Source organism: Papaver somniferum, chromosome 4 (assembly GCF_003573695.1).
Source record: "Papaver somniferum cultivar HN1 chromosome 4, ASM357369v1, whole genome shotgun sequence".
Classification (NCBI taxonomy): Eukaryota; Viridiplantae; Streptophyta; class Magnoliopsida; order Ranunculales; family Papaveraceae; genus Papaver; species Papaver somniferum.
In genome coordinates, this window is record NC_039361.1 from 14,873,102 (window position 1) to 14,938,951 (window position 65,850).

The 65,850-nt window shown below is 36.5% G+C and overlaps 1 protein-coding gene and 1 long non-coding RNA gene across 12 annotated transcripts; one reads left to right on the forward strand and one right to left on the reverse strand.

The window, feature by feature from the left end:
• The first annotated feature begins 5,715 nt into the window (after positions 1 to 5,715).
• On the forward strand, positions 5,716 to 6,738 carry LOC113274800 (probable glutathione S-transferase parA). Its single transcript, XM_026524190.1, has 2 exons — positions 5,716 to 6,120; positions 6,207 to 6,738. The coding sequence occupies exons 1-2, from the start codon at positions 5,806 to 5,808 to the stop codon at positions 6,549 to 6,551; spliced, it is 660 nt and encodes a 219-aa protein (XP_026379975.1). The 5' UTR covers positions 5,716 to 5,805; the 3' UTR covers positions 6,552 to 6,738.
• Positions 6,739 to 35,230: 28,492 nt separating this feature from the next.
• Positions 35,231 to 46,537, reverse strand: LOC113274801. Of its 11 annotated transcripts, XR_003323245.1 has the most exons (14): positions 46,436 to 46,537; positions 45,459 to 46,082; positions 45,230 to 45,311; positions 45,013 to 45,129; positions 44,490 to 44,554; positions 44,274 to 44,405; positions 43,137 to 44,186; positions 38,474 to 39,186; positions 38,189 to 38,236; positions 37,975 to 38,010; positions 36,224 to 37,863; positions 36,050 to 36,131; positions 35,757 to 35,946; positions 35,231 to 35,575 (listed from the first exon to the last, which is right to left on the reverse strand). It is a non-coding gene; the product is annotated as an uncharacterized LOC113274801 (long non-coding RNA). The 11 variants fall into 11 exon arrangements; XR_003323244.1 differs by having other exon boundaries at positions 36,224 to 38,010; XR_003323243.1 differs by having other exon boundaries at positions 38,189 to 39,186.
• Positions 46,538 to 65,850: the final 19,313 nt, after the last annotated feature.

Consider the following 65,850-nt stretch of genomic DNA (forward strand, 5'->3'; position numbering starts at 1 on the left):
GGGAAAGAAGAAGAGATCCCAAGAACTAACACCAAATCATCAGCGGACTCTAACGCCTCGTAACAAGATTCAATTGGGTGCTCAACAAAGTAACAAAGGTATCGTCATTAGTGGACTAAGAGAACAAGTGACTGAACCTGCACTTGCGGTTGCTCAACAAAGCAATCCTGAAATTGAAGAACAAAGTGATCTTCCACCTACAAATGATGACGAAGGCAAAGGAAAGAAGAAGTATAAATCTCCACCTTCAGCAAAAGAAGTGATCGAGGCTATGGTGTTAATGCCGCCCAAGGCGGACGGAAGTGCTTCAGGGTTTTCCTAGAGATGGGGGAGAAGTCTTATTTAGTTATGAAACTTCATGGGCTGCAAGAGTTTGTGCAGCAGGGGTAAATATTTTTCTTTGACTTTGTCGATTCTCAATTTTTTTTACCATTATTTAATCTTTCTTTAACAATTTTATGTTTTGTATAGGATCATACAAAAGCGGTTCCTAAACTGAAGCATCAAACAACTCAATATTGGCCATTGGATGATGAATGTGATGCTATTAAAGCCTTGGTAGAAGGTTCGGGTTTATGGTATGCATTTGAGTATTCGCAAAAGGACTTCGATGTTGTCACTTTTTCTGGATTCAAAGAAAGGTTTTGGGCCCAAACCACCACCTTTCATCTCCCGTTCAGCGAGATGACCATCACCCCTGACGATGTTAATCAAATTACTGGGCTTCCCGTGGAAGGTAAAGTTGTTTTTCAAGGTTTTAACGACTCAATGCCTTTTGACAAGATTTGTGACTTGGTTAAAGATTGTCTTGGGTGGGACAAAGAAATGGCGGAAGAGCAGTTTGAACTTGTCGCTGGAAATCGGACAAGAATGGTGGAACAGTTTATTATGAAAGCATTGACATCAATCTTTACTATTACTACCACGACGACAGTATTGGTGAACTAAAGCGTCTACCCGTTGGACATGTATCTATTTCGGGATTTCACCAAAATGTATCTTGAGATGGTACAGACTTTTGAGATTCCTTGGGAGGTAGGGGTGTGTAACGGACGGACGGTTGCGGATTAGGGGTCACCCGTAACCGAACCGTCAAAGTTGCGGATTTGTAAAATTGAACCGTGACCGGCCCAATCACCCGCGGATTTAACCTTTGCGGATCCGCGGATTGTACGGGCCGGTTGCGGATTAACCGCGGATTTGACTTAGTTTTGATTGTACTTGTTGGGCCTAAATTCAGTTAGTGTCTTAACTTAGTTTTGATTGTATTCAGTTAGTTAACTTAGTTTTGATTCTATTTGTTGGGCCTAAACTCAGTTAGTGTTTTAAGGACTTTACTTCTTTCTCTTTGGGCCTAAATTCATTTAGTTAACTAAGTGATCAAAGAACTTCACTTCTTTCTCTTTGGGCCTAGGTTCATACTCAGGTAAGAAAACTTTGCTTCTTTCTACGGTTGCGGTAATCCGCGGTTTTCAAATGACAACCGCAACCGCAACCGCATCCGCATGCGGATTTGAGAATCCCACCCGTGTCCGGCCCATACGTCTTGCGGTTTGGGTGAAATCCGCAATTTTGCGGACGAATACGGGTTAAATCCGCGGTTCCGGTTTTTATGCTCACCCCTATTGGGAGGAAGCCAAGATGGCAGCAGCTGCTAATGGAGCTCAATAAAATTGATGGAGCCCGTTAATCAAGTCCGATAAAGCCCGTTCAAAAAAAATTCCAAAAGTTTCCAGAAGTCTTATTGCCCGAGTTGCTTGCACATGAAATTTGTATCAGAATTAGGCTTACCTACATTCTATAAATACACTAATCCTACATCCAAAGGAGATATGAAATCCTAGGTTAACTAACCAAACACAATTATTGTAAACCTCATATCAATAATATCTCTCTCTATGAGAGCCCTCCGTGGATGTAGGAAACACTTGCCGAACCACATTAAATCTTTTGTCTCCTCTATTTATTTTTTTCTAACCCTAATAACATAATCATCACCAAATCATCGTGTTTAGTGCCTAAAAGTAATTTAGGATATCCGAGTGTTTGAGGTTTACTTCGACATCCTCGCATATTAAACCTTGTAGCATCTTAATCCTAGTCTTCTTAATTTTGTTAACTTGGTGAAATATATATTTGTTTTCGAGTTTGCCATAAAAAATTTAACAAACCACTAATCATATGCTAACCAGGAAATGTGACAGTCGGAAATGGCTGACCGTCACATATATGTTCCATTCCACTTAAAAAGAGCTCGATTTGTATGCACTTCAAACACCACCGTCATCTATCACTTCACATGATGAAACCCGCTATCTAAAAAAATCGACTAAGAGCAACTGCAGTCGTGCGATCAAAACCAAAGACCAAAGATAAAAAAAAACAACCAAATTTGAGTTTAGTCCGTGGTGTTATACTAGGATGGAAGAGTAAATTTGGTCAGGATCACATATAATGTTCGCCCCATCACAAGGATCACATATAATGTCCGCCCCATTTGGTCAGGATCACATATAATGTCCGCCCATCACAAGGATCACATATAATGTCCGCCCCATCACAAGGGTCACTTTATACGTTCGCCCCATCACAAGATCACTTTATACGTTCACCCCATCACATGATCACTTTATACATTCGCTCGATTATATTTGGGTTTGGTCTTGGTCCCAGACCAAATATAGTCTGGATTTTGGTTTTGGTCCAGCTTTTACTCGATAGTCTGTCCCGTTGTGTCTCGTTTCTTGACCAAATATGTAGGTTTGATCGTCCATTGTGGATGTTCTAATAGAGAAAATGCTAATGGGATACCATTTTGCTTGGGAGTGCACCAACCCAAAGACAATTGGATTTTTGTCTTGTTTGTATATTGATATACGCCCCCAAACAAAACGGTGCCCCCATTAGCAGTCTCCTAAAAGAGGGGAGCTTTTGAAAACGAAGATAATAAGAAGCCTAATGCTAATGGGGTACCATTCTGTGGCTTCGTATTGCTGGTATGGTTTGTGTGAGAAGCTTTCAGTGGATGTCGACTTCATCGTTCCGGATCTGTGATCAAATCCAAGCATCAACTTCTGTGTTAGTTCTATCATCAGATCCACTAAATCTGAGGAGACTTGCTTTAGTTTCTCGTTTTGGTGGTAATCTGATTCTATCTTTAATTTGCTTTCTTATGTTAGGATGCTTAACAAATTGGGATTTTCTTAGATCTCGTTTTAGATCGGCAGTAAGTTCGGGTCACTATCTGTTCAGCAACCCCAATTTTGGTGATGATCTTTTCCGGCAGATACGAAAATTCCGACGATTTATCCGGCGAGTTATATGTTTTCCAACCGGTACAGATTCTAGAATTCTAGGATTGAATAAGTCATTTTTGGAAGGTCATGATGTTCAGAAAAAATTAAAAATTGGTTCTAGGATTGTGGACCATGCTTTAACTATTCAAGCTCTCCCGTATGTAAGCGGGTGTTGCTGTTACTACTAGTCTCGCTCGTGTTTAATCGGGCGTTACTACTACTTGTTATTTTGTGATTCTGGTATACGCGATTCTGTAAGCGGGTGTTGCTGTATACGCGATTCTGTTAACCGAGATTTTATTACTGGAGAGGTGCTATTCGATCCTGTTTGAAAGTGGGTTACAGTCAGTTCTGTTGTATTTTACTTTGTGTGATCATGTAACTTCAGGTTAATTACCTGCTTTATCTATTAAAAAAAAAGATATCCCCGATATTAAATCAACAATTCTACGTCCATTTTGAATTGGCCACCGTGGATTATCCCACATGACACAGTCACAGTAGGTCACCCTATATTTTAGCAGGGGCGATTATTTAGGGTTGGATGGGACACAAAAGCTCACGGTGCCCTCTTTGTGGATGGTGGGTTTCTATGTCCTCTATGAGCATTTTTTTTTTGCACCGGAAGTCAAGTGATACCATGTTCCTTGTTAAAAGAAAGAAGCTTATTATTGGGACGTCAAGTCAAGTGGTACCATGTTCCTTGTTAAAAGAAAGAAGCCTATTATTGGGACGTCACATTTTAATAGAGGGATGTCATTTAATAGGACAAAACAAGTCATCTATAAGTAATTTTAAAAATCTTTATCTAAAATAATTTTATAAGGACCAAACAACCCTCACTTAATAGTTTGAAACATTTAATTAAATTAGCTAATTTTATTAGATTAGATTGGCGATTTTCATTTATAGTTAGAGATAGAAAATTAGTTTTAGTGTTTTTGATTATTTGAAAGAAGACAGGTAGAAGAAAAATAGTTTTATTTTCTTTTTTTTGAAAAACCTTAAATTTTGATTCACTTTTAGGTGAATCTTATAAGAAGAAATCAAGTTCGTTAAAATACGTTAAAAAGGCTGGATATTTTAGCTTTTCAGACAAAGTTACGGTTAGATGAGGATGAATTCCTAACCGTAAGGAAACCTAAATTAAAAAAAAAAAAAACCAGTTACGGTTGGAAATAGAAAAAACCAACCGTAAATTTGCTTACGTCCAGATTCGGTTGTTATATTTACCAACCGTAAAAATTTATCTATGCATTTGAGAATTTTTCTTTCCCCCAAATCCAGCGTCCATATATATCCGGGAGTATAGTTATACCGATTTCTAAAATTAAGACAAAATAATACGTTTTTAATTTAGGGTAAATGTGTTTAGCAGTTGATATGGTTGAGCAACTTTTTTGGTCCCGCGGATCTTCGTCAAATATCTCAAACAAATCTGTTTGTTAATGATTATTTGATGGCATTAATTACTTTCCTGTTTTCCTAAACAATACCAAAACTTTTTTGATTCATTCCTTTAAGAAATGTTAACGAATCTGAAAACCCAAATGCAAATGATTTTTTACGTTTGGTTTAATTAGTTAAAAATAAAAAAAATCCAACCGTAAGAAAAAAAATTCTAACTTATGATTTTTACGGTTAGGTTTTATATGAGTCGAACCCAACTGTAAAACAGTTACAGTTCAGTTTTTTTAGATAAAACCGTAACTAGTTCTGAAACCTAATTTTTTCTATTTTTCAATGAATCTAGCCATTTCAAACGTAATTTGTTTGTTGATTACCATTACTTCTATTATATGCTTCTTCCATGTTTAATAGAGAATTCAATCGACGATTATAATTTTTCCGAATCGTCGATTGATCGAAGACGGTGAAATGATTTTGATTAAAAGAAAAGGAAAAAAATTACTGTTGATGAAGGAGAGGAAATTAAGAAGAAGAAGAGATTTTTCAATTAGAATTAGGTTTTGATTTTAGTTTTTAGGTTTTTATTTTAGTGGAAGAGTATTTTAGACATTTGGTATTGAATCAAGATTATCCCGTAACCAATTTTTTGTTTAAGTGAAGCCCCTCTATTAAAATGTGACCCCCAAATAATAAGGTTCTTAAAAAAAAAAAAAAAAACAATAGGCAAGCACGGAAATTTTGATTTTTTTCTTCTGTGATTTTGATTGTTAGGTGAAGATTTTATATACCCAAAGTTGTTGCCTTTGGACCATTTACCCGATTAACCTATCAAGTCCCACCAAATGACCCAAACACGTCTGAAGATGACGGGAGCAATGACATACGCGGTCTTTTTAATTTATTTTATTTATTTGTGGATAAAACAACAATGACGTATGTGATGATTAGTATCACTAGATTTTCAGTACCTCAAACTCAAAGTCCACTATAAAATGTTGTTCACTCCCACATAACAGAACCACAAATCCTCTTCCCTAATTTGCTTTCTGTTTTCTATCATTTTTGAGCTTATTATTTTCAATCAAAATCTACACAAACAATGGCAGATGAAGTAGTTCTCTTGGATTTCTGGCCAAGTATGTTTGGAATGAGGGTGAAAGTAGCTTTGGCTTTAAAGGGTATCAAATATGAATACAAGGAAGAAAATCTGAGCGATAAAAGTCCTCTACTTTTGAAGATGAATCCAATCCATAAGAAAATCCCTGTTTTGATTCACAATGGAACACCCATTTCTGAATCACTCATCATTGTTGAATATATTGATGAAGTTTGGAATGAGAAATCTCCTCTTTTACCAACTGATCCTTACCAGAAATCCCAAGCTAAGTTTTGGGCTGATTATGTTGACAAAAAGGTAAGACTATTGTGAGTTGAATTTGTTCAATCGTTTTACTGTTTATGCATGAACTGTCATATTAGTTTCAATCTTTTTGACTGCAGGTTTATGCTGGTGGAAGGATGATATGGACAAGCAAAGGAGAAGAGCAAGAAAAGGCTAAGAAGGAATATATTGAGATTTTGAAGGTATTGGAAGGAGAGCTTGGAGAGAAACCATACTTTGGTGGTGACAAAATTGGGTTTGTAGATGTGGCTTTGATTCCTTTCTATACCTGGTTTTATGCTTATGAGAAATGTGGAAATTTTAGCATAGAAGAAGAATGTCCAAAGATTGTTTCTTGGGCTAAGAAGTGCTTGGAAATGGAGAGTGTTTCTCAGTCACTTTCTGATTCAGAAAAGATTTATGGATTTGTTCTCGCATATCAAAAGAGGCTTGGAATTGCATAAGTTCATCCTGAAAGCTCTAACGGTCTCGATAGGTCTGGTCTGTCTTATCACGGGGATGTAAGATGACGGACCAAGACTAAGAATAAGAATATTGCTTTTGGAATTTATAGTAGAGCGATGCAAATGTTTTAATTTTTCTTGTACTTCTGTTTTTCCTTTCAATAAAATTTTACCTCTTTAAATATTATTTCGTTGGGAGAGAAGACTACGTCTAAGTGATCCATATCAATGGGGATTCCAGAGCTGAATTGTTACTCCATTAATCCCCGTATCCCAGTGTTGGGTTTGCGAAAAAGATCTATTGCTTTAGTTTAAGTCTTATGGGGTGCTAGTCTAGCATCTAAATTAACAATCCACGTCAGCTAGCATAACCACCTAAGTCTTATGGGAGTGCTAATCTAGCATGCTAGTCGCTGAAACAAAACATCTCCAAGCGCCGAACCATTCAGCGTTTTCACTTTTCGCTGAACCATCCCGCGCTTGACCAGTCAACTTGGTCAAAGCGCTAAATCATTCCGTGCCTAGCGCTGCACCATTCAGCATTACATAAATCGATCTAACCCAACAGAATGTCGATCTTCTTCTTCTTCCCATTTCATTTCTTCCTCACCCCAAAACCCTCCGAAAATGCATGTTGTAGGTCAATATTTCTAGGGATTTTCGTCTCAATTCGCTCCGTGGGTTTGAACATCAACACGATTCGAATCATTTGAGATTGGTTTGGAGCGAATTCGTCCACGAAATCGATTTGGGTAAGATTTTGAAACTTTTTTTTTTCCGATGATCATGATTTTTTGATGAAATTGATATGTTTAGATGATTGTTATTTGTTATTTAGATGATTTAGATGATATTTTTAGTATTGTGTGATTTTTTTTTGTGATGAAATTTGATTTTGGGGATTAAATTGAATTTTTGTGATGAAGATGAATGATAATTTGTATGAGAGATTACATGATTATGATGAAAATGATACTTGTAGTATTTTTGATGAGATAAATTTGTATGATTATGATGAAAATGATAAAATGTGGTTGATTTTTTTTTTGTTTTTTTTTTATTGATTGTAGTATGAATATGGAAGAACATTTAGATGCTTTGGAAATAGTATCGGCAAAGGGAGATAGGCATGTATCTAATAATTTGAGTGATAGTCGGACTATAAACTTTAGAGGTAGTTTTAATGATGTTGAAACGTTATACCAAATTGTAGTGAAAGATAATCCGATAACACGAAGATACTGTGATAATTGTGGGTTTTCATCTGTCTTTGAATTTAGTTTTTCCAATGCGAATAGAGGTTTAGTTGAAGTCATAGCTGAGAGATGGCGGAAAAAAATCAAGAGCTTCCATTTTAGAGAATTTGAGCTTGGCATCCTTCCTTTAGATTGGTATATGTTAACGGGAATTCCCATTGGTAACCCTACGAAACAACAAGTAGTTATGCCGGCATTGGATCAGTGCTTCAGTTATATGTCACAACAATATGAATTCTACAATGGAGCTCATCAAGTAGTACCGAGGGAGTCAAGGCGCATTTATGCCTCAAGTTCATGTTCCTCATCTGGCAGATCTTCTTCTTCAATACCATATGTCTATTCCTCACAACCAATCAATCAAGATGATCTCACATTGAGTGGTTTATTTAACCAATAGCCTTCAACTCAAGGATGTTACCATCCTAGGTGTGACTATTGAGCAACTACATCACACAATCAACAACAACCTCACCAAAGCAATGAATTTACCGATGCGTTGGAACCTAACATTGTTTATGATACTCAATGCACCTAATCAACCCGTAGCTACTTTGAGTGAATGAAATTACTTGTAGTGTTTTATGAAAAACATATGGATTGTTATTTTTTTTTTATGGAATGTTTATGAAGTGTTTTAAGTACTAATTTTCTCTTTTTTATGGAGTGTTTATGAAAACATATGGATTGTTATTTCTTTTTTATGGAGTGTTTGAAGTACTATTTTTCTCTCTATTTTATGGACTGTCTTAATTTTGTTATATTAGGTATATTATGCAAGGAGCTTTGAGAGGAATTTTGTTCGGTCCTCCAGATGATGATGATGATACTGAGCAAAATGTTATAGTAGTGGCTACGCTTTTGGATTCACAGAGGAGGCAAGGACTACATCAACCCATCCCAAATGAAATCAAGGAATGTAAGAAGGTGCACAGACACCGTGTAGATGCCGATGCAAGGATGATGCATCAATACTTCAACTTCAGGTGCACATATGGGCCAAAGAAATTCAAAGGTCGGTTAGCTTTGCCTCGTCCCCTTTTTCTGAGAATTTTAGAGCAAGTTTGTGATTATGACCATGATTTTCGTCAAAAAACCGATGCTTGCGGTATTCCTGGCCATTCTATTATATATGAAAATGGTTGCCGTGATGAAACATTTTTCCAATGGAATTGCACCAGATTCTCTAGATTATTACACACAAATGGCAGCATGGACTATCTACTTTTATTCTAAGAAGTTTATGGATGCAATTTTTTGGATCTATAATGGTCTATACATGCTACCGCTCAAGATACTGAGAGGATTTTGGCAGAGAATGAAGCTCGTGGGTTTCCTAGGATGCTTGGTAGTGTGGATTGTTTTCATTGGGCATGGAGAGCATGTCCTATGGATCAGGCAGGATCCCACTTGGGCTATAAGTCAATTCCCACGGTTGTTCTACAGGCGGTAGCTTCATATGATAGATGGATATGGCATTCCTATTTTGGGTTGGGTGGACAGAATAATGATTGTAATGTCTTGCATGCTTCGGGTTTGTTCGATTAAGAACTTTATGGTGTAGAACCTCCTTTTCATTATCAAATCAATGGAAAAAACTACAATACGGGGTACTACCTAGGAGAAGGATCATATCCTATGTATGGTTGTCTTGTGAAAGCATACAAACCCGCCTCAAACAATGCGGAAAGTCTTTTCAATCAATATCAAGAAGCAAAAAGGAAAAACATTGAACGTGTATTTGGTGGTCTAAAGGGTAAGTGAAACCATGTCGTTATTATAAAAAATCGGACATGAAGGAAATTATGAGGGGGTGTTTGATAATGCACCATATGTGTGTTGAGATGGAATATCGCAATGAGGATTGGGGGATGATCACGGGACAAGAACCTCAACCGCCAATTCAAGGAAATATAAGGCTACCTCCTCAAGTATTGTACAATCTGGCGCGTTGGGCGGAACTTCCCGAAGAACTCACTACACACATTTGGCTACGACATGGAGATGGTTTGAGATATGGAGATATTCCGAACCTAGTGATGGATGATGCCTTACCGGAAGTTCATGAGGGTACAACCGACGTGGATACCGATGAAGACCAATATGACCCTCAAGGAGATGGAGGATTTTATGAGAATGGAGAGTAAATTTCATATTCACCAATTTATTTAACCATAAATACTCTTTTTTTTTTTTTTTCATTCAAGCACGTTTTCATTAAGTAGACATTTTAATTAGTTCTTGTAAACTCCATAGTACTCTTTTTTTCATTTAAGTACGTTTACAATTACATTACATATTTAGCTAGAACTTCATAATACTTCTTCATGTATATACTTCATTCAAATAAACTTCGAGCTCCATCAAATATCCCCAAAGCTGTGATATGAATGAGTGGCATTCTATGATCCTTTTGGTATAAATTCAAAGTATTTTCACGATTACTATTTGACCTCCTTAATACAATGTGAAAACGCTTGCAATTACGCTTGATGCTTGCTAACCGAATTTGTAGTTGTTTTTTTCATCTTCTATTATCATTTCCATTGATTCTCACAAATTCTTCAACAACTTGTTCCCAAAAGGTGTTGGTTGTTAGAGACTCGTCGAAAGGATTTGGGTTGTTAATTTTGCAAAAACTTCTCACCAAATCATTGTCTTCGGCGATTGAGAATGCAACCATGCTTGAATTTTGAATTAAGAATTTAGGAGTAGAAGAAGAGAGTGAAACTTCACAAGTTTGGGGCGGGATTTTGAGTTCATGTGTTGAGTTTATATAGAGAAGAAATGATATGATTTTGGGCTGGGATATGTAGCCGTTACGCAAGCGCTGAACCAAACAGTGTCCAGCGCTGAACCATCCAGCGCTATGCCCTATCAGCCGTTATATCAAAAACTAGATGTTACTCTCAACAACTAATTTTTGATCTAACGACTGATAGGACATGGCGCTGGATGGTACAGCGCTGGAATCTGTACAGTTTTGCTCTGGACGTTGTACCATTCAGCGCTTCTCTTTTCATCCATCAGATCAAGATGACCATTGCATTTTCAAAGACTCAGATTTAGTAGCCGTTTGAAACCTCAAAATCTATATTTTCAGGCTTCCCTATAAATAGAAAACTACTTCTCCTTCATCCCTCACACCAAAATCAATTGATTCTCTTCTTCATTGATTTTCTTCTTCTTCTTCTACAATTTTGTTCATACAAAATATGGCACACTTTCAAACAAAAGAGGATGATGCACTAATTCTCTCTTGGATTATAGCAAGTAACGATTCGATTAGAGGAAAAGATCAAAAAGGTACACAACTTTGGAAGAGAATTATGCAAGAGTACGTTAAAAGATGGTCGTAAGGTAAGGATAGGGAAAAACGGCATTGCAATCAAGATGTAACACGTTGAAAGGCGAAGTGAGGAAATATATTTCATTCATAAGACCTTACTTACGCAATAAATCTTCGGGATTGAATGAACAAGATTATGTAAGTACCGTAAAAAAAATTGATGTTTTTTTTTCTTCCAAATATATTTCATTCATAAGACACTAATACATTTTTTTCATTTTTTTCCACGGTACCGCCTTGGAAGACAAAATTATGAAGCAACAGGGGGTAAACGTTGGATACATGAATCGCTTTTCCAGCTCCTGAAGACCTATCAACCAGATTACAATCCAGAGGTGAATAATGATGATGGACCTAGTCAAGCAACTCAACCTACTCAAGCAACTCAACCTAGTACTTCCGCTCCAGTAACTATGGATGAAGATTTGGAGGATGTGGAAAGGTTTGGTAGCTCACCATCAACCAAAGGTTCTGATACCTCAGACATATCACGTAGAAGACGCTATTTTGAACAAACGGATGATATTAGAAGTTCAGGGAGAGATGCTTCAAAAAGAAGGGCTCATGAGGCTAAAGCATCGGAGAGAGTGGATGATAAAATGGACAACCTCATACAACTTCTTGAAAATGCACAAGCACAAAGGGTTTCAAAGTATGAAGCGTAGGAAGAGTTCCTTAAGAAAAATATGGAAAACACTACAATCTTGGCACAAACCCAACAAAGAGCATCGAACTTAAAGATCCTACGCAAAATTTGAATGAAGTACAAGAATGGGAGATACCCCTTTACAAGAAATGGAGGAATGAGATTTTGGTTCGTAATGGCTTAGACCAATCCCCTAAATTGATTTATGAGTGATAATTTAAGTTATTAGAAGTTCATTTTTAACTTTGCATTAGAAGTTAATTTAAAAGTAGCATTTCAATTTCAATGTACTTTTTTAATTTTTAATTTTTAGAAGTAGAATTTTAATTTTAATGTACTTTTTTAATTTTTATAAGTAGAATTTTAATTTCAATGTAATTTTTAATTTCAAAAAAAAAATGTAACATTGTTTTGCAATGTAATGAAAAAATTTCTTAGTTTGCCAAATTTTAAAATTTTGAAACAAACAACCGTTGGAACAAATTTTCAAACTTTTCAAAATTCAAAATTTGAAAACATACATGTCTGGTGGTGTAACATGAGTGTGAGAAAACAAAGAATGAAAACAGTATAAAATTTAACTACTGAACTACTGATGGAGTAAAAAAAGTAAAAAAAAAAAAAAAAGTCAAGCGCTGAACGATATAGCGCCAACTTGGGGCGCGTTTCCATTCAGCGCTAGAGCTTGGCGCTGAACCATTCAACGTAGATGCTTCGAATATTCTTCCTGGCGCTGTTTCATTCTGCGAAAAGGTAGTTTTCTCAGCGCTGAATCATTCAGCGAAAATATCTAACTGCTAATTCACATGCTAGCAACTGGTAGGAGAGAGAACTAGTGTTACCTTTTTTCCACACTTTTTTTTGAATTGCAACATTTGGGTACCAATCTAGCCTCTCCAATCTAGCCCATAAAACTTAGCCTTACCACTATTAAGATCAATCACTGCATGGATTAGATATTCCGAGTGAGTAAGACAAAGTGCCCAAACAGCAAAAAGTTCAAAAGCTGACATACCAATGATTACACCAAACAGCCAGATGAAAAAGACTCGACACAGTATCATTCGAGACCACAGTCCACTTTCACAACTGACTAGTCTGACTTGCTGATATTAGAAAAGATAGCTACTGGCTGTCATGTGTATATGTTTGTGCACAAGAAAATCCATATGCTACCGACTAGTGAATACTACGTACTGTTCGTAGTTTTGTCGGCGTTAAACGAATTATATGCATATTTACGTAACTACTGAAGCAGACGGTCTGGATAATATTTTGTCACATCATCATTAAACTAAATTATCGTTTTCGATCACATTTTATATTTTTAAAACAGAACTAGTCATAAAAATCAAGGTTATCAAACTTGTGGTACAAAAACACCGTTTAAATTTTGGGATCCATTAAAACTCCATCTTAAACAAAATTGATACAAAAACTCCAAATATTTAAAGATTGATACAAAAACCCCAAATTTCAAAATTAGTTTCATCACAATATGATTTCATCAAATTCTATGATGTTTCCTCAAATTTGTTTCATCAAATTCTTTGAGGTTTTTGTGTTACTTTTGTTTTTTTGGGTTTTAGTGTTACTTTTGTTTTGATGAGTTTTTTATGGATGGATAATGACATATTTGGAGTTATAACTCGCGGACCGTTTTTAAAATCTTATATGCACCATGACTACATGACTGTTTTTTTTTACCAAGTTTGTTTTCCTTCCTAATATGGACAATGCGGGACTCGTAAGACACGGATACTTCTATTGCATACAGTGGGTTTTAAAACCTGACCCGTATTGTCGTGCATATGGCCAAGTGTTCAAATCTTGTTCTTCTATATCTTAACTGTCCACTTTACCCTCACTAACAACAACTTCTTATTCTCGATCTACCTCGGACTTTCCTCTATATAAAGAAGATTTTCGTCTCATACTTGTTCAGTTTGAGAAGGAGGCTAGGGTATGGAAATAGATCATTATGATGTTCTAGGGTTACCATCAGGTGAAAAGGGAGCAAAATTAACGAATGCAGACATTAAAAAATCTTATAAAACCAAAGCCCTAGAATTACATCCAGACAAAAGTCCTGATGATCCTAATGCAAATATCAATTTTCAAAAACTTCAATCATCGTACGATATTCTTAAAGATGAAATAATACGTAAGCGCTACGATGATCTATTGCGTTCCCGTGTTCAACGCCGACGTTAATGCAAGATGAAACTTAGCTTATATAAAGACAACTCTCTTTATTGATGTTTAGAAAATCTCTCAAAACTAAACACAAGCTCTAATCTTGCTCATATGATCAACCACAACTTTGGTGAGCATATATATATAGAACTATGAATTCCTTTTCCTAGTCCTATTACCTTATTACATGTCTTTCCTTTTCTTAGAACTAGATGACTTCTAATTCCCTTAGAATTACATCAATTTCCTAATCTTGTCCTAACCAGCTTGTTAGTGACTTCTATGTTGAAGTTTAACCAACATTCTCCCCGTTAAGCTTCAACCTTACCCGTGACATATCTTGTACTCCAATCAATTGTCTCATTTCTTCAAACTTGATCCGAGCTAATGCCTTTGTCAATATATCTGCTTTCTGCTCAGTTCCTGGTATGTGTTCAACGTTAATGACCTCCTTCTCGATGCATTCTCGTATGAAATGATACCTTTTGTGAATGTGTTTCTTCTTCCCATGAAAAACTGGATTTTTAGCGAGTGCAATTGTAGACTTATTATCAATCTTGATAAGAACTTTTTCAGGTTCTCTTCATTTGATTTCACCCAACAGTTCTTAAAGCCATATTGATTGTTTAGCTGCTTCTGTTGCGGCCATGAACTTAGCTTCGCATGATGACAGAGCTACTGTGTCTTGCTTCTGTGAACACCATGTAATAGATGCTTCTACTAGATAAAATATATGACCAGTTGTACCTTTTCCATCATCTTGGTCAATATTATGACTGTTGTCACTATACCCAACAATTCCTTTTGATCCTCCTCGACCATACTTCAATCCACAGCTGATTGTTCCTCTTAGATATCTCAATATCTGCTTTATTACATCACCATGAGACTTGCGTGGACTCTGCATATAACGGCTTGCTACTCCCACAGAGAAAGCCAAGTCTGGTCTTGTGTGTAACAAGTATCTAAGGCATCCAACATTTCTTCTATAACTCGTTGGATCAATCTCAGCTTCTTCTTGTGCCTTTGAAACTTTAAGTCCAAACTCCATTGGTATCTTAGTTGGATTACAAGTTTCAAGTCCTGCTTCTTTCAGAATTCTCCTTGCATAAGCTTCTTGTTTAATCTGAATCCCATCTACTCCTTGATGGACTTCTATGCCAAGGTAATAAGTGAGTTTTCCGAGGTCTGACATCTCAAACTGTGATCATATTTCTCTCTTGAACTCATTGATCACCTTAAGGGAGTTGCCAGTCAAAAATAGATCATCTACATAGACTGCAATCACAAGAAGCGTTCCCTTTTCTCCTCTTCTGTATACTGATATTTCTTTAGAGCACTTAAAAAATCTAATTTCTCTTAAGATTTGATCTAACTTTGTATTCCAGGCTCGAGGAGCTTGTCTTAGACCATATAGAGCTTTTGATAACTTGTAAACCTTATGCTCTTGTCCTTATACTTCAAAACCTTCTGGTTGTTCAACATACACATCTTCTCGCAATTCACCATGTAAGAATGCTGTCTTAACGTCTAAGTGGTGAATTTCCCATGAGTTTGATGCTGCTTCTGCTATTAAGAGACGAATTGTCTCTAGTCTAGCAACTGGTGCGAAAGCTTCATGAAAGTTTATGCCTGATTCTTGAACGTATCCCTTAGCTACAAGTCTTGCCTTATATTTGTTGACAGTACCATCAACATTCCGTTTTATTTTGAAGATCCACTTAAGACCAATCACTTTTACCCCACCTGGCTTATCAACTAGAAACCAAGTCTTGTTTCTGTTGATTGAAATAATTTCTTCTCTACATGCTTGTGTCCATTTAGTCGAGACCTTTGCTTCCTGAAAATTCCTTGGTTCATCATTAACAGAAAGTAGCATAATCTCACATTCTTCTGCAGCTTGAAGAACATAATCCTCCAGATACTGTGGCTTTTGTATCTGTCTTGTTGATTTTTGCAGTGGAATGGGTTGAGTTATTTCATCGATCTCTTCTTCTTCTACTTCTTCGTTATTCTCAGTGTTTTCATTATTCTCTTCTTCTTCTTCTTCTTGATTAACATCATTGTTTCTATTGGTATTGATGATTATGTGTCCTTCGCCTTCATCAATTACTTGACCCCATCTCATGTGAAACATTCCTGGATCCCTACTTGGTCCATCATTAGTTTCTTTCCAGTTCCAGTTTGCTTTTTCATCGAATACCACATCTCGACTCACTATCACTCTTTTCGTTGTTGGATTGAATAATCTGTAAGCTTTGGATCCAGGCTCAATTCCTATATGCACAAGAATCTGAGATCGATCATCCAGTTTCTTAAGAGTTGCAAAATCAACTTTTGCGTATGCTTTGCAACCAAACACTCTTAAATGATCTATGTTTGGTTTTCTCTTTCGCAAACTTTCATATGGAGTCATGTCTTTCAGAGCTTTCGTAGGTATCTGTTTATTAGGTATGTGGAGTGTCGTACAGCTTCTCCCCATAGATAATTAGGTACCTGCATAGACTTTAAAGAACTTCTTGTCATCTCCATTAGAGTCATGTTTCTCCTCTCCACCACTCCGTTTTGTTGTGGTAGCCCTCAAACCATCTTGTTCTGAGACATAGTTTTTAAGGTTCTGAAACTTATGTGTCCTAACCTTGCGTGCCACTTCCATGTCTGATCTTACAGTCTCATATTCAGACACAATGGCCTTCCAATCATGAGACTTATCTTGTAGAGTTTATTCTGTGAGCTTGAGACTCTAACTAAAAGTCTTCCACTTGGGTCATGAACTGTTAGATAATCTTGTCGCATTCTAACATCACATCCAACTTCTGTAGCTTGTCCTAAACTTAGAATGTTGCTTTGTAAGTTTGGGATGAAGTAGATGTTTGTGACAAGCTTCTGTTCTCCGGTCTTTCTCTGAAATAGAATTGATCCTTTCCCTTCAATTTCTACAGAAGATCCATCCCCAAACTTCACTTGTCCTTTTATTTTCTCATTGAGTTCAGAAAAGTAGTGTCTCTTACCAGTCATGTGATTGTTGGCTCCATTATCTAAATACCAGATTCCTTCTTCTCCATCCTTTGATTCGTAGTTCTTTGGTATTAGTTTCCCTTCGTTTAAGAATACAACTTCGTGGATGAAAATAGCTGTATCTGCTTCCCTTGTTTCATTCTTGTTTGTTTCTTCCATCTTTTGTATTCTTTCAGGGCATACAGAGGAAAAGTGTCCTGGTTGATCACATCTGTAACAAATAATGTTTGATCTATCCTTCTTTTCTTTCCCTTGGTTTTTATCATTCTGACTTGTTGTTCTATCTTGTGAGTTAAACCTTCATCCTCTTCATCGTCCTCTGTTTCCTCTACCACCTCTTCCACGACATCTTCCTCTTGTCGCAGAGTTTTGTTGGTAAGAGTTTGCGTACAAGAGTTTTCCTTGAGTTTCTCCATTGTTTTCTTCATCAAGGATTCTTTCTTCATATGCTTTCAATCTTCCAATTATATCTTCATAGCTAGTCTTCTTTAAATCTAAGACTTGTTCGAGAGAAGCTATGATATGAATATACTTGGATCTTGGTAAACTATTGAGAAACTTCTTTACCAGTTTATCTTCATCAATGGATTGTCCAAGTGACGCAGCTTTTGAGGCTATCTCTGATAGCTTTCCTGCAAAGCTATCAATAGTATCAGTGTCTTTATTGCATCCCAAAATTCAGACATTAAGGTTTGCAGACGGGCTTCTTTAACTCGATCAGCTCCGAGATTACGTGCCTTTATTGCATCCCAAATTTTCTTTGAAGTTTCCTGTTCACCAACTTGTAGAACAAGACATTCTGGTATTGCTTGAAAGAGTAATCCAATGGAAACATTGTTTTTGTCTGGGTCCAATGTACCAGGATCAATTGTTTCCCAAACTTTGTAGATATTCATCAGTACCTTCATTCTCATGGCCCATACTATGTAGTTTGTGGCGTTGAGGATTGGAACTTGTATTGATGGTGGCGGGAACTGTTTTGCACCCACAATGGTGGTTTCGTTTTCCATGGCTCAGAAACAAGCTCTGATACCAATTAATGGCAACTGCAAGATGAAACTTAGCTTATATAAAGACAACTCTCTTTATTGATGTTTAGAAAATCTCTAAAAACTAAACACAAGCTCTAATCTTGCTCATATGATCAACCACAACTTTGGTGAGCATATATATATAGAACTATGAATTCCTTTTCCTAGTCCTATTACCTTATTACATGTCTTTCCTTTTCTTAGAACTAGATGACTTCTAATTCCTTTAGAATTACATCAATTTCCTAATCTTGTCCTAACCAGCTTGTTAGTGACTTCTATGTTGAAGTTTAACCAACAGACGTCAGTCATCACAAGTTGATTCGAGCAAACGCCAGCGTCAGTCATCACAACAAGGTCCAACAAAACGTAAAAGCAGTGCTGATCTTCATGAGGGGGTTGAAGAAAAACTCCAAAAATTAGAAAAAGATATTGATAAAATAATTCGCCACATGCTCAAGATGGGAGAAGATCTGGCTAGATTTAATGCGAATGCGAATTTTGGATCAAGCTGTCAGAAGTCGAATCGGGGAAGGGGCAAAAGGGCACCTGCAAAGAAGAAATAGACAATTTCTGGCAGGGCTGTGGTCTAAATGGTTTAGTGGGGGCTATAGGCTCTTTGTTTGTCCTTGTTTTTCAGGCTTAGTTTTAGTATGTGTTTTTCTATTTGCTGCACTGCTTTGTGTTGGAATTTGAATAGGGACTTCGGAAGGCGAACGCTAGGCACCAAAAACGCACTAAGTGCAGGTCTGGCGCCTAGCAAATAAGGCGCCAAGACATGCACATTTCTGCAACTTTCTAATCTTTCCTTGATGCCTAGGCGCTAGGTTTGGCGCCTCACCTCGCGCCTAATACAACATAGTTTCCGAGATATACGAGTATGATTTTGTTGCTCTTAACTCTCTAGAAACTCTATTATTGTTATTAACTTCTTGCTTGGTTACAAATGAATGTATCACTGTTTATCTATTGGCTACACAAAACTGTCTAGGACCTTCCTAGAATTCTCTAGACGCTATTTAGTTTATCATACAACAGTAGTATAATGACCGATCTTTCTTTAGTTCACATTATAGAACTTTGTAGTCATGACCTATAGTCTAGCGAATTCTAGAGAGTTCTAAACTATTCCAACTCGAGAGTTTTCGAAACTATTCTAACAGGCTAACTCTATTAATTCACTGTGTAGAATTTTACTTTTGGAATTTACAGTAGAGTGATGCAAATGTTTTAGTTGTTCTTGTACTTGTTTTTTTTCCTTTCGATAAAATTTTACCTCTTTACTTCAAAATGAGAGAGGACTAAGGGATCCATATCAATGGGGATTCCAGAGCTGAATTGTTACTCCATTAATCCCCACATCCCAGTGTTGGGTATGCGAAAGAGATCTATTGCTTTAACACTATTGAGATCAATCACTGCAGGGATTAGATATTCCGAGTGAGTAAGACAAAGTGACCAAACAGCAAAAAAAAAGCTGACGTACCAATGATTACATTAAACAGTCCACTTTCACAACTGACTAGTCTGACTTGCTGATATTAGAAAAGATAGCTGTCGGAGGCTGTCGTGTTATATGTTTGTGCGGAAGAAAATCCATATGCTACAGACTAGTGAATACGTACGCATTTTTCGTAGTTTTCAGCCTTAAACGAGTTATATGCATATTTACGAAACACTGAACTAGACGGTTTGTATAATATTTTCTCACGTCATCATTAAACTAAATTACCATTTTCTATCGCATTTTATATTTTTAAAATCTTATATGCGCCAATACCATGACTATATGAATAGTTCTTTTACCAAGTTTGTTTTCCTTCCTAATATCTAATATGGACACGGGAAACTTACGCGCAGGCCCAAAAAAATAATATTCTCATTATCAGGTCCACAATTAATTTTAGGTATCGTGACACCCATAGTTGTTTCCGTGACACCCATAATTATATGAAATTATAGAAAATGTCTGCATGACGGATTATGCATCCGCATGACGTGTTATACATCAGGGGTATAATTGGAAACGCAACTTGGATATAACATATCTAAAAATTCCCGCCTTGAAATTCTACAAATTTTATATCATTGGAAATCTTTTTAAGAGAGCTATGCAACGAGTACAAACAAGAATATCAAATTTTTGTTTTTCACGAAAAAATCGAGGGTGATCATCATTTTATGGGAAAATTTCGAAAACTGACTACATATTCGTTATGCAGCCTCCAAAAAAGATGCATAACACAATATGCATACACCACAAAAGATGCATAACACGTTATGCAACCATATTTTTGTTCATGCATCTATTATTTTGGTTTATGCAGCCACTAAAACGTTGTATATGCCTGAATCCAACAGAAAAAAACAGACGCATAACGAATTATTCAACCATTTTCTCAACTTCCTAACAAGTTATGCATCTATAACAGGTTATGTAGCCATTGTTTTGGTTGATTTTAGTGTGTACAGATAAAATTGATGCATAATGCATTATGCAGCCATATTTTCGGATGCATAATAGATTATGCATCCATTTTCATGACGACTGCATAACATATTATGCATATGTTATTGTAGGTGCATGACAAGTTATGCAGTCTTTTTTCTTTTGTTGGTTTCAATAGTAACAAAAAAGTTGATGCATAACGTGTTATGCAACCGTTTTCTGGACTACATAACAAGTTATGCATTAACTTTTGTAGACGCATTATATGTTATGCATACATTTTCCAAATTCACCAAGTTATATCCTCCAAATTCACCACCACCACCAACTCAATCAACAGCTGAAACACCCAAAATAAGACCTAGAAATGGAATCATAGCCAGTAATCCCATCAGCTCGTGGACGTCTAGGCATGTTACTCCTCTTCTTTAACAAATCACATGCAATAATATTATATTCATAAATATTCTGAAACAGTAAGAATACTTGCCTACATGAAAACTAATCATAGGGGGTGCCATTTTGATAATCCAAGGTCCAAATTAGTTTGGATCACATGCATAAATACTTGCCCCTAACTAATCAGTCGTTCCCACTCTGAATAAAGTGTTTTGGCATTAGCCTAACAAAGTCTCGTACCACTAAAAAAGGGATCCCATTTCCTTAGTGGTCCACATGTGGCTAACATGAGATGCATGATCAACACGTCACAAATCAAGCACATTTTCAGCTGAGAGTATACAATCTTAAAACAACAACATTTCCCCTCTTCAGCTGCAGCAGTAGTTTTCCTCCATTGATATGTCGATGAAATCAATAACCTGCCATCTCTACAAATCTTTTCTTTTTTTGTTGTATTTCAGAACTCTCCACGGATGAAAACTAATAGTACTGAGAGTTCTCACGTGTGTATGAGTGTGTGAGAAATACCTCTTATTGGCCGAATGTAGCTTTTTACAGCCTGTCCTGTTCTGACATCTCTTGTCTTAGTCAGGACATGTATAAATGCAGGCCTGTCTTGCTTTTAGTGTGTAAGAAAGAATTCAGTTCTTGTTTTGAATCAATTAGTAAGAGTACTACTATGGTATCAAATGAAGCTTCCGCACTCGCCATTAGTGGCGTTCAACCTATCAACCAATTTTCAGATCTAACTTCTTCAATTCAATCAACATTTTAATCAACTATCTTACTTCAATTCAATCTTTCAATTTTGTTTCATCACTTTTATACACAATTTTGTTGTTTGTTCTTTCAATGGCAGCATATGAATCAAGCATTTCTCAAGTTCCTCTTAATCAAATCTCACAAATTCTTAGTTACAAACTCAAGGATGACAATTTCCTCACCTGGAAATCACTTCTTCTACCACTTCTGCGTCGATACAGGGTCAATGGCTTTCTTGATGGATCTTTACCATGTCCACCTTATCTGCTTAACAATGGCGTGAATCCTGGTTATACAGCTTGGCATGATGATGATACTACTCTTGTACTCTGGATTCAGATGTCTATTTCTGAATCTGTAATTCTTATGTTGTTGGAGATGATTCTTCAAAAGATTTATGGGACAATATTGATTCTAGGTATGCAAGAAGCTCTTCTACACATTCAATTCAACTTCGTCTCAAACATCAATCCACAAAACTTGGGCCAGGTACTGTTTCTACCTTCCTAAGTGAAATCAAGAAAATAACAGATGAATTGTTTGATGCTGGTTCACAAATTCATGATGATGAATTGGTAGTTACTATACTCAATGGGTTAAGCCAAGATTATAGTTCTTTTTGTACATCTATTCGTATTCGCAATCCACCAATCTCATCAAAAGAACTTCATAATCTACTTCTTACTGAAGAAATAGTTGTTACAAATAAGCAACATAACTTACTTACTGAGGCCAATTGGCTTTTGCTGCTACAAGACCTTTTGTTCAAAATTATAGAGGTAGTAGTAGAGGTTATCATTCCTCTTCAAGACCTGCAGCTCCTTACTATGGATACATCAGACCACCCTCATCTTTTTATCCAAGAGGTTATTCTCAATTTCAGATGCATTCTGCTTCTTCATCAACATCATCACCTCATTTCAATCCAAGACCTCACTATAGTTCAGCTCCTTCTTCTTCTGCTCCACCACCAATAACTGACAAGATTTGTCAGATCTGCAACAAAACTGGTCATCTTGCTTTGGAATGCATACACAGATTGAATTTTGCCTATCAGAACAACTATACTCCTCACAATCTCAGTGTCATGCTTGCTACTGCCAATATCATGGGTGAAAATCCTTGGTATGCTGACTCTGGAGCAAATAGTCATATCACTAATGATGAATCTGAATTACCTGAGGCAACATCTTTTGAAGGGGAAGATGAGATTCAAGCTGCTAATGGAGAAGGTATGCCAATTACTCATATTGGTCATGTGTCTAAAACAACTTCCTCTCATTCTTTTAATCTAAACAATGTGCTTCTTGTTCCAAAATCATCTCAAAACTTATTATCAGTGCATAAATTCACTAGTGATAACAACTGCTCTATCACCTTTGATTCTATTGGTTTTGGTGTTAAAGATTACTCAACTGGGAGGATCATTTTACAAGGACCACATAAAGGAGGATTATATCCAGTACATTTTGCCAAGTCTACCAAGAATACAGCTCTCTTTAGCAACACCAATTCAGCTTCAGTTTGGCATCAAAGGTTGGCTCATCCTTCTTTTCAAGTACTTCAAAAAGTGTGTAGAGATATGCAGCTGTCTAGTTTAGTCAAAACACCACTGTTTTGTAATGACTGTCATCTAGGGAAAAGTCATAAATTGCCTTTTACTTTATCTTCACATAGGGCTCAATCTCCACTAGAACTAGTGCATATGGACTTATGGGGTCCTAGTCCTGTAATCTCTTCAAGTGGTTTCAGATATTATGTCAATCTCATAGATGACTATTCAAGATTTTGTTGGATATTTCTTTTGTCTGAAAAGTCTGAATTCAAAGATATTTTTCTATACTTCAAATCTATGACTGAAAAGTTACTGCATACTTCAATTGTTAAAATCAGAACTGATGGAGGAGGAGAATTCTTAACTAATGCACTACAAGAATTTCTTAGTCTACATGGAACTATTCATGAGGTTTCTTTCCCTCATACTCAAGAACAAAATGGACTGGCTGAGTCCAAACATAGACATCTTGTAGACACAGGGAGAACTTTTTTAATTCAATCAGGTCTCTCAGAAAATTTTTGGGTTGATTCTTTTCATACAACCAATTATGTTATCAATATACTGCCTGTTAGAAGTTTGGATTACTTATCTCCTTTTGAAAAGTTGTTTGGTCAGAAACCAGATTATTCCTTCTTCAGATCCTTTGGTTCATCATGCTTTCCATGGATAAGGCCTTACACTACACATAAACTCCAACCAAGAAGTGTACATTGTGTTTTTATTGGTTACAGTTCTATGCACAAAGGATACAGATGTTTAAATATTAAAACATGAAAAGTATATATCTCCAGACATGTAGTATTCAATGAGACTTTCTTCCCATTGAGATCTTCAGATACATTACTTCCTGGCATTGCAAAATCTTCAGCACCAACTGTTGTTGCTACTACAGCTCCATCTGTCAAGATTTCTGTACCAACACCTGCAATATCAACCTCACCAGCTGCATCCATTGATACTTTATCTACTGATCCTTCAAATATTGTTAAGTCATCTGATGCATCCACTTCAACTATTTCTGAACATACTTCAGCTTCTGGGATTCCTTCACTGGCTAATTCACACTCCATGGTAACAAGGGGTAAAAGAGGTATTTTTAAACCCAAAGTTTTTAATACTAAGTATGTTCTATCAGCCAATCTTACTTCTGATATTCCACCACCCATACCTACTTGTTATTCTAAGGCAATTAGAATACCTCAATGGAAATATTCTATGGAGGAAGAACATACAGCCCTTAAGGATGCAGGCACATATACACTTGTTGCACCAGATCCATCCTATAATGTTGTAGGCTGTAAGTGTGTGTTTAGAATCAAATATAATACTGATGGTTCTTTAGATAAATGTAAATCTAGACTGGTGGCCAAAGGGTTTCATCAACAAGAAGGAATTGACTACACAGAAACCTTTAGTCCTGTAGACAAACCAACAACCATTAGACTAATCATTTCATTGGCAGTTCACTTCAACTGGGAAATGAAACAATTAGATGTTAGTAATGCCTTTTTACATGGGGATTTAGCTGAAGATGTCTATATGCAACAACCTCTAGGCTTTGTTGATCAAACCAAGCCTCATTATGTATGTAAACTTCATAAATCCATATATGGTCTGAAGCAAGCTCCCAGAGCTTGGTATGATAAATTGCTACAAATTCTTCTCACTCATGACTTCAAACCCTCCTTAGCAGATGCTTCTCTATTTGTTCAAAAGTTTGGCTCAAGGATTACAGTTCTTCTGGTCTATGTGGATGACATTATTATCACTGGGAATTCAATTGAGTATATTTCTCAGTTTATCAATCACCTTAAGACATACTTTCCCATCAAAGACTTGGGCTCTCTTCATTATTTTCTTGGTCTTCAGGTGAAAAGAAATTCAGATAATCTTTTTCTTAGTCAAACTAATTATGCCTTGGACTTATTGGAGAAATTCAATATGACTGGTGCTAAACCCTGTAGTACACCAGTCTCCCTCTCTACTTCCCTCACTGCATCAGCTGGTACTCCATTAGCAGATCCAAATGAATACAGATCATTAGTGGGTGCTCTACAATATCTTACTTGGACAAGGCCTGAAATTGGTTTTGATGTGAATCAGGTATGTCTTTATATACAAGCTCCTACTGATCAACACTTTATTGCAGCCAAGAGAATTCTTAGATACATCAAAGGCACCTTAGATTATGGTATACTGTTTTCCAAAGGTCTTCTTACACTACATGGCTTCAGTGATGCTGACTGGGCAGGATCAATTGATACAAGAAGATCTACAGGAGGCTTTTGTATATTTTTTGGTCCTAATCCAATTTCATGGTCTAGCAAAAGACAAGGTAGTGTTTCAAGAAGTTCCACTGAATCAGAATACAGGTCTCTAGCCAATACCACAGCTGAAATTGTTTGGGTTTGTCAACTCCTCAAAGATCTTCATCTCTTGCTTCCTGCTCCACCATTGATATCTTGTGACAATCAAAGTGCGGTTTCTCTGTCATCTAATTCAGTATTTCACAGAAAAATGAAACACCTGGCCATTGATTATCATTTTGTCGGAGAACTTGTTCAGAACAAAAACATTCAGGTCACATACATTTCCACTTGGGATCAAATTGCTGATATTCTCACCAAGGGACTGGCAGGACCAAGGTTTTCTACACTCAGAGACAAGCTGAAGGTAATCTCTAGTAACAACCTCCAGCTTGAGGGGGGATAATAGTACTGAGAGTTCTCACGTGTGTATGAGTGTGTGAGAAATGCCTCTTATTGGCTGAGTGTAGCTGTTTACAGCCTGTCCTGTTCTAACATCTCTTGTCTTAGTCAGGACATGTATAAATGCAGGCCTGTCTTGCTTTTAGTGTGTAAGAAAGAATTCAGTTCTTGTTTTGAATCAATTAGTAAGAGTACTACTAAAAACATCTATTTTCTTCCATTAAAGTTGTCAATTTACACTACGTGCTATGCATCTTTTCGTCCTCTGTAATCGAAAAGATTTGGCTTTCTTCTTCTTCTTGATTGATTGTTTAATCAATGTTGTTCCAAATCCATTACCTCGTAATTTTTAGACTATGTAGATAAAATTGGTGAATGGATTATTTGGAGAAGTTGATGTTAATTGAAAAAATTGATGAAAATTTTGTTGGAATGTGCCATGTTCTTCATTCTTTTTCTCTGCTTTTTTTTTTGTTTGATTAGTCTCTTAATATCGAAACGATCCAATGGATGATTCGATGAACTGGCAAAGCGTTTATTTGATTGCATTTGCATAGAAGTTTAATCTCAGCTTGATTAAATTGTGAGAACATAAAATCAGATTTAGATATCACCGGACATTTTCTGTGACGAAATCATAATTTCTGAAAATAAGGGCCTTCAATAATTTTTTTCTCAGAAAAAGGGTGCGCGCGTGAAGTTTTCCGCGGCTGGATTTCTCTGTGGAAAAATTTGGAAAATGGGTGTGACAATAGTTTTCACTATGGACAATGCGGGACTCGTAAGACACGCATACTTCCAATGCATATAGTGGGTTTTAAAACCTGACCCGTATTGTCGTGCATGTGGCCAAGTGTTGAAATCTTGTTCTTTGTGGTTATATCTATATCTTAATTGTGTCCATTTTACCCTAACTAACAACTTCTTATTCCCGATCTACCTCGGACCTTTCCTCTATATAAAGAAGATTATCGTCTCATACCTGTTCAGTTTGAGAGGGAGGCTAGAGTATGGAAATAGATCATTACAGTGTGCTAGGGTTACCATCAAGCGAAAAAGGGGCGAAATTAACGGATGCAAACATTAAAAAAAGCTTATAAAACCAAAGCCCTAGAATTACATCCAGACAAAAGTCCTGATGATCTTAACGCAGATAAAACAAAGCGTAAACGTTACGATGATCTACTGCGTTCCCGTGTTCAACGCCAACGTCAGTCATCACAAGTTGATTCGAGAAAATGCCAACGTCAGTCATCACAACAAGGTTCAACAAAACGTAGGAGGAGTGCTGATCTTCCAGAAATTAGCAAAAGATTTGGATAAAATAATTCGGAGCAGCATGCACAAGATTGGAGAAGATCTGGCTAGATTAAGTGCGAATGCGGATTTTGGATCAAGCCGTCAGAAGTCGAATCTGGGAAGAGGCAAAAGGACACCTGCAAAGAAAAAATAGACTTTACTGGCAGGGCTGTGGTCTAAATGGTTTAGTGGGGGCTATAGGCTCTTTGTTTGTCCTTGTTTTTCAGGCTTAGTTTTAGTCTGTGTTTTTCTATTTGCTGCACTGCTTTGTGTTGGAATTTGAATAGGGACTTCGGAAGGCGAGCGCTAGGCACCAAAAACGCACTAAATGCAGGCCTAGCGGCTAGCAAATAAGGCGCCAAGACATTCACATTTATGCAACTTTCTAATCTTTCCTTGATGCCTAGGCGCTAGGTTTGGCGCTCACCTCGCGTCTAATACAACAAAGTTTCCGAGATATACGAGTATAATTTTGTTGCTCTTAACTCTCTAGAAACTCTATTATTGTTATTAACTTCTTGCTTGGTTAGAAATGAATGTATCACTGGTTATCTATTGGCTACACAAAACTGTCTAGGACCTTCCTAGAATTCTCTAGACGCTATTTAGTTTATCATACAACTGTATAATGACCGATCTTTTCTTAGTTCACATTATAGAACATTGTAGACAAGACCTACTCTAGCTTTCTAAACTATTCCAGTTCTAGAGTTTTCGAAACTATTCTAACAGGCTAACTCTATTAATTCACTGTGTAGAATTTTCTGAACTTTTCAATTTGGACAACTGGTCGAGACATTAATGTTAGGTGTACAGTCTCGTCGGATATCCATCAAGGGATTTAGAATTAGTGTTGCACCTTAGCACATCGAGAGGTATAAGGTCACCGTAACACCGACTACGTACTTTTTGAATTTTCTAAGTGGCTTGAAATTTATCTTGTGATAGATACATACAGAAATTCTGGATGAACCGTGGTTCTGGACCCTAGGTAGTAAGTTCGCGAATGATTCGCGAATCATTCGCGAATTTTTCCGTATCACGAATTTTACCGTTTTATTCGCGTACGTTTGCAACTCCGAACCCAAGACGCGTATTATGTGGCATTCCCGGATTATTCGCGAATCGTTCACAAACTTTACGTATTCCGAATGATACGTCCGCTTAATTCGCCAGAAATTTTTTAGCTTTTATGTTTTCAAAGGCCCTATATTTTTGGACTTTACTGCCTCCCAAGCATACACGGCCCAATATTAGACGTTGTTGTAATTTTTATGAAACAAAAATGACAGAAGAGATTTGAAGGTGAAGGTGAGAGAGATCTAAACCACTATACCACGTCCTCTTTGATGACTAATGTTGTATATATTATTAACATCATCATATTAAGTTTATTTTTTCTTTAAATAACTCACATGTATGCATAAAAATTAGTCCATGACCTTATAAATACTAATTATTTATTATATATGGATACCGAATTTTCAGATCCGAACTCACATTTATAAATCGAATTATACACGTACGTATGCCGTTCCGAATTACTGGCGAATCACGTTCCGTTGACCGAATTTTGGACCGAATTTGGATTTTACAAAACCGTATAATACTCGTATGTTTGCCGTTCCGTACGTTTGGCGAATCCCGAATTGCTAACTAGGTTCTGGACCACTCTATATATACCACCTCACATCAAGTGGTATCCTGCTAAATCTTTTTTTCCTTTAGGAGAAAAGGACGAGTTCCTTCATGCGAGTGTATTAATATGCATGCTGATTCTAATTTCTAAAGTTGTCGCTTGACTCAAAATGCAAAGTGTGACCCGTAATTTGAAGATTAGTGCGTTAATATTTTCTTACTAATACAGTATGGTTTGTCATTTTTGATGATAAAAGTAAGGCTAAATGATCATTTAGCCTTCATTGAACTAGTGGATGGTCGTTTCACTTTTACTTTTTGTGTATGTTTCTTGCACCGGAAGTTGAAAACCCATCTGGTGTTCAATGTCTCCTTGAGAAAAAAGAAAACATGGGCTGCTTTGCATACGAGCAAGGAAATCTCGATTGTTCTTTCTTTTCCTGTTAGGTGAAGATTTTACAAACCAAAAGTTTATGCTTTTTGGATCATTTTCCCCGAAGAAAAAAGCGTCCTTTGGTTTTTCGAGATTTGATCGAGCAAAAATTCTTGCCAAACCCTGAAAATAAACTATACAGAAACTGGTACACACAACCAGCCTTTAAATGGGACCCTGCTTTTCCCACACGACGGGGCCTACCAATTTTCTGTGTCTGGACGGTTTCTGTTGAGTTTATTTTGACGATACGTGTAGCATTGTTGTTAATCGATTCGTCTAGATCTGATCATTTCGAGTTTAATTCATTATATTTGAGTTTAGTTCACTTTTTCTGTCTCAAAAATAATAAAATACTTTATAAAATTATTTTTATTCTAATTAAAAATGTGCCAAACGAATCAGATGTAAAATGGTAACTGACTCAAATAACTCTGATCTCAAGTAAGGAAACAAAAAAACACACAATCCAAACAGATAAAATAGTCTCTTAGGCCAAGCATAATGGTCAAGGAACTCCCTTGAGTATAGCTTATTCAAAGGAAATGGGTGGGAGGCGCACCTCACTATCAGAACATGACATTCATTAGCTTAATCATACAGATACATAGATTCCGTGCAAATAGTAATTTTCCCAAAAAAAAGTTTCGTTGCAGTACTTGTATAGATTAAAAGATAACAAGAGGAAGAAGATATAATAGGTAAAAAAAGAGTTCTAGTAAATAAAAATAGGATAAAAGAGTGAAAACCAGGAACGAATACTCAATATCCGTCGAAAATCACTAGAAAACCAAGTTTTTGTAAAGTGAAAAATCCAACGAAAACTCAGTATCTGTGTGATTTTCCTTAGCTACAAGGTGGTTCATATCTGATCAACTTTAAAGTCTAGCTAATTAAGCGACACTGAAGCGCATAATAATTATATTTCGCTACAATTAAGCTATAGCGAAGCAAAATCACTTACCTTTGTGCTTGCCATAACCAAATATCAAACAATTTTGAAGATGAAGATAGTAATGACACACGTGGTCTTTTTTATTTTATTTATTTTGGATTAAGCAACAATGACGTTTGTGAGGATTGTTCAAAAATGTACCTCTAGGTTTTCATACCTCATAATTTGGTATAAATTTTGTTCACTCCTGTAAGGACCCGTAAATTCGTCAAAGTCATTTGACCGGTCAAGAGATGATTTTAACCGCTAATAACTAGATCAACTGAATATGAACAATAACCAATATGAATTTATTGAAAACCAACCTCGTCATGAAACTAGTACCATTGGATACATCTCGAAAAATTACGCGAAATGGACTACTTGAATATGTTGATCGGATATTGGATGATGAAAAAATCATTTATTCTGTATAGAGGGCAAAATAATCATTTTGCATATGCATTATATTAAGGCATATGATTTTTCTTCTCGGGGAAAATCTATCATTTTATATAATAATGTTATTATTATTCGACTGCCCATATCCAAAGCGTTGGGTGACGTAGTAAAAATCATTTGATTTTATCCAAATGAGATAGGAGAGAATACATTCTGTTATTCTTCTTATTTTCCTTCTCTTCTTCTGTTCTTATTCTGCGAGTAATTTGAGTCGAAAATAAGGTTTTATTCAGTTGATGAAACTGTACAAATGATGAACCTGATGAGGTTGTGAATCATAAAGGCAAACAAGTAGATATTGTTAACGTTTTTTCTGTTTGAACTGATGAATCAGAGAGGAAAAGGAAATTAGGGTTTTTATATTTGAATCTGATAAACGGGAATTGATAATTATATTGAGTTGATGATAGAGGAAGAAAAATATGGGACAAGCATGCTGGTGTCGTAGCATCACAGTGCTTCCAAAAGTAAACGTCATGGGTAAATATCGCTTCCCAGAGAAAGCTTCACAAGTTTAAGATGAGGCTTCATCTTGTTCAATGACGCATATCTGAGCATGCGTCATGCAGAAAGTGAAGGTATTACAAATGCTTTGCACTTCGCCTAAGTAAGGACCGACTATGTGAGTAGGCTAATACTCACATGTGTCATAGTTATAAACAAAAGCCCATCAAAAATTAAACTAAATAGTCTAGAAAGTTTTCCTCTCGTAAGAACTTCCATTTTTTCCTACATCAATAGTCTAAATCTACCCCACGTAAATTTGAGGTTGGGAATCACCAACACAGACACGACAAGACGCGGACATATAGATCGTTAAAATTAAATCATCATGACACTGACACATTTATGTACATATTAATTATTAAATAATTTTTATCTGACGCATATACATGGAAAAAAACTCAAATTTAGACCGCTAGATTAGTCAATCTGTAGAAAAATTAACTATTATATTAATTTCTTTAACATAACATATTACCCGACTAGTAAAATGAAGTATAGAGGACGACACCAATATTAGTGTGTCCGTCAGTGGCGGAGCTAGGGCCACATACACACACAAAAAACAAAAAATCTCAATAATCATAAAAACACCCTTGATTTTCTCCTATATTTAGCTTTTACCCCATCAAGTATTAGTATTTAGTTCCCCAAATTTCCATGAACTTTTTTAGCCCCTCTTTTAGCTTTTAGCCCACCAAATATCCAAAGTTGGAGAACTGAATACTAATACTTGGTGGGCTAAAAGCTAAATATAGGAGAAAATCAAGTAAAGATATTTTTTTAGCCCCTCCATACCGTTTTCTTGCTCCGCCACTGTCGAGGTGAACCAAAATTTATCCCATCAAGTCATCAACTAGAATTTGTAAGTGGCCCAAACTGTCATTTGGTTGAAAATGTGCCACGTGCAGTGATATAACTTTGTGGCCCATAATTTATCTCGCAGTTTGATTCAAAGAATCAAAACTTGGATCCCAAGATCTACATCGTAGTCTAAAATCTGACTAATCACCGAGAAATCTTTACTAGATAATTCGAAATCAGTCTCCTGGCCTCAAAGCTGCCATATGGTGTTCAAAGTTTCCTTAAAAAAAAAAAAGTAACCAGATGTCAAAAAAGAAAAAAATGGAAATGAAAAAGCTGGGAAATGTCGATTGTTTTCTTTTCTTTTTTATGGTTCATGGTTGGGTGAAGATTTTACGAATCAAACAGTTCCGCGGCAAAGTCTCCAAACACTTCTGAAGATGACTGACTGCAGGTTTATGATAGCGGAAGCAAGATATGGACAAGCAAAGGAGAAGATCAAGAGAATGCTAAGAAGGAATTTCATGGTTGGAGATGGGAGACTAGTGGAGTCTTTTCAGTGAAGTCGTGCTACCAAGGTCTGGCGAAGAACTCGGTTATCATTTTCCCTTCTGCACAAATATGGAACCATTAGTACCAACCAAGGTCTGTTTCTTTGTTTGGTTAATTCATCATAAGGCTATTTTAACTCAAGATAATCTACATAAGAAGGGGTGGCAGTTAGCAAATAGGTGTATATTTTGCAAGTCGAATGAAGAAACCATCGATCATCTCTTCAGTCAGTGCCCTGAAATGTATGTTGTTTGGATGTACTTCATGAAGGAATTTCACAGGGATTGAGTTATTTGTGAAAACGCTACAAACTTGTTTATCGAGCAACAGGCTCGCGGGCTCACTGAGAACGACAAAACTCTTTGGGAATTACTACCCTTTGCTTTCATTTGGGGAGTGTGGAAACAGAGGAATAAGTGCATTTTCCAAGATTCGGAATACTCGCAAGAAAACTTGATTAGGAGGATTAAAGCTCTATTACTATATTGGACCTCTACTACCATATCTTTAGAGGCATTACTTTTCAGAATCTATACTACAACTGGGATCTTGTAGTTAATAGGCAGTGTTGATTGCACTTTCTTAATGGAGGTCTTCCTCGATTTTGGGGCAGTTCTGGTGGTTTAGGTTCTTGGCTAGCAAGACCTTGAACATATTGAACTTACTTGTGTTCTTTCTAGTCGACTAGAGCAAAAATGCTTTGGTCTTTTTTTTCTTTTCTAACTTTTTATCTCTTTTCTGTTCTCCTCAAAAAAAAAATAATTTACTGAGGTTTTGAAGGCATTGGAAGGAGAGCTTGGAGAGAATCCATATTTTGGTGGTGAAAAATTTGGATTTGTGGATGTGGCTTTGATTCCTTTCTATAGCTGGTTTTATGCATATGAGACCTGTGGAAATTTTAGCATTGAAGAAGAATGTCCAAAGATTGTGTCTTGGGCTAAGAAATGCATGGAAATAGAGTGTGTTTCCCAGTCGCTTCCTGATTCAGGAAAAATTTATGAATTTGTTCTCACATATTATTAAAAGAAGCTTGGAATTGCATAAGTTCATTCCAAAAGCTCACATGTTGGGTCACAGGGATGTTGGGTCAAATGTTTTAATTTTTTTCTTGTACTCGGTTGTTTTCCTTTTCAATAAAATTTTAAGCATTTTACATCAAAAGAAAAACTGATAATGGCTTAACAAATAAATAGCGAATATTTGCCTAAAGTTCAGGTCTGCAAAGAGTTGAATCATTTTTTTTAGTAAAGAAACCAGGCTTAACCCTGGATAAACATTTCATAGTTTGTTACACATCCCTCCTGAAGGAGTTTTACCAAAATAGAGTTAACTAGATTGTGTGCCCGTGCTACGCCCGGGCAGCTTCTCAAATTTGGTTCATCAATTCAATCTACAACTACAAACTACAAATACAGTGCATCATTGCCTCTTTTTTTTATTTTTTTATTTGGTAAAGCTCGGCGCTTCACCTCTCCCCTCCCAATTTGATTCGGTAAAGCTCGGCTTCGCCTCGCCCAATCCCAATTTGATTTGGTAAAGCTCGTCTTCGCCTCGCCTAGTCCCCATTCTGATTTGATTTGGTAAAGCTCGGCTTCGCCTCGCCCTAGTCCCGATTTGATTTGGTAAAGCTCGGCTTCGCCTCGCCCCAGTCCCGATTTGATTTGGTAAAGCTCGGCTTCGCCTCGCCCAGTCCCGATATGATTTGTAAAGCTCGGCTTCGCCTCGTCAAGTGATAACAAATTAACTTTACCTGAAATGTCTTTCCAAAAGACTTCATTTTCATCAAGAATAGCTTGCACTGATGGCTAGACTTCTACACATCCAATATAGTTTCATGCAATATAAGTGCAACTTATAGAAATAAGAATAGATCAAGATTAATAACCTCGTTTTCTCTTGAATTTATTTATCAACTCCACAGAGTTCTAATTCAGATCTTTAAAAATTATGAAACAATGATAAGCTTACATCTTATTTAGAAAATATTATTGACTGAACTTCGTAGCATATGTGGTGTAGTGTAAGTCACCGAGATAGTCACAATAAGTTGTACACCACTATCCCAACCAACCTGCACCATTCATCCTAAGGAAATAAAAAGAAAGCAATCATTTCTTATATATATTTGGATTTAAGGGAGCCTCCTTCGCAATAGCAGATAATGCAGTCAAATTAAAAAAGAAAGGAAAATGCATTGGCTTTATATGATAATACTGTATATGTATATGGAGAATTCTCATTTCGATTATGTAGTAGCATGTTTGGCAGTGTAAACTTTATACTTATCAGTGTTAGCTTAGATCGATCCCTAAGAACTGAAAATTTTGAATGAGCAAGAAATTAGATCCATCACGATTATTAACACGAAAACCATCAGCACTGCCATGGCTAGAATGCATTGGCATACCTGGTATGCACCGAGCTTTGGTCATTGTATTGCACTTTTAACAAATAAGACTTGCCATGGTATTTGATTTCAACTCTAAATTCGAAAGAAAAAAATGGCCAAGGTACTAATTTCAGCACCCCAATCCATTCATCCAGAGATAAGCACATTAGACCCAAACAACCTCGTCGTTACAAATCAAGGTCATGGACGACACTGGTGACGTCAAAATGATGGCTATGGTGATGCCCCAAGTAATAAGCCAAATTATTTTTCACAAAGCAGAACAAATAACAACAAATGAATCAGTAATTTTATCAAAGAAAAATGAAAGCAACTGAAATCCAGCAAATCCATTGAGCCAGAATCATTGAACAAATCCTTTTTTTAATATTAAATTATAAACAACCTTGGATGATCAAAACATAGCAACAACCAGTATTACAATGTCACGGTAATACCTATACTTTATGGATGGAGTATATTTTTGGAAGAAGAATCACAGAAAGAAGCGAATGTATTCGAAAATGCACTATAAAATCTGAATAGACAGAGCTGAGAAAAGAGTCGGAGAATAAAAAACACCAACTATTGACTTCAGAATTCCAAAACTCTCAAGCCGTGAGATATGCACCCTCTGCATATACAGTCAGGAATTGCACATGAGCACATAAACCGATCTTAGTATATCTGCATTTGTATATAGATGGATCCGTAACAAATGTCGAGGTTCCCATAGAATCCATGACTAATCTATTATCATATGCAGTATTTTCAGTAGCAATATATGTATTTGAATTTCAGTAGGACTTATTCACCTTGGTTTCATCACGCAATCAATGTGATACTTAAGATACCAAGGAAGACTTGCTGTCCCGAAGAGTCCCTGGCTGCAAGAGGGTTATCCCATATAGTACCAATATTCGTCTATGAAAGCTTGTAGTTTTTTCAAAGCATATGCAGGCATTGCTGATCTGTAGGCAATAGTGGTTACCGTATAGGTTCAACCTGTAACGACAGAAATAATCTTGACGTATGGATGTGAGTTAATAAATAGCAAAAAAGTTCTTTTTATGCAAAAAAAAAAATGGAAAACAGTAATGCGATATACTTAAATGGTTAATTTTGCAAGCTGGAGCTCTATTCTATCTGTAGAGTGCTTGAAAGGCAGTGTCGTAATTCCTATGATAAAACTGCAACAAAAAGGGAATATATAATCAAATTTCATTTTTGTGAAATCTTACAGAAAGAGGAAGATGATGATACATCGGAATGGAAACCTTACCTTTGGCTGTATAGAGTTGACGTCTTCGTACCATTGAGATCCCAAACCATCAACACTGCCATGGCTAGAATGCATTGGCATATGTAGAATCAGGAAAAATTGAACCATTAAGACATCAGATTATAAGTGTCACACTAAAACTTGAAAATATTATACACACATATTTTAAGCACCGGATCTATCTCCTCGGAAATTTGTTTAAATAACTACTTTAGAGGCCATAACTAAAGAACCATATCCAAAGCATTATGTGCCTCTAGCAGCTCGAAGACTAAAGACTTCCAATATTTCAAACAGGCTTGTTCAGTCTACTTAATTATTATACAACAAACAAAATTTATCAGGATTTTTATCATCTTCTGCATCACAAAACCCGTGTAACAAAGAAACTGCAAAACTAAATTCATTTCCATCAAGTCTATATTCCTATTAAGAACACAAACTTCTACTAACACTTACTGTGTGTAAAATAAAGGAAGCATAAATAATTGATTAATTTCGTTTGTAATTGCCAACAGTTTGATATCCACATTTCCAACATGGATGAAAAATCCGTCTGAAGTGAGCTCCAAAATAAGAAATTAAAATACTTTATCACATTAATAGAAATTTAACTTTACAAATCATAACCTTTATCGTCTCATAGGGTCATACATAATTACTTCTGATCTTAAACCATATATATTGGGATGAAAGCAAGTGAAACCAATATTAAAAAAAAGCTTCACATGTAAAATGAGATGAAAAACAAACTTAGCATCACCAAATAAACAGAAAACCCTTATCTTTTCAAATGTATAGAACTAAAAAAAGAAATTGATGAAAATGATAAAGGAAGACTGATTTTACTCATGAAAAACAGACTCACCATAACCAACAAAACAAAAAACCATTAAATGGTTGAGAAAGAAGAAGAGTGAAAAAGGATTAGGGTGCAAAATGAAATTTGACCTTTAGTGACCTACAAAAAGGGAGTAATGTACATTAATAAGTTAGAAAGCCAGAAACATCAATCATCATAAAAATGTCTCACTCTGCATGCAACAACCGGCTTCTCTGTCTTTATTTTGTTTCTGAAAAAACAACAAATTACGAAAAGAAGCAAAGCATAATTTTGAGGTATCTGTCTCATAAGTATTCTTTTGCTATACATTTCGTAGTACAAATATTCTCACAGGTAGCTTTAAAAAGTAAAACCTTATACCTTTGGAGTAAGAACCCGAATCTTATTAATGTATTATCACCTAAGAAGAAAGCCATCAGCAACTGTTACCTAAGGAGAAGAATGTAAGTGGAGCAAAAATATTTGAGTCTTACAACTCTGGATGTGCTTGGTGTAACTGAAAACAACCATAAAAAGCTGAATCGCCCAACTCAAAAAAACTATAAAAAGTTGAACGCATCAGTTTGTTATGCATATACCTGTAATGAACTTTAACCCATTCTAAATTAAGGTTTTGTGACAACCCATATGACTAATTGTAAAATCTGAATGAAACTAAAAGTGTTCTGAAAAAAATTAGTAATGGAAGAGAAGGTAATGATATATAAAACATAAAAATCTATTAGGGTTTTCACCTTGCGTTTTAGTTGGTTGTTTATGTATCCGTATTTTTTCCAGAAAATCTTACTAATCGTACCTGCAAAATAAAACAAAGTAAATCAAAGCAATGTCGTTAGTAGCATAAAATAAGTGGAAGGAAAAAATCCAAAACAAACTGGTGCATAAGCTAAATGGTTATACTCATAACTGATATTATTTGGATCAAGATCAATGTTCTTCGTACCTGATTAGGTTTTTGTTATTAGTTTCGGGTAACATAAATAAATCATAACCTTAACTGAAGCAAACAACTGACGCACAATAACAGGAGGAAAGAAAAATCGTTACCGCAATATAAAAAGGAAGGGTTAGGGTTAATTGATTCAAAGAAATGAAGTGACAGAAAAAGAGTTAGAGTTTACCAATACAGATTTGGATTTGATTATTTATCTCTTCTTCAAAAACCACACCTGCAAAATCATATCAAACAAACTACACAAATCGTCTATTATAATCGACAGGAGTAGCTACTTTGGGATATTCTCCATCATATTCTTAAGGCGAGATGGGATGAGTTTACATCATGATTATGCTAAAAATCAAATAAATCCATATTTAAGAACTCAAAAAAGAAGTAAACCATAACTTACAAAATAAAAAACAGAGTGTGTTCATAAAAAATAAGAACATGTGATGAACAATCATACCTGATGTGCCTTACTTCTTCGTTCTTGTTAGAGAAATCAAAAGATGAAGGAGAACAGAGAAGTAAACGATAAAGCCTTTGTCCCCTGGCTAGTTGTTTTTCTTTTCTTTGTATCATCATTATCCCATGAACAAAGCATATCCTAGGGTTTGTTCTTAGGTTTTTTTTTTTTTTTTGAGCGAAACAGAAAACTGGTTCTTAGGGTTTGATATGTGTTTTTTTTTGGTTTTATGTTTTGTGGGCGAAATTTGTGTGAGAATTCCTCTTTTTTCTCTCCTTTGAGGAAAAGTGAAACGGAGCAATTGTGTGAGTTGGTGAGGGTCACCGTTGAACGTGAAGCCTTATGAGCTTAGTATTTTAAAGGAGTTAGATACTCGATTCATCCCACTGCGCATTGAGTTTATATTCAAGACAAGCTTCAGCTAATTTACTTGCCATGAAGTTTTGAGACTTTGGAACTAGACTGAGTTCCTTGAGGTACCTAATGCATAATATAAAGTTTTTATTTATGCCTGGGTGAGTCATCTGTATGTTCTTTTCTGCTTCTTAGTCGGATCTTGACAGCTTCAAGGATTTTCACATTGTCACCTTCAACTTCGACCTGCGGATGGTTAAGTTGATGTGTCCACTGGATTGTCATGGAAGCTGCTGCATCTTCTACTTCTTCCTCTGATCTTGCTTCAAGGTTGCTGCATCTTGCTTTGGAGATGTTTCCTGCATGATCAGATAGTATTAAACCTATTCCTCCCTCCATACCGTTACTACTAACCCTTAAAGTTATATTTATCTTAACAGTTAACAGGTTAATATCTGTGGGTTTGGTATTATGAGTAATTTGAACTGTAGAGTTCAAGATTCCATCCTTCCTACATCTTCTACTATAGTTTACCATTTTGGTAATGCTAACACCCACTCTCTGTGGGTTAGGTTTTATCTTCCTAAAAACCAAGTCACCCCTGCACTTCCAGATCTCCCAACAGGTGATTGCCAGAACGTCAGCCCAATCAATTTCACCTAGATTGTCTACTCTCCCTCTATTGAACCAATCCTGAAGCCAGCATTGAAATTCTGTGTGATTGTTGGTATAGACTGTGAGACTAACACCCATATGGCTCAGAACTTTAAGAGTAAAATCACAGTACAAGAAAATATGGGGTAGCGTTTCATCATGCTTTCCACATAGAGGGCATATCCTGTTGATGTAAGGTAGAATTCTTGCCATTCTCTCATTCAACGGCAGAATATCGTGAACAAACTTCCAGATGAATGTCTTGACTCTTGGAATAGTGTTCATTCTCCATATTTTTCTCCATAATAGTTTCATTCTCAAATCTTATTGGAATAGTGTTCATTCTCCATATTTTTCTCCAGAATTGTTTCATTCTCAAATCTTATTGCTGGCCCCTAAGCATAATTTTCTTGTACAAGGACCTGATTGTGAATTTCCCATTACTCTCCAATCTCCATCTTATTTCATCCCTTTTGTTTCTGTTAATCTTGATCTCTTTGATTTGTTGTCTGACTTGAGGTGCAAAATACATTACCATCTTCAGATCATCCCATACCCATTCCTCTCCATCCTTTTCCATTAGTTCTCCCACATAGGTAATTTTTTGGCTTTGTCCCAATGTCTCAATCAGTTGTTGTTGTTATCTTGGATACCACAGGTCCTCCCATATTCTAATTGTTTTTCCATCCCCCACTCTCCATTCAGTATTCTCCCTTATCTTTCCCACTTCCTTCATTAGGTTCTTCCATACCCATGAATCTCTGTCAGAACACTTGTATTTAGTGTTCAGTATGCTTGTCTCTGGGAAGTACTTATTTTTGAAAATGGGCCCCCACAGATTATTGGGTTCTTTTAACAATCTCCAGATAACCTTGGCAAGCATTGCCGAATTAAAATATCTTAAGCTCACAAATCCCATTCCTCCCATACTCTTAGGCTTGCAAACTCCTATCCAGGCTTTTAGAAAAACCCCTTTTTTTCCCTTCTCATTCTTCCCCCAAAAGAAACCCCTCTGCATTTTATCAATGCTATCAGTCACTGCGACCGGCACTCTAAAACAGTTCATCTGATACATCGGTGTTGTGGAGGAAGATGCTTGTATCATGACTCCTTTTCCTGCACAAGACGAGTGTTTTCCTTTCCAATCCTTTAAGTTTCCCCCAATTCTGTCTAAGATAAACTGACACGACTTGATTTTTGAAGTGTGTGTAAATAGGGGAGAACCTAAATACCTATCATTGAGAGATATTCTCTTCACTCCTAGTGTATCTATGACCTCATTCATGGTGTTCTGGTGAGAGTTTTGACTGAAAAAACACCAGACTTCTCCATGTTTATGAGCTGGCCAGAGGCCAAACTAAATTCAGTCAACACTTTCAAAATGTTCTCACTTTCAGCCTCGCTAGCTTTGCTAAATACTAACAGATCGTCTGCAAATAGGAGGTGTGATATGGCAAGGGCATTTTGCCCCACCTTTATTCCATGAATGAGATTCAACTCCTCAGCTTTAGAGATGGCTCTAGATAACATCTCCATGCATATGATGAAAAGGTAGGGAGATAGCGGGTCTCCCTGCCTCGGCCCTCTAGAAGGGTTAAATTGCTCGCAAGGTACACCATTCAAGAGAACTGAAGGTGACACAGTGCTGATACATTCATGAACTAGCTTACACCAATGCTTGCTAAAACCTAACTTATCCATGATCTTTCCCAAAAAACTCCACTCCACTCTATCGAACGCTTTAGACATATCTATTTTGAGACCCATTAGAAATTCACCTCCTCTTTGATCCCTCATGGTATGTATTATTTCGTGTTCTATAAAAACATTGTCCGAGATCTGTCTTCCCTGGATGAAGGCCGCTTGGTAAGGGGAGATAATATTAGGTAGAAACTTTTTCAGTCTATTGGCTAAGACTTTAGACATGATTTTGTATATGATATTGCTTAAGCTAATTGGTCTATAGTCTCTAGCTGCTTGAGGGTACTCTATCTTGGGTATCAGAGTGATAAATGTGGTGTTTATCTCTCTTAGAATGAAGCCTGAAGTGAAAAAACTCTCTACCATGTTAAACACTTCCATCTGCACTACATCCCAGTTCATCTGGAAAAATCTCGGAGTAAAACCATCTGGTCCTGGCGCTGTGTCAGGCTCCATAGAGAAGACACATTTTTTAATTCCTCCATTGTAGGAATCTCAATCAGCATCTTATTGTCCATCTCAGTTATAATTGATTGCACAACATCCAGATAGCCGCTCTCCGTATCTGGATTCGAAGAAGTGGCCACTTCTTCGAAATGACCTGTGATGGTTTCAGCTACCTTCTCAGTTCCTTCTACCCAATTTCCTGCACTATCCCTTATAGCCTCTATTATATTTCTCCTATACCCGTTCACAGCTTTCCTATGGAAGTACGCTGTATTCATATCCCCTAGCTCGACTTCCTGCTAACAACTCTTGTCTTTCCAGAAGCTTTCCACTACTCTGTACCAATGCTCTACTTCTCTTTCACACTCTCTAATCACATTACTCCTATTTCTAAGATTAATGTTCGAGCTAACCTGTTTGAGTCTATTCTTATCCCTACTCAGATTTTTCTTTATGTCTCCGAAAGAATTCTTGTTCCACTTATAAATCTCTTGTTTTGTTCTCTTAAGCTTATGAACCAGTTTATAAGCTTTGCTACCTTTGGCCTTTATTTTCCAATTTTCTTTGATCAATTTCTTGCAATCTGGCTCCTTGAGCCAAGTTCCCATCACTCTGACTGGCTTGTTTGCCCCTTTGTTAACATATTTTGAATTTAGCATGATTGGTATGTGATCTGACCCAACCCCATCAAGTGCGTAACCGTTGCACTGTTGTTTCTCCCCCACCAGTTCCCATTTGCCAATGACCTATCAAGCCTAGCTTCAGTTAGTGCTTCATCTTTCCTCTTGTTGCTCCATGTGTAAGGATAGCCTGTGAATCCCAGATCATTCAGATCTGCCATCTCCAAGCAATACTTTATTTTATCTGCCTCAGTCTTGTTAAAACTCCCAGGTCCTTTCTTGTCATGTTCTATCACTGTGAGGTTCAGATCCCCTAGCAGCAGCGAGTCCGTGTTCATCGTATCAGCCATTTGTACCATGTAATTCCAGAAGTTGTATTTCTCATTCTATTCTGAAGGTCCATACACACAAGATAAGGTGCTTTCCAGACCTGTTACCATACTCTTAATGTGGCAGCTGATTAGATTTTTGGAAAACACTCCTACCCTGAGATTTGTTCCTATTTTCCATGCCACCACAAGCCCTCCTGCCGCACCAATTGGTTCTACCATGAAGCAGTTTTTGTATCCCAGCTTAGTGATTATTGGGTTCAGAACATCTCTGGTATTTTTCGTCTCGCACAAAAATAAGATATCTGGGTTCTTTTCTTTAATCATGTCAGTAAGGTATTGTTGGGTGAGTGGATTACCTATACCTTGACAATTCCAGGAAGTAATTCTAACATTCCCATCAAGATGCATATAATGGTTATGGAAGGTATGAAATTTAAATGCCTTTATGCGTTCATTTCATAAACATTTTCCTAGGAACACAAATTGGTGACTGCCTAAACAGTATAAGAAGTAGTTTGTATTTCTTTGGGAAAAATTGTCGAAATAAAGATGTACCTGGTGCCCAAGACTGGGGAGCGTATCCGGGTTTGCCTGCATGATACCATGTATCGTCCTAGCTGCATCCTCAGTTGCTGGTCCATCGTACCGGTTCGAGTGCTGGCTGGTGAAATTAGAGTTTTTTTTCTGCAGAGTCTAGTTTGACTGAATTTGGCTTATCAGGTTGTTCACAGTTGTTGTTACTTTTTCCTACATCCCCCCTCCCCATTTGGAATTGAGACCCTTCATGTAGCATATGCACTACTTCATCTTTCTTCTCATTCATTGGATTTTTATGACAATCAATCATTTATTCATCTTCTCTTAAGTTTAGCTTCCTCTTTGCTAGAGGTGAAGCCATACTTGAAAATTCATTAGTTGTTGCTCTCTGCTTAGTTGGGATGGATTTTTTCTGGTAGGTTCTTGGGGCTTTGTTTGAGATTTTAGTGGGTGAAATAATATTTTCCTGACAATTTGATGTATTCAGTTGCAGGACATTTGTGTGGTTGTTGAGGGATTTTGATGAATTGTTACCTTGTGTAGGAGAGCTTGTTGTGTTCTTTGCGCTATGCACTGAGTAATGTGTTTCATCAATGACAATCCCTTTGCTGCACTTCATCTTTTTCCAGTTTGGAACTGCCAATATTCCCTCCACAGGCTTCTCCACCCAGCTTTCTTTTCCTTTTGATTTTGTTTCCAACTTCTCAGACCCCTCTACCCCTACAGCCACAATCTTCAGTGCATTTTCTACCACCTTCTCATACCCATCAGTCATTTGAGTGCCACTGATTTGAGCATTTTTTTCCTTGTTTACCCTTCCTTCCAGTCTCATGTTATCCCCCCCCTTGTTGCAGAGAAGAGTTCTGTTTTTCCTTCTCTACAATTTCTCCAACCTCATATCCCTTACTAGCTCTTGAACTAGTCCCTTCCCCTTCCGCTAACTTCTTTTGAAGATTCGGGTTTAACCATTGTCTACTCCCTTCACAATGTTGTTCCGGATGGTCCATAATATTGCATTTTGTACATAAGTTTGGAGGGAGGCAATCATATTCAAAATTGAATCATGAACTGGTTTAAAAACATGGTCAGAGTAAGTAAACTGAAACTGAAAGAGGGCAGAGTTGAAATTAAAAAAGTGGTAAGAGAAAACACAACCTAACTATACAAACATAGAGTTGGTGGCGATGGGGATTGACAGGAGTTCCGAAAAAGAGGGTATAAACAAGTGCCAAACATCTTTCAGGCAGCAAAAAAATCTTCAGGAAGATAAAACTTCAATCCAATAGCCTGTAAGCACAAGTTGGTTCTTTTAGGATGTAAGTATGGTGTTAACCAAAAGGAAAACAAAAGCGCACTAGAATCTAGAATTACCTCGGCGAATTTGATATCTGCATCACTATGATCATTCTTTCTCCCAGCTGCAAACGTAAAACGACCTAACGTTGACCACACGAAAATCACAGAACAAGATAAATGGAAACAAATTGTAAGCAAATATTATTTCTTTGGGAGAGTAAGAAAAAAACACCTAAAATCAAATGTATAAAGATATTCATCACTGCAGGGATTAGATATTCCGAATGAGTGAGACAAAATGGGAAAACAACAAATGTTCAGAAGCTGACGTGCCTATCATTTTTGGATTACACCAGTATTACGTAAACAGAAATATAAAGAAAAGACTCAACACTGTATGGGCAGTGGAAAACGGACATATGAAGAGGCAGGCATTGTTCTACATGGTGATGACATGCTCCAAACCGCAGTCCACTTTCACAACTGACTAGTCTGACTTACTAATATTTGAAAACATATAGCAATCGGCTATCATGTATTAGCTAATGTTATATGTCTGTGCAGAATAAAATCTATATGCTAGAGTTTGCTAACTCACTTGAATTGGGACTTTGACGCAATCAATGAAATTTTTTAGCCGTCCAATTTTAGAATCAATTGCTACCTGTCTCTTATTCTTCCGGCGCTCAATGTTGGATTTATTGGTAAAGATCACCTAATTAAGATGAAGGAGAACAGTTATAGATGTGCATGTTCACAAATATTCCAATTGAGTAGTTTCAAAAGTAGGAACGTTAAGATGACAAAAAACAGACCAGTTTGTATCTATCTTTCTACAAGTTATTTAGCTTCTCTAGTATTGATTGGAACATCAGGGACCATGCATCTGCACCGATTCTGTTGTTCAAGAGTAACATCATATGGTCAATGTATTGAACTGGTTTTAAACAAGTTAAAGGTGAAGGCTAAGATGTAAATCCGTCAATCTACTCTAAATAATTAATGGGCTGAGAATCAGCAGAAAAGCAAACTGGATGATACCACCTTGTCACGTTATGCCCTCGTTCTTTGCTATCTGAACCTAATCTCAGCGACTTCGCAGGAATTGCCTCGGAGCATTTCTTGCAAGAAGAGCGGATAGACTTTGCATACTCAGTGACGCCCTTGATAGAGGCTTTTTGCATTTGATACAGAAACGACGAAGAATAGGAGGCATGAGAAAGTAAAACAAACTAAAGAAAGTACTGAGCCAAATGTAATCATAGAGTTAGGGATGAAAACTCAAACTATATATTTGGAAGCCTAAAACTAAAGTATTGCAGGTTCATCTTCTTTAAGAGCCTGAGATAGAGACCAGCAAGAAGCTGCTCATAACTAAAAATAGACATAGAATAAAACAGATGGGAAGCTATTAAAATGATGTTGGCCACTTCGGACTCTTCCAAACTATTTTCATTGCTTCGGTGAGTAACGCCTCACCATCACACCACCATAGCGATGGGATAGTATAGATATTGATAAAAATAAAATGATAAAACAAAATTCAGGAATTTAATGGCATTGGAAATATAACACAGGGAAACTGCATCAGCTCAGCTCAAAGCGTCTTACCTCCATCGGCAATAGCTCACCATTCAATAGCTTTTTCAGTGCTTCTTAATGATTGCTCTGAAATGCCAAGTGAAGATACAACTTTTACCTTTCAATTCCATAGTTGAATCTCACATGGGCATGGAAGAATCATACTCATATTATACATTTCAACAACAATTATAATTTTAACCCAATGCATTCAAAATTCAACACCAAAATTAAATCAATACTACAATAACCCATCACACACTAGTAATAATCATAGGTTTTAACCACTTCTATGTTCAATGTTATGATTTAGTTGTATAAACCGAAATTTATCAACCCCAAGATCAAGAATCTTAAATCAGATTGTATTTTAAACCCCAGTTTAGAATTAAGAATCTTTTGTTGATAAAATTCAAAATTAACAAATGCAATAGAATCACCTTTGACTATACAATAAACCTTTTAGGTTCAAGTTAAAATTCCACGCACAGCACCTTCAACGTTAGAAGGGGCAAAAACGCCTCTATTTGGGTTTGAAGAACAAAAAGGAGGACAAGAAGCACTCGGCAAAAACTAAGTTATCACCGACTCAAAGTCAACCTTTGACTTTGGCGGTAACTTGGTTTCCTCCTGGTACTATTTGTGCGGAAACATAGTTTCCGCGCACCACCAGTTAGCCAAGAGTCCTATGATAGGGGCTCTTAGAAAAAGTTTTGAGGGCTCACAAAGTGACAAAACATGGGTTTCCAAATTGTAACCAACAAAACCCCTTATCCAACATTTTTATGTATTGACTAAAATGTCCTCTATGAATTATTTGATTTAGACTTAGTTTCTGAAAATCAAAATATCAAGATTAGTGAAGGAAGAAGAAAAAGTTTGAGAAAAACCTAGAAATTTAGGTTTTCTCAATCCAAATGAGTGGCTCTAGTAAGATTAGTGAGGTAAGTGAATCCTCATCTACCAAATCAAACAAAAATCCTCCAACCCCTATAGATAATCAAGAATCTGTAACCCAACCACAAGCTCAACCTATACATGAAGGATATGAACACTATTTTGAATTTGAAGAAACCAAAGAAGATGAATATCAAGAACCAAATGCTCAACAGAGTAAGGTATACCTCTAACTTAACTCCAACAAACAATTTTTTTGCTTTTAATCACATAAAGTACGTAGAAAGTTGGATTTCTTTTGTTTTTTCAAAACCCCCAAATCTGAACCGTAAGTAACATACGGTTTGGAAATATTATCGGCTTACGGTAGGGAATCTTCATAATTCCAAAACGTAGAAGATTTTGATTCCAGAACCTATGGTTTGGAAAATATGAACTCCAAACAGTAGACTACCTACGGTGATGTTTCACACCGTTGATGTATGAATAGCATTTAATGATATTCATACTTCTACCAAACCGTATGTTATCCCAGAAAAGCCTACGACTTGGAAAAACCACCGTAGTGAATCACAGGGTGATTTACGGTTTGGAGTTCTCAACTGTATCTCTGTCTACGGTTTGGTTTCCGAACCGAATACTTATGTTTTTAGATACACATTTTTCTAATCCTTTGCAATATTTTTCATATTTATAGCTCGATCTTCAACCTGAACCAATGGAAGATTAACCTGCAGTTATGGATATTTTGACCGAAGATACAAGTGCTCACTATGCCAACAACTTTGAATGGGAAGATATAAAGGATGCAAAGAAGTGGGCTCGAGAACAAGGGTTGAAGAAGAAGTGTATCATAGTCCAAAATAAACAAGTTAAAAAATACAGATTTTAAATGGTTTGTGAATCTAGTGGGAAATATGAGAGTCATCAAAGAAAAGGTTATGAGTATCAACCAAAGACCTCGAGGAAAAAGAAAGTTATTCATACAAAGAAGATCGGGTGTCCTTTTAAACTTCAATTTAATTTCAACCAAGAAAAGAAAGTACGATATACGAGTGAAGTTAAATCAAGTTATCATAATCATCATATCCCGAAGAGTTTGCTTAATCATCCTTATCCGGCAAGGCTCAACCCCGAAGAAAATAAACTAGTAAAAGTGTTGACTAAAAAAGAACAAGGCCTATTGATATTTTATCTAGTGTAAAGGTATTAAATGAAAATAACACATCTATCTTGTCTACTATCTATAATGAAAGAGAAAAAAAATTAGGAGTGAGGAATAGGAAGACAGACTACGTATGCAACAACTATTGTATTTGGCGAAAAAGGCGAACTATTCGGTAGCCTATGACGTAAATGAGAAAAAGAAGGTGATACATCTTTTCATTGCCCGTACGGAATTCGTAAGGTTGGCGAGATGTTTCCATCAAATAATTTTCATGGATTTCACCTATAAAACGAATAAGTACAATATGCCGATGTTGAACTTTATGGGGCAAACATCTACAAAGGCGCCATTTTGTGTCGGTTTTTGTTTACTGAGAGACGAGACAAAGGAGAGATATTTGTGGGCATTAGGAAAGGTAAAGTTATTGTACTAAGAAAATTATACTCCTAAGGTATTGATTACGGATAAGGAGAAATCATTGATGTGGGCGATAGAACGTGTTTTTCCCGATGCATATCATTATCTTTGCATGTTTCATTTATGGGACAATATGCAAACTAATTGCAAGAATATGATTCAACCACCAAGGAAAACCGTTATGGAGATGATTAAGAAACTCTCGTTGGATAAACAACAAGAAGCCAAAGAGAAATTTGTTGAAGATGACAAAATAGCCGCGGTAAAATGGGTTAGCTTCCGAGAAGAGTGGGACAAGTTGACATTGTCGACCACGGAAGGAATGTATTTTGTAAAGGAGCATATTCTATTTGAAAATTGGGAAAGCTACCCGGAGATGATATCGTATTTGAATAATGAAATATTGGATCCTCACAAGGAAAAATTCGTTAGTGCATGGATAAACAAGCATAAATGTTATGGCAACCAAGTCACAAGCACGGTGGAGTCATCTCACTTTCGATTCAAGAGGAGGCTAAATGGGTGTGATGGTGGTTTTGTTGTGATTTTTCAAGATATGGATGAATACTTTAAGCGTGATCTCGATAGAGTTAATGAGGATTTTGAATTTAATCTATCTAGAAAGGATACTACTTATTTGGATAACCATTGGCTCCGAGGAATTAATCTCTATGTATCGCATTGGGCGATTAAGAAGATTATGAAGGAAGTGAACGCTTTGAAGAAATTTATTCCAAGGGATTGTATTTTTCCCAACATGTCGTCATTGGACCTTCTATGTTAGAATATTATAGCTAAGTACTCACCAAAGGTTATCCCAATCCAAGATATCGATCCTTTTTTGAGACAACTTAGCTTCGATGATCTGTTACCCAATGAAGGTTTTGGAGAAGTTTTTTGCGACACCGAGGCGCACAAAGAACTATTTGAAAAGTATGCTTCATTACATCCGGCTCAAAGAAAACTTTGGTTGTATGAGTTGCGGAAATTCAACCGTCCCCACACATCAAATGATATTCTTGAACCAACCAAGGGGAAGGGTAAGGGTAGGCCTCAATCTCAACAAACAAAGAAAGAACGGAGGGAAGAAGCCAAGAGAGTGGTTCAAGAAATTCCACAATTACCGGCTTCAATCCAAAGAGATCTTTCGGGTTTTGAGAGCTTGAACGCCTTGTATGAGGAGGAGGTCATTAAAGGAAAAGGTAAGACTACAAATAAACGTAAATTAAATGAAATGGAAGAAGGAGTACCAATTCGAGATAGTGAAGTGAAGGTTAAAAGCCCCAAGAAGACGGTTGTTTCATCCCAAGAAGGCTCAACAACAAAAGTTGCATGTGGAGTTCAAATCAAAGAGACGGTTGTTCCATCCCAAGAAGGCTCAAAAACAAATGATGGTAATGAAGTCCAAATAAGAGTTAAAGGAATTGGTGTTAAGAAATTAGAAAGAAATCGAGGTAGTGATGTTAAAGGAAAATCACCAATGTTCGAGCCGTCATAAATCACCCCACAAAGAGTTACTAGTGGTGAGAAAAATACGGTTTATATAGAAGTAGGTCCAATGATATCACCCCCTATAGATGAGGAAGGTAATTACATTCAACCTATGTACACAATATTTAAAAATTATATGCACTTTTTACCACATTTTATCCATGAGTACGTGAACTCCACCGACGATGTTGAGGGCAATGGAAATTGTGGTTACAATGTGTTCGTAGATCAACTTGGACATTTTGAGGATGTGAATGAGTGGGGTGACAAACAAATTACTTATATAAGACAAAATTTTTTGCTTGAACTACGTGGTTTCCCCGAATTCTACAAGCCAATGATGAGATGTGGAAGAGAAGAAACAGAGGCGGCGTTAAATGAAAAGTTCCAAGCATTTGAACGGCGTTTGATGGGAAACATTAGATTGACAAGTGAATATTGGATGGCAATGCAAATATGTGGCTATCTACTCGCCACCTCATTCCATTTTTTTATTCATACTTTCTCCTATGGTAAAGTGCTACATACGCACCAACAAGACGTAGTTTTACCGAAGAAATGTCACCAAGAAGGGTCATCATGGGGTTTGTGTTGATGAACCATTTTATCGGCCTCCAATTGAGAGAAGATTTCCCATTACCTCCATTAAGGATGGGAAACGATGATGATGGCGAAATACCCAAGGGTTGGTGTAATCGGTTCGAGGAAAGGTTTGAATTTTGGAGGGTATTACAATTGTCGAGGGATGTTCAATGTGAACCTGTTATGAGTGACGAAGAGGATGAATAGATATAGTGAAAGGTGGAGAAAAAGATTTTGTATGCTTCATTATGAATAAAATTTGTATTTTGAATTACTCAATTGTGTTTTTTCATTCATTAAACCACATTACAACCATATTACATAAGTAAATGATTAGAACCCTCTACTCGTACGAATATTCAAGAAGTACTTAAGGATGGCGAAATGAGCTTCATAATTCAAATTTGAACCTTTCTATTTTCTCCATTCCTTTTTAGATTGAGCTACGACTTCAACATCCGTTTCACCTCTAAGTCGAAGTTCATTACAAATGCGAAGTAATTCCATAAATTCTCCAACTTGTTTGCATATGAATCCAAATCGAACATTCAAATCCACTCCCTCGCGGTTATTAGTATTAGCGGTCTCGTTACAAACATTTTCATAGATCTTTACCCAATAACTAACACTCACCAAACCACCTTGCCTTCGTTCTTCTCCTCTTGTCGGATAACATAGTATATAGTTTTTGCAAATAGACAAGTCTTCATCCAAAGTGAAGTTGGGTTTAGCCATTTGTAAGATTTTTTAGGAAGAAAATAGATTTAAAAGGTGAGTTTTTGATTTGGGATGAGTGATATATATGGGTAAACTTGAAAAGAAGATGCCTAATGGACATATTATTCAATAACAACCTAAAGTATTCTTCCAAACCGTAGTATTGTCTATTATTTTTCTGGTACACTTACGGTTTTAATTTCAAACCGTAATACTGCCAATAATTTTTTCAGGTAGTTATAAGGTTCGAAATCCAAACCGTAGGTGTGTCAGAAGCAGACTACGGTTTGAAATCCAAAACGTAAGCTTCCCTGAGATTGCATACGGTTTGAAAAGCAAACCGTAGGAACAGTTTGATCTCAAATAAAAACTAAGTTTTGGGTCTAACATACGGTTTGAAAGGAATAATTTGATCTCAGAAAAAAAACTAACTTTTGGGTTTAAATTACGGTTTGAATCCAAACCGTAAGTTCCCCTGAAATTGCCTACGGTTTGGAAAGCAAACCGTACATAAACTCAGGGGAACTTACAGCTTGGATTTCTAAATGTATGTGCACTTTGATATGAAATAACCCAACTTTTGGGTTTAACATACGGTTTGAGTTCCAAACCGTAAGTTCCCCTGAGTTTATGTACAGTTTGGTTTTCAAACCGTAGGAAAGGGGAATTTATGGTTTGGAACTTGAACCGTAGGTTTTTCATTTATGTTACAAAGATATGTCTTTTGAATTCAAAAAGATCCACCACAAAAAGAAACTAACTTGGTCAACTAAAGGTCATTCATTTAAACTAAATTTAAAGTCTTAACACGAGAAATTCATAACCCAACCTAAAAGAAAGAAATTCATAATCCATCATAAAATAAAGAAATTCATAGTCTTAACACGACAAGTTCATAATCCAACCTAAGAGAAAGAAGTTCATAATCCATCATAAAAGAAAGAAATTCAACCTAAGAGAAAGAAGTTCATAATCCATCATAATCCAAAACCCAACCACGAACTTTACTACCTCGACCACCTTGACCACCACGTCTAGCTTTTGGTTAAGCTTGAGTTTCAACATCTTCTTGAAATTCTTCATGAGTATAAGAAGAAGCTTCGCTAGATGAAGACCGGTTTCTCTTGGTACCACTTGGTTCGGCATCGTCACTTGAAGCACTTGAATACGCAAAGAGACCTTCTTTTTAAGGGTTGGGAATGTATTTAATTTGGTTCCGCAGTTTCTTCAATTATGGAACCGTCATCATTTGTTTAGCATTAATGCAACCGGTAATGTCCTTGACAATGACCTTACATCTAGAAGCTTAGTACATATAAAAAGAACATCACAAACTTGTATATAGTTCAAAAACTTGCATTTAAATAAATTCTAAATTTAGTAGCGGAATAACATACCATCATCAAGGCTTGATCCTTCCAATGCTTCACCATCTTCAATAGCTCATTCTGTGTTTTTGGATTAACCTCTTTGTTTTTATACTTTGCCTCTTCTGGATCCATATTAAGCACGTAAGGAACCAAGGAAAGTAATTGTCATCGGCTTCGCTAGTGTTGGGAATTGGTGTTAACTCATCCAATCTAAGTTGGTAGTAGACTGCGGTATAGTTATTCCAACATGCGACCTCTAGTATTGGGCTGAAATTTAGTTTCACTGGAGGATTTGTACAATCTGAAATAGAGAAGTGTTCTTTGTTTATCTCAAAATATTCTTCGGTACTTTCTTCTGTACATACCCAAGTTGACGTAGAACTCTACGAGGATTGTACATCACATATCCTGTAGGATGATACAACGGTCCACTGTAGGTAGACACACTTGAAATTTCGTGTTGGTCAACTCCATCATCATTGAGCATTTGATATGGGTCAACCGCCACCTTGTCCACTGTCATAGCGTCCAAATATTCCCTACTCTTAGCAATGAACGACTTTTTATGCTTCTGTTGAACTCCATAGAAAGGGTATCTCCTTCCAGTAGGGAAACCGTTATGCCATTTTGAATCCTCACTTGGCATCAACGTAGGAAAATGGTCATAAACCCATGACTGCACAAAAGTGAATGATACATACTTGGTTATGCTACCTGGACAGTCGGATTATAAATGAAATTTGAAAATCAGCGAAAATTACATGGACAATCAAAACATTTCCTCCAACTTAAAAGCAATTTCATCTTGTAACTTTACCAAGATTATCAAACAAATAAGAAAGGGTTGCGGTGGCCCATGAATAATGCGGTACCTCGTTATTCATCATATCAAGAGAAAGTGTCTTCAATAATTGGAGATAAGAAGCTTTGACCCGGTTACCCGTAAGATCGGGGAAAATGATGGTGCCAAGACCATACAACAAATAATTAAGCAATAAATGTATGCCTAATGATATCTCCGTCCATCAATCCTTGTTCTTCCTTATTTTTGGATCCTTCAAACATTTCCCTCAAATTCTTCAATTTAATCTTTCTTGCAAGGTTGACTGCTACGTTTGTTTCATTCCTCTTTATTACCCTTTTGTCTCTAGGTTTGGATCCAAGTTACCCTTAACTATCTCGTTCTTGAGATCAAATGATACGGTTTTATTGGTGGTGGCCGCGTTTCCATTATTACTGCATAAACTTTTTGTTTGTATAGTAAAATATTCTTCTACCTCAAACACGAATTTAATGGTGATTTGTTGAAAATTGATCCGCTGCTTTTTTTCTCCAATTGAACAGTGTTCGGGGGTACCTGCAAAAAACCCTCTGATGCTTAAGTTAGCTAGATTTTTCACAAGAGTATTAGTGGAGAAGATTGCATACCTTTTTGGGTTATGAACCCCTCTATTTATATGGTGCGAATTAGGCCCTTAACTTAATTTCGAAATATGAATAAATTGTATTAATTCCCTTGCAAGCCTCCCTGTAGTAATTTCCCTGCATGCCTCCCTGGCATAAATTGTATAACTGGCCCTCCATGCCTCTTGTAATAACTGGTCCTGCATGCCTCCAGGAATGTTCCAGAAACTTCCTTTAGGGTTATGGAACCAAGCCACCATAGAGGGTAATTGACCAAGCCCAAGTAAATAGGTGAAAAAGTCCAAGCTCACGCAGAGGGGTGGAAATATCTTCAAGCCTAAGAAAATGGGTCTGAAATATCTAGCAAGGTTGGCTTGACTCAACTAGCGAGTTGGCTCGCCTGAGTTGACTCGGCTGGGCATACGCATCCATCAGTTCAAAGAAATGGGGTGTAAACATCCAAGGAGTACTCTAATTCGGCACGTCGGAAAGTATGAGATCAAGTCCAACTGTCGTCGGTCAATAATGGCGGCCGCCGGCAAGGTTCGGCGGTTGAGTCGCCGGCCAGTGCCTCCAGGGCTGATCGCCGTCCGGGGAACTCTGCCGGTGAACTGATTTTGCACCGTCGCCGGAGAAGACGCCGTCTCCGGCAATCTGCTGCTGCTAACGACGATGACGTCGTGCAGACGTCATGGACGAAAATACTAACGGCCTGATAACATTGCTAACGTTAACGGAATATTCCTGGTATATGCTGACGGTGTAAGTAACGGTAACGGAATATTCTTATGGTATCAGCATCTGCTGACGTCAGTGCCCAGTCTGTTGCTCACCGTGCTTTTGCTGACGATGTGTCAGTCTCTGGTTGGTCTGGCATTGCTGACGTGTTACGCTGACGTGGCAGTATGTGCTGACATGACAGATACAAGTGTTCACTATGCTGACGTGGCATTCCCAGTGCTGACGTGACGACCACTGGTTGGTCATTTTGCAGACGTGGCATTCCAAGTGCTGACATGGCGGTCACTGGTTGGTCATTTTGCTGACGTGGTGTTCCCAGTACTGACGTGTGGAGGTGACGAGGTAGTGGTGACGTGGCTCTTTCTTGCCTTGACTTGGGTATTTGAAAATGGGCTTCTAAGTATAGTATTTGTGAGGCCTAGTTTTCCATACTTGGCCAACTAGATGAGCATATTAGGCCTAATGAACTATATTTAACTAAAGAGAAGAGCTTTCTAGGCCTAAGTAAGCCCATTTTCAGGTGTGAAATATTAGGGTGCAAACATCACCCCCTCTTAATCCATAATTTGTTATGGGTTAAGAAGTTTGGGTTTCCCAACTCTACTGGCAATTGGGTTTGCATCATTCTGGAGTATTGCATAACTCCCCCCAGGAATGTAATGATTGCGCTGGAGTGTTATATATCTCGCCCCCAAATGGCTGAGGTGATATATTACTCGCCCCCAATATGTAGTGGTGTCATGCTGCTTAATGCTCGCGCAAGGGTGCACTTCCTTGCTTCATTTTGTTTTTATCTCCTATCTTGAAACAAAAGTCGTTTTGCTATATAGACTTTAATTATACACATTTGCTATTTCGAGCCGAGTTTATATCACTTATCTATTTCTCAAAATATGTTTTGTAAGCTTTCTCTTTGGCCAAGTTCATCTTTACTAGTGACGAACGTCATGTTAAGTTTCAATCACTTGAAAATGGATTTGACGAAAAATGGTTTGTGAACAACAACTATATAATGTCCTCTAAGAATGTTTCAATGATTGAAATGAGAGTTTAAATTATATAACCATGGTTGGATATAAGCATTGTGTGGTAAATCATACATGTATAAGTCCTTATTCCTTGAAACAAAGTATGCGTACTTTGCTGCTCAGGAAAACCGGAACTAGAGTCCGCGTACCAGTATGCGTATTGTCGTAGGTTCTCATCCCGAGAATTTCTGCTGGAGTTTGTGACTTATTCCGGGTACTTAAGTCTGCGTACCAGTCCGCGTACTTAAGTTGGTTATTTTCTAAAAACGATTATTCGTGAACTTAAACTTATATAAACTAAGGAATGCAAGTTTGCAAACCGTGTCTATAAAGTTCATGAATCGGTTCGAGTGAATCAAATCGTTTTTGTTTCAATTGTGTCTATTACAAAGATCTAAGCAATTGAACAACTCTCTAACTAGTTCGTTTGAGTCATTTGAACTAGTTGTGGTAAAGAAGAATATGTTGATATGAAAGTGCTCATATGGCTAACCATTTGGTTAACTACTATTGAACCAACTAGATGTACATGTTTGGGTACAGTTGCACAAACCTAGATAAACGTGCATTTCATTTGTGTGTAACAAGCTAAGTTTCGATCTAATGGTTGAAAGATATTAGCTTGAATCTAATCATGTTTTCATCTAACGGTGAATATTGAATGCTTTGTTACTAAGCTAACATTGATTACAAATCCTGTTTTGAAAGACTATATAAGGGAGAACTCTAGCAACTGGGAAACCTAATCCCCACACCTCATGTGTGATACTAGTTGTATTAGCTAGAGTCGATTCTCCTTTAACCTTAGGTTTCTACCGAGACCATGTAGGTTAACGACTTGAAGACTTCATTGGTATTGTGAAGCCAGACCGATACTACTTTTCTTGTAGTTGTGTGATCTGATCTTGATGTTTCTATCGTACTAAGTACAATCGTAAGATTGGATTGAGATTGATTTCTCCGATAGGAAAGATATAAAAGAAGTCACAAACATCTTCGTCTCATCGTTTGTGATTCCACAATATCTTCTCTCGATAGTCGACTAAGATTATTGTGAGGTGATTGATAATACTAGGCTGTTCTTCGGGAATATAAGTCCGGGTTATCAGTTGGTTCATATTCACCTTGATTTATCAAAAGACGGAACAAAAACTCATAGGTATTTCTGTGGGAGACATATTTATCTATTACCGTAGACTTTTCTGTGTGATATAAATTTGTTTATTAAAGTCTTCGACTTTGGGTCGTAGCAACTCTTAGTTGTGGGTGAGATCAACTAAGGGAATCAAGTACGTAGTATCCTGCTGGGATCAGAGACGTAAGGAGCGCGACTGTACCTTGGATCAGTGTGAGATTGATTGGGGTTCAACTACAGTCCAGACCGAAGTTAGTTTGTAGTAGGCTAGTATCTGTAGCGGCTTAATACAGTGTGTTCAATCTGGACTAGGTCCCGGGGTTTTTTTGTATTTGCGGTTTCCTCGTTAACAAAACTTCTGGTGTGTGTGCTATTTCTTTTTGACATTATTTTTTGTTATATAATTCAAATATCGCAGGTTGTGCGTTGAATCAATCAATTGGGAAATCCAACCTTTGGTTGTTGATTGAAATTGATTGATACTTTAACATTTGTCTTTGGTATCGTTCAAGTGATTTCTCTTGTATTCAATTAGACTCGCAGATTTCTATTTGCTTGAGTAAGTATTGAATCGAGAAAGAGAGATATAACTCTTTGATATACTTTTATTAATATTGAGTCTGACTGTCTAGTTGATTCTCTTAAAAGTATATTGGAGTTAGTCCATACAAATTGTTAATCGAAATATTGGTTGTGGTTGTTAGACCCCCGCTTTTTCAGTACGAAGCAATAAATGTTCCCTCTATTTATTAGAACTAGTAATAACACGCACATGAGATACACCTGCCATTCAATATATTCACCTTACAACATCCAAATTGACGTTGAAACATAACGTATCAAGAAGTTATACAAAACAGTTAGTATCCAGAACTCAGAACGAAGGAAAATAATAATACTGCACCATAGATGCTTTTGTATACTGCAGTGCTCGTTAACACTAAAGAAATAAAGAGCAATTTAGAGGTAGCAGAGTCAAGAAAAACTTAAAGAGACATAGAAAAACTAAAAATCAGACATCTTATAGGTAGTTCCTGCCCATGTTGCATTGTTTCACAAAAACTAACCAACGACGCACCGATGCTAAAGATTAACACCTCATGTATAAACACGTGTTGCATTGTTGCACAAAAAATAACCATCGACACATCAATGCTAAAGATTAACACCTCATGTATAAGATCCAAATATGCAAAACAAAAAGAACCAAAATTAGGCATAATAAACGATTGACACTATCTAAAGTTCCGCACTTTGGATGTTAATAAGGGAACTCAATATCCAAAATGCACCTTGTTAATAAGTGTATCAGAACTCATATTGTTGATAAATAAAAAAACAATTTGTTTGTCAAAGACCATATATGTCAAACTTTTCAAAAAAATGCAGAACTCAGGTACAACTTAGTAGATCAAAGTAATATGGATAACTAATATCGTAAAGTTATAACCATAAAGAAACTAAGTATGTCAAAATATAGTTTTAACTCTTCTCTTAAAAACTTTGTCGAACAACTAAAAGGCATACACCTAAAATCTAAATCACAACCAAGAAGGTAACAACCCAGATCAATCCTAAGTAACTAAAATGCATACATTTTAAATTTACAAACCTACTTACATTTATCAATTAACTTTACTAATCGATTTTCTGAGATATAGAGAAGAAGTGGGAAATTTTGTGTGGGCAAGCTTGAAACTAACAAACATCTTATGCTCCCAAAGATGCATAATGCAAAATTGGAAAAATCAGCAAATCCTAGAACAATACAATATGTGACACATTAATCTTTAAAATAGTAAAATGCTAAAACATGTATAGTAAGGAAAATACATGTTCAAGTAATTACTTCAATTTTACTAAGATGGATCTCCAAAATAGGCTTACTATGTAATTATTAAGAACATCTTGGATGGTGAAATTCCATTTACTTCAATAATTTACTTCAAATCCTTGTCCATGGACTGATAGTCATCATTAGTTTACAATACCTTTCTTGGTTCACGATCACAGACTTTTATGGCATGGATACTGGTATGCGTACAAAAAAGTCGATGTCGAACTATAGCTATGCCAGTACGTGTACTTGGTACATGTACTGCGGCTATGAACTTATAACAGTTCTCCCAGTATGTAAACTGGTATATGCATACTGTCACGTATCCAGATTTACAGTAGTTTTATATCTCTCTCATAATCAATTCAAAACATTCCCGAATAACATCAATAACACATATCAAATGATTCCAGTATATTTTCAAACGATTAAATCTTGAATCATAATTAGGTTATAAACAATAAATTGTTTAAAATAAAATTCATCAAGTATGAACAAATGTTTTTAAGCTTAGTCTAATTTTAAGAACGATATTCAAGATAAACATGACTCAAAATTTTTGTTATGCATGTACTGTCTAATTTAGTCATGTGACAATGTATCATAGAAAGAAAGGTGAAAACTTGAGAAATAGGTGGTTCAGTCTTCACTTTCCTTTTCTTGAAGAAGTTCTTCAGGACTCTTGTTGATCTTCGCCTTCAAACTGTAGAACACAGTGATATCCGATACTCAATTACACACTTCTATCCTAATCTGAGACTTGACTAAATGAAATTAGAAATCACGATATAGTTTTGACAATAAGATTGAGATAGCAACACTTGTGAGTTCGACCAAACAATGCTCTAACAAGACATATGGTAGATATTAAATAACGGGGCAACTATTTTTGCTTTCTATGAAGATTTGAAGTCGCCAAGTGAATACGGATCACCATACAGATTTTGATTACTGGTCATATATATATTCTTTTTAAATCCTTTTGGTAAATGTTGTAAATGATGGAAATTTTGGGTCGGAAAAATATTTTAATACCCGAAATAGTTTTTGTATCTTCAAGAAAAATTAGTTTCGAGATAATTTTAATAGCATAGGTGGTGAAACTTTTAAAATTGCAAGTGGTAGTACTTCTGTAGTCGACACAAGTGATCATGTTGAAAAACAGTTTATCTTGGGTGCTTAATATTATGATTATCTCATGGAAGAGACAGGGCTCAGGGTTCATGTCATCGCTTTAAATAGTTATTGTTTTCGTTACTCATTAACGCAATTCTTGTTTTCTATTTTTATCTCTCAGATGTAAGAAAACTCTGAATTCAAGTTTTATGTTAATGGAGATGATATTGTAATGTTACTTTGGTATCTTTCGGGTTAGGAGTACGTCTCTTTGATTTTTGATTTTTCTACCTCTATACTTTCTTCACTTTGGTCTACATTATATTTCTTCTTTTTCTGTTTGATTTTTTGATATGTTTCTCCATTTCAAGATTCACCTGTGTCTCTTTTTTATTTTCCTTATTTGTACATCTGAACTACTAATTTTTTTTTGAGATCACTTCAATTTTTAATTTAATTTTACGCTCATTACAATTTAGTTTTACTCAGATATACGTTTTTTTTTCCTTTATGAATCCTCTTCTTATTAAAATTGCTTATCTACCTCTCAACACCATCTCCAACGTCGTTCCCCTTCAACTGAAAGATGAAAACTATCTCAAATGGAGATCACACCTTTATTCAAGAAATTCCAGGTTCGGAAGTTCATTGATGGCTCATTAAGTTCCTTGTCCAAATTAACTTACTACTAGAAATAATGCAAATAGTAATATTGTGAATATTCTTCTTACTGATTGGGAACAAGAAGGCTCTATCTTTATTATTTGGATTTTCAGTCAACTATTTCCGATACAATAATTGGTTATCTGGGCGTCGAAGTTTTAACATCTCATGGCTTATGGAGTAACACTGAGAAATCTTAGAGAAATGATGTTCAATTTTAATTCTCATCGCTTCAACATTAAAAGTACCAATTTAATTTCTTCTCTTTGCTAATCTGAAGAAAACTGAGGATGAGATGGCTTGTGGTGAATCACTTATTTCTGATACAGAAATGGAAGTTATCATCTTGTCTGCTTCATCGAGTGATTTTGCATCTTTTGTCACTTCAATCAGAATTTAATTTCCTCTATTAGTAGCACTGAACTTCATAATTTTCTATCAAGTGAAGAATTAGTCATAAATCAAAGGTTACTGACAAAAATGAAATGAGGCTAAGCATTTACTGCGATAAGATCTTCATCTAGTTCTAATTTGACTTGTATTCTAGAGGTAGTAGAGGTTATAATAACAATTTTCGAGGTCATGGTGGAAGAGGCCCTCCGAACTTCTTCACCAGATATAACATTTTTGCTTCACCACCTACCATTACTTCTGGTGGCCGGATTTCTTGTCAGATTTTCTCTAGACCAGGTCAATCTGCACTGGAATGTACTCATCATGGAAATTTTACTTATCAAAACAGATTACCTCTTTAGAATATTCATGCTGTACTTCTTAGAACTGATAGTGGAGGTAGTTTTTCATAAAATTTTTAAATTATTTTTGGCCGCCAAAGGCATTTTTCATGGATTTACTTGTTTCATATGCTAGAGCTAAATGACGTAGCTAAAACAAAGCATAAACATCTTCTAAATGTTGCAGTTAATTTCTGCAATTTTTCTAGAATCAAATATATTAAAAAATTCAGTAAATTTTATGAAGAACCAAAATAGCAGTATTTCTTCGGAACTGATTAATAATAATACCATTGCAAACGGGTCCCCTATCTCTGCATTGATCCCAGAACCATTGCGTAATCTGCCTCATCGATAAGCTCCCGCCAAAATCATCACGCAATTTGTTTCTTTTGCAGAGGTGTTAGGTTGGGGGTAACTTTATAACATAAAAAGAAAATAATGAGAGGGAGAGAGAGAAACCTGTTTTTTGTTTGCAATTATTTATTTTTATCTCAAGTAGGCTAAACAGAGAAAAAGATTTATTAAGTACGTTTTATTAAACAGAAAGCTAAGCTACACCCTCACTAAGCAGAGAGTAGTTTGGCAGAAGCCTACATATAAAAAAAACCCACACAGACAACTCGCAAGGACCCATCTGATTTTCTATTTCCCTTCTTACCTAGGCGGAAAGTCAATTCGCCTTCTGAATCCTCAGTCTCAGCTTCATATGCTCTTTCATATACCATCGGCCTAAGTAACATAGCTATAAAACAGCAAATAAAATTTGGTAAGTCAGTAGTTTCCAAAATTTTCATCTGTCTTTTGTTTAACATATAATTTTCGAAATGAAAAACAAGAAGAAGAGCATGTACATGGTCAACTGGTTGGGAAGGTCTTGCAAGAGCTTATTGCGAAGGCCCATCAGGAGCTTGATGTGATAGTTAAATAAGATCTAGTTCAACCGGTTCTTCTTGTTCAACCACCAACCTTTTATCTAGAATCAAATATATCAAGAAATTTAATCAAATATATCAAGAAATTTAGTAAATTTTCTGAAGAACCAAAATACAGTAGAACCTCTATATAATTAAGAATACTCCATATAGGAATAACCTCCATATATGAATAAAAAATTCTGGTCCCGATTTGGGCCAGTTATATGTAAGAATAAACTCCATATTAGAATAAGTCATAATTTTTTTCGGTCCCGTCCTAAGGAACTTACCTCCATATATGAATTATTCGCAACATTAATATAGGTCATATTGTACATCAAAGTTTAAGACGAAAAGATTCTTTAAACCAATTTGAAAAATTCTTTTACTTTTTAGCGGGTGTGGTGTTTATTTATTTTTTATTTTATTTGTATGTATGAGTCATTCAAATATCTTTGACCGTATGATTTTATTTATCAATTTTCCATATCGTGTTGAATTTTATGTGGATTGTGTTACATAGAAAACTTCGTATATTTGACTAATACATGTGAAACTAAACAAATTTCACATGTGAAACTAAAGAAAATTTATGTTTTCCTAGGTATTGTCTCTGTATACATTGTGTTGCATAGAAAACTTCATGTATTTAACTTGCGTATCATACATGTGAAACTAAACAAAATTTAACTAATATTTGTATCTCCTAGGTACATTGTGATGTTTGTTGTGCATAATTATGTTTTCTCTTAGATACAGATATAATAAATTTTTATTGATCGTTTCAAGGTAGACTTCTATATAAGAATAACCTCCATATATAAGAATAACTTCTCGTGGTCCCTAAGATATTCTTATATAAAGGTTCTACTGTATTATATTAACGTAATGCAGACTTCGGGAAAATTTGAACACATGCAAGATTAGTCCACAACATAAATTTAATAAATCTAGATCATGAGACGTATATTAAAGTCACAAGGATTAATTAAAGAAGAATTGATTATGAGTTTAAATTATGATATTTTATGGGTTCTCTTTCTTTTTTATGAGTTTGAATTGTGATATTTTCTGTATTTATTTTTCTTTTGAATTTATACCTACAATTTTTGAGCTCAAATAAATAGTGGCGTCACCGAATAGCTTTACCAGTATACTAGGAAAATCTCCTAATAAGAGCAAGTCCAATGGGAGTATGTAAATAAGGTTGTTTGTGGTGCCAGGTGGATGGGAAAACTGAGTTTCGTGCGGTAGGAAGATTGTTTATCGAGTCACAATAAGCCGAGCGTACCATATTAGGCCGGTCGGCTCAACCTGGTCTGAGGCTCGTCTCAAGTGGAGACGACTCTCGTCCCAGTATGAACCTACCTTTCTTGTATGGATCGATAAAGTCTATTATTCCATACGCCCCCAACGCTTATGTTTAGTTCTACACTTATATAAACACACTCAATCCACCAATGATAAACATACTCGAATACATTTTATTGCCTGTTGTACAAAAAATTCTTCCAATTTTTTATATCTCTCTTGTTTTCAATAGTTTCATTCATCATGGATCCTGAAATGGATAATGAGAAATTCAATTATTAGCGGAAACATTTTTTCATCAACAAGAAGCGTTTATGCAGCAGCTGGATCAAATGGATGCAAATTCAGACGATGAGAGATCCAGAACTAACGCAATGTTACAATTATACAGCGGCCAAGTTCCACGAGATCCAGAACCTGGAGTTGTATTGAGAAGAAGATATAGGTGGAGATTTCGAGAGGAAGGTCACCAACAAATGGTACGTGATTATTTATTAATAGAAGTGTCTACTCTGATGAGGATTTTCAACGTCGCTACCGAATGCCACATCACTTGGTTAGGAGGATTATTGGAGAGCTTTGTCGGGTAAACCATAAATTTAACTATCAATTTGATGCACGAAATATACGAGGGCATAGTCCTGAACAAAAGGTCACCGCGGCCCTTAAGATTCTTGGTTATGGGCTCCCTGCGGATGCTTGTGATGAGTACGTTGGAATGGCCAAAACACTGCATATGATAATCTCAAAATGTTTTGTGAAATTGTAGTCAACCATTTTGGTCCATGTTTTTTATGGCAACCCATGCAAGATGATGTCAATCGTCTACTAGATGAGAATCGGGCTAGAGGCTTTCCTGAAATGTTAGGTAGCCTTGATTACATGGATTGGGTGTGGCATGGATGTCCATATGCTTGGCAAGTTCACTATTAAGGTGACTACACAGAACCAACGTGGTTTCGGAAGCGGTAGCTTCTTATGATTGTTGGATATGGCATCCTTTTTTTGGATTTTCAGGTTGCAACAACGACATCAATATCTTGCACAAATCACTGTTGTTCGAAGAATTGGAGTATGGAAACGCTCCGTCTGCTAATTTCACCATCAACGAAAATCACTATAACATTGGGTATTTTCTGGCGGACGGACTTTATCCGCAATGGTCAACTTTAGTTCAAGCTTACGATAAGATACCTACAAATGGGTAATATGTCCGTGCTCAACGGTTGTTTAACAAAAGACAGATGGCGTATAGGAAGGATGCGGAACGAGCATTTGGAATTCTAAAGAGAAAGTTCCATATAATTTGTGGACCATATCGTTCGTATGAACATGATTATGCTCACCTGCGTCATTTTTCGTTGCTGCAGTTTCAACAATATATAAATTAGCATTTTGCAACAAATTGATAAAAAATTTATAAATCAATTAAACAGTATGTTAATGCAACTTACCAGATCGACATCAGTATCACCACTTTCCCTTTTTCGTTTCATCTGCATCATCAAAGCAACCTAACTGTTCATATCTTTACTAATTGCACAAAAACTATGTGACAACCCGGTAGCATCGGGTTTTTTGGATTCCCGGTTTCCTGACAGAATTGTGTAAAAATATTTCCCCAAAGTGTTGCATGTGGCTGTTGAACCCCACTGATTGGATCAAGCGTCAATGCAGTATAGCTTTATCTTCATCCAAACTGAATTTCGGACTGCAAACTCTTTGTGATGCAGTATTTTGTGTATCTGTTTGACTTGCCATTTTCTACAAAAATTTGTTTTAAAGATAATACAATGAAATTATAAGGTGGATGTGGAAGGTTTGACTGAAGTGAAACTATAAATTTTTGTGGGTGTTGAAGAAGAGATTGAAGATTAATTACTAGATTTTTCTATGTGTAGAAGGTGGAGAAGATGTGATTTTGGAGTTGAAATCAACTCAGTTTATAGGAAGAGGATTTAAAGCCGTTGGATGTAACTAGCCGTTGTTGTCTCTTTATGAACCGGCCGACTCAAGATGGAACGGTACTCGGCTTTCTTTGAGATGAGGCTCGACTTTGTATGGGCCGATCGTCTCTGATGAAACCGGTCGTTTCAGATTGAGCCGATCGACTCTATATGAGACGCGATGTGCAAAAACTTTTATTTGAGTGTTTGCTCATCCTTTTTAGTGATTTGCTAATCCCGCTGTATGTATATAATCATTAAACTAAGCTGTTTGATCTGCCCATTGGAGTTGCTCTAACTCTATTAGTCTACTACACGATAATAACTGAGTGAGTCAGGGATTCGATTTGTTAACCAACCCGGTGTGATATTATTGGACTA

Coding starts and splice junctions, on each gene's coding strand:
- LOC113274800 (XM_026524190.1), top strand. CDS start 5,806: ATGGCAGATGAAGTAGTTCTCTTGGATTTCTGGCCAAGTATGTTTGGA. Junction 6,121..6,206: donor CTGATTATGTTGACAAAAAG/GTAAGACTATTG, acceptor TTTTGACTGCAG/GTTTATGCTGGTGGAAGGAT.